At 37.1% G+C, this 72,089-nt stretch overlaps 2 protein-coding genes across 2 annotated transcripts; one reads left to right on the top strand and one right to left on the bottom strand.

Moving 5' to 3' along the window:
- Positions 1-18,685: 18,685 nt before the first annotated feature.
- On the top strand, positions 18,686-21,704 carry LOC140964802 (LEAF RUST 10 DISEASE-RESISTANCE LOCUS RECEPTOR-LIKE PROTEIN KINASE-like 1.1). Its single transcript, XM_073424744.1, has 4 exons — positions 18,686-19,673; positions 20,068-20,100; positions 20,196-20,441; positions 20,541-21,704. The coding sequence occupies exons 1-4, from the start codon at positions 18,983-18,985 to the stop codon at positions 21,488-21,490; spliced, it is 1,920 nt and encodes a 639-aa protein (XP_073280845.1). The 5' UTR covers positions 18,686-18,982; the 3' UTR covers positions 21,491-21,704.
- A 2,655-nt stretch (positions 21,705-24,359) lies between these two features.
- LOC140963969 (uncharacterized) lies at positions 24,360-24,800 on the bottom strand. The gene has a single exon (XM_073423450.1). The coding sequence runs from the start codon at positions 24,798-24,800 to the stop codon at positions 24,360-24,362; it is 441 nt and encodes a 146-aa protein (XP_073279551.1).
- Between the last annotated feature and the right edge of the window lie 47,289 nt (positions 24,801-72,089).

The following is a 72,089-nucleotide window of genomic DNA, read 5'->3' on the forward strand; positions in this document are numbered from 1 at the left end:
TGCTTTGGACACGTTACGCTTTGACAAGATTTTTTTAAGTTCATGCTTTTAAGATCATGTAATGTATGTTGATTACAGTACTTTTCACTGTTGCTTTATTGTATATGTACTTGTTATAACGATTTTGATGTGTTGAGTCTTTATACTCACTAGACGTGACTGATGCAGGTGGGCATATTGATGAAAAGACTAGAGGCGCTAAGACTGCATAGGAGGGGCTGGTTGTGTGCACGCTAACCCGAGGACTTTATTTTCCGCATATTACGTTTATGAATTAGGAGGAACCAGGGATATTTTTTGTACACTTTTCTTTTTACATGTTGGTTTGACAGGATTTTTGATATATTTCTAATTGCATTATTTTTACCAGTGTTGGAAACCTTGTATTTTAAAATGTGTGCTTTATAGCAGTTATTGCATGCATGATTTTAAATACATTTTGGAGATTTAGCTATATAAAAAAATATGTTTAATAGTATTGTAAGTAGTGGACGTTTCACTGTGAGTTTCAATAAGAAAATGGTAAGTCCTACTGAAGTGAGTAGTCGCAAACTGAAACATCCTGCCCTTTTTATTGCTTTAAAAGTACTAGAAAATTTTTTATTTTTTTTTTAAATTTCCTCTATGATTTTCGGCCTTTACAAAGATATTTTTATAAAATATTTTTGCCCTTAAAATAAAATATCATCCATCTAGCATTTTGAAAATCAAGTGCAATGGTCATAAAATAAAATCGTCTCATGTTTACCAAACCTAAAAAGCAATAAATTTGAAAAATATAGCTCATACTAAACCTCTCAAAAATCTCTCAAAAAGCATAAATAAATAGTCTTAAAAATCTTTAACGTAAATCAGAAAACATAAAACGTAATGCGGAAAATAGCAGCGCTGGTCCTCGGGTTGCTTGCGCCTTCAGTCCAGTCAAATCATCCGTCAAGGCCTCCCTCAACCTCACCTGCATCCATCACACCTAGTGAGTCTAAAGACTCAACACATGTTGCGTGTTTTCTTAATTGCTCGCAAGTGCACGACGTCAAGTTATAATAAAATGTATTTTCGAGTACAAGTGTCGATCCCACGAGGAGTATGTATTTAAATGTATATTAATGCTTGTAATTAAAATAGTCTCAATTTTATTTAGAAAAATCACTTAAAAGATTTGTTTGCAAGAATAACTAAATTGAAAATGGATTTAAGTAAAATATAACACCAAACTTTTTATAGCAAATAACAATGGAATAAAAGATCTAGAGGTTTGATTTCACGCAACTATCCACCATGTGTAATTCCTATTAGCTATGTTATAAAAATTCTAAATTCTTCTTATTCATTAGCCAAGAATCCTAATATTATCTACTCTCTTTTCCAAGTAATAAGTATATATTGGTTATCTAAAAATGAATTGTGACATTCCCATCAACAATCTATAAATAAATAACATTTCAAGCACTAGATTCTCTATAGGCTTCAATAGCATTATAGGCCTCCCGAACTCTATAAATACTAATGATGTATTTGTTCCTTTTCTTGTTTATAATTTCCTCTTCCGAGTGATAAATTGTAAACATATAAATCATTCAACTTATGGCCAATAAATTGAAAGCATTAAGATTGGAATAATACAAATGAACAAGATCAAAAACTTAAATAACTTATGTCATAGATTCCAACACATGGTTTCTAGTTTTGTTCCATCATTCCTCTAGAAATAAAACTTAGTTCATAATAACACAATCAAAACAACAAAACATAGTTACAAAACAAGAAATATCAAATGAAAAATAAAAGAAAGAAGAACTTAGAACAAGAGTTTGAAGTGCAGTTTCCGTCCCCGAATTTGTGCAAAAGATTTCTCAACAACTTGATGAACTTGATCTTCAATCCTTTTTCAGCAGCCTCCACTCATTCCTTGGCTCCCCCCATAACCTAGATAGTGAATAATAGAAGCCTTTTATAGTCCTAGACAAGTCTTTGCACGCAAAACACAAAAGTCATCAACTCCCATGCGCAGCACACCAAATTTCAGAATTTCCGGACTTTGTCTGTCAACCACCGCAGGTGCGGTAAAGATGGCACCGCGGGTGCGCTGCTATTTCGGGGAAAACTTTCATTTTCGAACTTCAGTGACCCGCGGGTGCGGTAGAACAAGGACCGCGGGTGCGGTACAGCTTCGGCAGAACTTCTGAAATTCGATTTTCAATTACCGCGGGTGCGCTGGATCTTCTGAAATTTTTATCTTTTGCACTTTCCAATTCAACATTTTACTACTCCAAACTCTTATTCTAAACTTCCAAACTACAACAACAAAAACAACAACAAATCACATAAAACCTGCTCAAGAATCACAAAATTCTAAGTTAAAAACAAGTAATAAAAGTACAATAAATTGCACTTATCAACACACCATAATCTTTATAGCAAGTAATATATATAAACCACATGCAACAGTGAAAAATACTTTTACGTAAAATAAATTTTCATGACATGCAAACATAAACTTTAACTTTTTCATTTTCCTCAATATGACATGACATAAAACCTTTAACATGATCATGAACATTTTCCTTTTCCATTTCATTTTTCTTTGTTGAATTCAGATCGTTAATTGTGACTTTTCTGACATGACATGACATGATCGATGGATCCATTTACATAAAACCACAGTACTGGGCGGCGGGGGACACCAGCAACAATCTCACCGGTCAACTGGGCCCTGGCCTATCATGATCAAATAGAAATACGATCGTCGGGGTTCCCTCGGGGGCCTTTTCCCCTCACGATATTCCCATTCTTACCGTTACCACAAAACCGTTACCACATAACCGTTACCACATATTCGTAATGATGAAAATACGATCGTCGGGCTCCCACTGGGACCATAACCCTCACAACATCTCCAACATTATCGAATTAGTCACAATTACTTCACTTCCTTCAACATTTATATTCTCATCACTTTATAAAAAAATCATGCATAACATAACATTTTTGTTTTTAAAATCAAGCATGCAACATGTCTTTTAAATGTCTTCCTTAAATCATAAAAATCCCATAGACATTTAAAAATCATAATTTAATCATGAACATTTCATAAATAATCATAATATCATAAAAATAGCATTTAGGGCACTGCCATGACCTTTACTAAATTTCTAGGTGTAAAAAGACCGTTTTACCCCTGGACTCGACATTTTTCGATTTTGACTTTTTTCTTGATTTCATGACTCTAACATGTCCCAAATAGTTATTTAAACCTAAATTAATTTTCCCATAATTTTATTTAGCTTAAGTATTAGACTTTTTAATTTATCATTAATTAATTGTTTTGACGGTGTTTTAATCCCGAAAAATCCCAAACTTTAATATAAAATTTCTAAATTCTAAATTTAGTCTTTTTATATTATTTTAGTTCTTATGGACCATGACTCGACCCCCGTAAGCCGTTTTCCAATTTTTCTTTATTTAAAAACCCTAATTGACACCTAAACTTCGACCCCGAGCCAATTTTCGATTTTCACGAGTTACCCCCAAACCATGTTGGACCAAAACTTGACCAACATCCTAAATTAATCTACTGGACCCTTAAACCACTAAGGAACCAACCCAAACAACAAAAACGAGCCCTATTTTCCTTACCCCTAAGCTGGCCGAGAGTTGCACCTAGACTAGGACTCTTGTTTTGCTTCTAGGACTCTTCCCCACGCACCCAACTACTGTACACCCTCTAAGGACCCTAGTGAGACACCTTAGCCCAGCCAGCGACCCATGAGCCGAGCCCCTGAACCCCTGAAGTTGCGCGAACCCTTCAACAGCTCGGCCGTGTTCTCGGGTAGAGTTCTAGCGTGGCTAAGACTCTTCCCCAGCCCTTACCGTGAGTTCTAGANAACTTTAATATAAAATTTCTAAATTCTAAATTTAGTCTTTTTATATTATTTTAGTTCTTATGGACCATGACTCGACCCCCGTAAGCCGTTTTCCAATTTTTCTTTATTTAAAAACCCTAATTGACACCTAAACTTCGACCCCGAGCCAATTTTCGATTTTCACGAGTTACCCCCAAACCATGTTGGACCAAAACTTGACCAACATCCTAAATTAATCTACTGGACCCTTAAACCACTAAGGAACCAACCCAAACAACAAAAACGAGCCCTATTTTCCTTACCCCTAAGCTGGCCGAGAGTTGCACCTAGACTAGGACTCTTGTTTTGCTTCTAGGACTCTTCCCCACGCACCCAACTACTGTACACCCTCTAAGGACCCTAGTGAGACACCTTAGCCCAGCCAGCGACCCATGAGCCGAGCCCCTGAACCCCTGAAGTTGCGCGAACCCTTCAACAGCTCGGCCGTGTTCTCGGGTAGAGTTCTAGCGTGGCTAAGACTCTTCCCCAGCCCTTACCGTGAGTTCTAGATTGGCTAGGACTCCCTCCCTGACTCACTCATGACCTTGGCTAGTCCCTGGAACGAGCCAACCAAGCCCTAGCCCCTGAACAACAGAAACCGAACCCCCATGCTCTCGACAGCAAGTTGTCGTGGTTCCTGCTTGTTCTTGTTTCCCTTCTTTTTTTATTTGATTCAGTCGATTGTTGGGTAGTGTGTGGGACTCAAATACATGTTAAAAACCTTACTTGACCTTACCCTAATCATGGCAGCCCCTTAACCAAACAATAAACATGTTATTTGATTCAAAAATCAGGTTTCATCATGCACACATGCCACATACCGAAATTTTCTGAATATTTTTTTCTATGAACTTCAAGCTTTTCATGTAAACATAATATAAACAATAATATGATATGATGGATGAGAAAAAGAAGATTAAGGCGTGCCTTTGCGTTTTATAAGCTCGAAAATCCGTTGACGACGAAGAACAGGACGCGAACCTTGGCTTGCTTCTACTAGACCCCTTCGAAAATCTCTTTGGAGGGTATGAATATGTGCCGTGTGTGTGTAGGGTGGGGTGGGGAGTGTTTCAGATTTTAAAACTAGGTGGCCGATGGTTTATGCTAGAAGAGTAGGGTTTTTTGTGGTTTTTTAATACTTTAAATATTAGTTAATGGCCTTCAAGGTTTATTAGGCCTAATAAGCCATCTAATTGGGACCATTAGTCTAATGAGGACATAATTAAAATATTAACAAAGTTTTTCTTTTATTAAACATGTGAATTTATTAGCCGGGTTGCAAAAAAGTTCGTATTTTAGTTGAAAAACCAACACCGATAAATTTATGTCCCGGCGTATAAAATCACCTCAAAACCATATATTTCCAACAATAATAAAAATCAACACTCATATTTTAAATAATTAAAAACAATTATTTAATAAAAACATTTTTCGTTTTTCAGCCTTCGGTCCCCGTTCCTCGATCGTCACTTGAATAATCCTTAAAAATATAGTTTTATGCATGATGACAATAAAAATCTCATTTAGCATATAAGCAAGTATGTCACATAATTAAATGGCAATTAAAATCAGTCATTTACTTATTTTTCATTATTTCCTAGATTCGCATGCAGTTGGATTATGTCGTCTTAATTTTGGACCTTACACAAACTATTGTAACTATCAAGTCTTTTAGTGTAATATTTATGAAAACATGAGAAGGAGAGACGTTGAAGGGATTTATGCTTCGTACTTCCATAAACATTATGTGTTATTTATTTTCAGCTATCATAATTTTCCTTATCCATTACTGATCATGGTCTATTGATTTCATTTGATTCATTTAATATCAGTTGTATTTTTTCCGCACTGATTCTTTAGTTATATACTGAAGTTAGAAGATCAAGATTTTATTTCGACTGTTAAAACCAACTATACCACCTTTGCTCAAAATAAGAAGAAATATTTGTGAGGTGTTTATTCACCCTCTCTACACACTTCCACTTATCCTAACAATAACTTATGTAAATATTATGTTAAATTATTTTTTAAAAACAATGAGAATCTTTATAAATATATAAGTTTTTATCACATTTTTTAAAAAAAATGAGAAATCTGCATAGTTTGATAGGATCGGTTGAAGTGTTTAGAAAGATGTTGAACAAACACTTTCAAAAATTCTTTTTATTGAAATTTAATTCAGTCAGTTTTGGAACTGAACTTGGTATTCTCGATTGTCAATATCAGTTGGCTAGTAAAATATATGCGAAAATAAGCCAAACTGACATATTAGAACACTTCAAATAATGTCTTGACTAAGTCAACTTAATGGTACACTGAAAGTAAAATATACACAAATTTATTTCTGGATGTTCGGAAAACTTATGCTCCTATACCACCTCTTCTTCTTTTTGGGAAGACTCACGTTAGAAGGATTTAATCTTTACAAGCAATTTGCAAAAACCTAGTTCAGTTTGAACTTAACACCGCCAAACTGAAACCCCTAGTCTATTCAACTGAACGAAGAAACAGTATACGATCTGTTATTGAATACAATGAATTATAAAGAATTCCTAGCTCTTAATGATGCTCAATGATCAGATACAATACTTTGTAAACTGTGTTTTAGTGTATGAACAATTTTTTATAACTTTGAGACTTGGAAAGTGTTCTTGAAACTTGATATTTTCGGTAACTTGGTAACCTCTGCTCAACTGAACTGCATATCTATTTATAGATTCCGAATGACGACGATCTAAAACATCAAAAAGGATATATTCCATAATATATAGTCGTTGTTGTGTCCTTTGTCCAGGTCATCTGAAGAATCGTTTGCTGGGCACCTTGAGGTGCTTCAAACAAAATATTCTCCTAGAGCTGCAATAGCTCGTGTTCTAAGAATGTTTACACCGATGAATTAAATTGAGTTTGATAAAGAATCAAGCGAAAAACACTTGAAGTAATCTTTCGTTAAGAAACACTGATATATTTTATATACTGTGCAACTGAATAACTGAAGTTAAGGAAATCAGTTGTGGCACATATCAGTTCAATTATGGTGACAACTGAACTGACGGATGCTCTAACTGATCAAATAAGTTGAAAACAAAAGTTAAACAGGTAAAGGACACACGATATGTTTATGGATGTTCGGAGACTTCAACTGCTCCTACGTCACCCCTTCTACCACCTCGGGTAGGATACACTAGAAGACTTTGATTTATACAACACCTTGTACAAACCCACCCAGCTTAGGAATTATCCACTGCCTAACTGAACTCCTAGACTAGACTGAAGGCAGCACCTCTCAGCCAACACTTGTTTAACATATGTGTGTCAAAGACTACATACACAAGTTTAATGCCTTTGTGCAAAACTTTATTTGAGTGGTGGTGGTGGTGAGTGTGTGTGTGAGAACTGAACAATGAACACTGCATGATAGTTTTCTCTTACACTGAGGAATTATGTTTCTAATCTAAGCTGATAACACGATGAAGTGTTCCCTCTCTGATTTCTTTTTGTAAGATGATATGCAATATGTGTGCCCTTTCTATTCTCTCTCGTTTTTCCCATACACTTCTCTTCTTCTTATTACATATTGGTTTTCACTGATCTTCTATTTATAGACGGGAAAACTAATCGTACAGTGAGACTCAATAAATATATTTGTTGCAGCTTGAACGTTTTCCTTCAAATTTGTGTCTCGGTTTTTTCGATAGTCTTCTGTAACATTTTGGCTTTATGCTTTTACTGCAACATCCATTATTGTACTATCAGTGGTACAGATGATTTGTATAATTGTGCGTGACTGGAATCCATTAAGATAAGCTTGACTGGATCTGCAACCGATTGATTCCTAACTGATGCTTCTAACTGATCATGCGAACTGATCTTCAGTTGGGCTGGTGAAATCAGTTGACTCGTCAGTTGAACTGATTTCACTTTTTCAGTTGAACTTGTCAGTTGAGCTCTTCATCAGCTGGTCGGGCTTCTGAAGTTCTCCTGCTGAATCTCCTATCAGCTGGACAATAAATTTAACTATTCTTTGATATATCAGTTGAGTTTATTCAGTTTGTGAAATCAGCTGGCACTTTTAGTTGTGTCTTGATAGCTTTAGTTTTAGGTTCAATTAACTGATCAGTTCAAAGCCTGATCAGTTCCAGCTTCCTGCGTACTACAGTAAATTATTAGAAACAAAGTAACAAGTTTTGTTAACATCAAAAACAAGATTTCGAACATGAAATGTTCTAACATCATCATTCAAGGCATCCGTACAAAATGTAATGTGGTTGATTCTGGCTATGTTAACATGATAAGAAAAACTTTTCCAAAAATCAGTTTATACCTCTGGTGTAAACTGATGTCTTTGAGACTGAATGATGATAACTAATAAACTAATAAGAGTGTTTTCAGTTTAGGTCTGAGTCAGTTCTGCTTTGACTAGTCCAGTTTATGTAAACCATTTTAGCTTAGTCAGTCTCGTTAGATTTGGAGTTCAATTTAGCTGACATCAGCTATCCGTGGTTTGGAGTTCAGTTTAACTTAGATCAATTTTACCGTTTTTATTTTTTAACACTTAAAAGTTCTCTTCCAACATAGTCATCTTAGTTTTTTTATCACATTAATTTGTTATTGTTGGAAACTAAATTTTGAAAATTTGGCAAACTGGGCATTTAATAGATTGAACTAACTGATCAAGAAGACTGATAGTAACTGATCTAAAATATGCAAACTATCGGTTGCCCATAACTGAAGATTAATGTGAAGATAATCGAAGGCAACTGAACCAGCTGACTAAACTACGCAGACAACTGACTGGTCTATTGAAAACTGATAAGTTGCTACAAAAAATTGTGAGCTTATCGGTTATAGCCTATCAGCTGATCTTTCAGCTGTACACGTCCTCCGTTAAGGAAAAGAACATTCAACCGACAACTGTACAAAATCAGAATGCAACTGTTAGTGAGAACGCTGCATTTCAGCAATGCAACAGTGTATTACTGTCAGAAGAATGTTGACGTGGCAAATAACAGATAGAAATATTCAAATCGCATTCAATATTACCGTTAGAGGCAAACCCTATAAATAGCAAAGAAAGAGCAATTGAGATATACTTCGAACTCTCTGAACCGAACAACTATCAACTGAGCTGTTACTGTGCTGATATCTTTGCAAACTTCAAAGCTCACGCTTATTGTATACATTCATAGCATTTAAGGCTATGCTTCGAGCTTACAAGTACAAACTGATATTGTTTTAATCAGTTGTGCTAAGTCATTTCAGTCCAGTTGAGTACTGTAAATCGTTTTGTAACTAAGAGTTTCGTCCAAATCTGAAGTAGGTCTGTACAACTCTTCGTATTGATCAAAGTCTTTTAGTGAATATCCTATCTTTGTGATAGAAGAGGTGACGTAGAAGTGTTTGAAATCTCCGAACATCCGTAAAATCCTGTGTGTTCTTATTTCAGTTTTATTATGTCTATCAGTCATTTTATTTTTGTACTATTATTGTTAACTGATTGATATCAACTGGCAAGATTCTCTAGTTTCAGTTTATCTCTAAACTGACTCAATATTCGAAAACGTTGTGAAAATTGTTAGTGTTTATTTAAACCCCCCCTTCTAAACACTCTTTCACCCCCTAACCGATCATATCAAGTGGTATCAGAGCGGTTGAATCTTGTCTCTGAATATTTCTATACAAACTGCGTACAATGTATTCATTCAAAAAAATTCCAATGTTCTCCAGAAAGGATTTCGATGATTGAAAAATTAGAATGCATGCTCATCTTGCTGCACAAGACGATGATATGTGGTACGTTATTACAGAAGGACCCATGAGAATATTGAAGGCAAACAATGTTGTTCCTATAACTGAGGGTGCTCCACAACGCATTGAAAAACCCCGAGATGAATGGACAGCGGAAGAAAAGAGAAAAGCCAACTTGGAAAACGTGGCTAAAGACATTCTGTACAAAACGCTGGACAAATTCACTTTCAGCAAGATAAAGATGTGCAGAACGGCTAAGGAAATCTAGGAGAAACTGATTCAGTTATGCGAGGGCAATGAGCAAACTAAGGAGAATAAACTATCAATTGCCGTTCAAAAATTCGACAATATCAAGATGAAGATTGGAGAATCCATGCATGACTATGATAAAAGAATCAGTGGAATAATAAACGAACTGACTGCTTATTGAAAGGTGTATTCAAATAAAGAGATAGCACTGAAAGTAGTTAGATGTCTTCCCAAGGAATTAAACGAACTGACTGCTTATTGAAAGGTGTATTCAAATAAAGAGATAGCAATGAAAGTAGTTAGATGTCTTCCCAAGGAATGTGATGTTAAGACCATGAAAATGTGAGAATCAAAGGACCTGAACAAGGTCGAACTTCATGATTTATTTGCAGATTCAAAAGCATACGATTTTGAGTTGCAAACCAAAGAAGGGGGACCTTCTACACCAGCTGCTACAACTGCTCTAACTGCTATCAGACTGGAACCAACTGGTTCATCATAAAATTCCATAAATATTCATAAAATTCCATAAAAATTTAAATTAAACATTTTGACATATAAAACAGCATTCAGGGCACTGCATGACCTTTACTAATTTCGGGTGTAAAATTACTGTTTTACACCTAGACGTAAAAATTCTTGAATTTGACTTTTTCTTAATTTAATTGACCCTAACATGTCCCAAATAATTATTCAAGCTTAACTTAAAATTCCCATTATTTTATTTAGCTTAAATACTAAACTTTTCAATTAATCCTTAATTATTTGTTTTAAATGTGTTTTAATCTCGAATTAATTCAAACTTCATTCTAAAATTCCCAAATGAAAAACTTATACTTTTTCTATTATTTTAGCCCTCGTGAACCATGACTCGACCCCCGTGAGCCATGTTTCGACTTATTTTCAAGAAAGAAAACCCTAAGTCACTCGAACACCTACCCTTCGAGCCATCTTGTTGTTTCATCGAGCCAAGCTAGAGCAAGCCTGAGCCAACATCAAGCCAAACCTCCCTTGGACCCTACTGGACCCTAAGCCCTTGAAGAACTCAACCCCGGCCCCAAAACCGAAGCCACAAGTCCACAACATGTCATGGTCGAGAACCCCTTATGGACTAAGACTCTAGAACTCACGCTCAGGACCTAACCCATCGTGCCAGCCCCTGATCCAGTTCTTCACTCTAGGACCAAGCATATCGATGTTAGGCATCACTTCATCAGAGATCATGCTCTAAAAAAAAAGGGTGACTGACATCTTCACCAAACCTCTACCATAGACTAAGTTTTCTCATTTTTGCAATATTTTTGGTTTAATTGATTTGTCTTAATTATATCAATGATAATGTTGTTATGTCGGTTGTTGTTAATCTTTGATCAGTTAGTCATATATCAGTTAATAACTATTTAGTTATTCATTATCAGTTAGTTAACTATTTGTCAACTGATATCAGTTCATAATGCAGAAAAAAAAAGAGCAATGAATCGAAAAAAATATTTTATTGATAAAATCTCATCCAGGTTACACGATTAAGTTCTCTTTCAGTGGCATCTTGTCAAAGGGACAACCAGTTAGACAATTCATGATAGTTAATTCTTCTGAAGCTTTCTGAAGAAGAGATCTTTTCCAACACATTCCACTCCTTCATAAGCATCAAATGGATAAGACATTCATCAATGACAAGATCGGAAGTATGGACGACTTCAAGACGCCTCTTATATTTGATCTCAGTCGCCTTTTGTTTAGCAGTGGCAACTAATCTTTTTTGTTGAATGGTCTGGAGTTCGTGTACTTTGGTCCAAGTGGACAAGACCTTTAACTAGACGAGTTCCTCAATAGTGTTCTTCAAACACTCCAAACAGCGGAGTATTGATGCAGAAACAGGGACGTTGGAACTGCTTGAACTATCCATCGATGTTTAACTGTTATTATCTAATGACTTTGCTCTTATTTATAGACAGACCGTTATTAAAGAAATAGAAGAAGACGAAGAGACACTAGTTAAATGAAAGCCTTTGACTTATCATACTAAGCTTCTCTTACCCTTTCTTTTATTTATATGCATTTATTTTATTTATATGCATTTATTGAGGGGAAATATCGGATATAAATGGTTAACTGAGAAGACAATAGTCAGTTGGTCTTCAACTGAACTGAATCAGCTTTCAACTGATTACTTAGCTGCTGACCTAACTGATCTTCTCTAGTAAGTTAACTAATTAATCGATAAATATTCCATAATAAATGATGTGACTAATAAGTACACAATTAATTGATGTATTTTAATGAATAGTGTTTTGCAACGTGGACCCACGTAGTCCGTTTATATTCTACACACGATTTTATCACACGAATACACGTTTTTATTCAAACTATCTTGGACTGACACGTGTCCAAAAATTTGAACAATCATATACATATGTACTTGTCCCCGCTCCATTTCAGTTCTTCTTTACGAGCATTTCAGTCTACCGAGCAAACCAATACACATTGCTTTCTTTCTCGCAGATAACCAAACATTCAGCAAATGGCAAATCAAATTCTAGCGCACATTCTGAACGCTATGGCGATCGATTTTGATTCAGTCATGTCTGTCCGGATGAGGAGATCATGAATGTGTTTCTAAAACTAGAATCCGGTGGACTAAAAACTTTTCTGTGATTATCTTCTCAAGATATTTATCCAAACGAGATTCAGGATCTCTATGCCAATGGATTTATCTCTGTTGATGGCAACATCACTACCACTATCAAAAATCAGCTACTGATAATCGATGAAAACTCCTTCAACAACCTCTTTCAGCTGCCTACTAATGGGCTAGCAAATATCTCTAAAGTGAAACTTCTGATGTTAAGAAGATGCAAACTCAACTATCTACTGATGGACGGAAAATCAAAGTTTCTGATCCAAAGAAAGAGTTGAAGCTAGAAATCCAGTTACTGACTGATATCGTGGCCAAAGGGCTACTAGCCAAAGCAGGATCCTTTGCTGCTCTTACCTTAGAGAAATTTCAAGTCATGACATCTATCATGACTGGAAAAATACTGTAATGGAAAGATATCATCTTCAACCTTCTAAAGAACATGTTTCAGTCTTCGAAACAATCGAATGTATTTGCAATGCAGCTCAGATATTTGATAAAAAGCAAAGGTTTGGTGGGTGACTCCTCTGAGAGGTTGTCCAAATTCAAGATTTTCAATGCCAGGAGTGTTCAGCTGCCGAAGTTCAAGCTTGACATCTCTCCTTAACAATTTCTTAAAGTCAAAAAGAGATTGGGACAGCTTAGGAGGCTACCAAATCAGTTAAAAAAACCAATGAGACAGTTCACAAGAAGACAATCAAAAGCAAACTGATTGTCAGTGAAACTGATTCTGAGAAGACTCTCTCTCCCAAAATCTTTAATAAGCCAAGAACGCTCAAGATCAAACCATTAGCTATGTTGGAAACCATTCCAGCTGAGAGAATGAGCTCTGGAGCTAAACATCCAATCGAGGCTACACCACTGAGGGCAATACCAATCAATTCCTCAACTACAGTTCAGTTACCGATGCCTGCTGCTCCATCCAAGAAGACTATAATCGAATCTGGTGGTAAAAAGAAACTTGCTGGAGTTCAAGCTCCACTGATCACTATATATGGCCAAAATTCTCTACCTTTTTCCATACCCAAAGGGATATTGATTAGAGAAATGATTGACGCAACTACATCAGGGCTGAGTATTCCTCATGCTCTGACTGACTCAAAGGGAAAGGGAAAAATCATAGAAGAGCTCAGATCTACAAATATGATTCAAACTTATATTGACTTAATTTGGAAAGACGTTAATGAGTTTTCTGAGAATAAGCTAAAGGCTTATGATGAATGGGTCAGGTTTAGGATTGCAGTGTTTGTCAGGAAACTAGAAAAGAAATCAGTTTTGAAGAAATTTATTGACTTAGAAACTATAGTCCTGAAAATGGTCAAAGCAGTCTCAGTTGTTCAAGCTTTGCAGAGGAAAAAGTACTTCTTTGATCAAGTAAGTGCAAAGAAGTTAAGACAAATGATTGTTCAGCTACGCCAAAATCATGATCTCACCAGTCCAACTGCTTTTAATGACAAAGCAGTCAATGATCAACTGGACGCCGATCTTATCACACGGCAGATGGAGATTAAACATTGGGAACTGGATCAAGAACTAACTATTCCTACAGGTTCTCACAGTATTTCATCAGAAGAGTAAGATAAACAATCAGTTCAACTGCAAGAGCCCTCCAAGGAAACAGTTACTGAATCTTCTGATCAAGTAATTGCTTCTTCTTCAAAGGATGCACAATCGCCAACTTCTGCTCCTCAATCCTCAACTGCAGAACTTCAACTTTATACTGATGCTGAATTATCATTGGCAAACATCGACGAAGTCATTCAATCAGTTGCCACTGATATTCAGCAGACTATTTTCTCTACATAAGCAGTTGAAGAACCAAGCTTAATAGAACAGCAAACTTTAGAGGCTATCTGTCAAAAAACTGAAGAACCAGTTCAATCGACTGCCACGACTGAAGAAGCTATTCAAGTTAAGACTGAAGAAGATCAGTTGCACAAAAAATCATCTGAAGAAGTGCAAGCTGAAAAACAAACTACAGTGCCAGTTGTTCAATCAGCTGATGAACCATCTATAGTGTCAGTTGAGCCAACAATTGAAGAGACAACAACTGAAGTGCCAACCACTATATCAAGTGATGAACTGACTGATGAACCTATAAATGTCTCAGCTGAACAACCAACTGAAGAACCTTCAAGCTCAATTGCTGTTCAGAATCCCTCTTTTTTTCCAGAATCTCAACAAGAGAAGATAACAGAAGATGTCTCAGAACAAATTACTATTGCGACTGAATCGATAGACAGAGCATTGATAATATTCAGTCCGGAAGACAAGCAGCAAGAATCAAAAGCCTTTGGAGTCATGTCTCTTGAGATATCAATGACTACTGAATCAATGATAGAAGACATTTAGTGCAATCTTCTCAGTCTGAGCTCATCCATTTCTGATATCAAGTCAACCTAGCTACTACACACATTGAAGATTGACTCTATCAAGGAGAATACTATGAAGAGTTTACAGCAAGTCGCAAAGGAGGTGACCTCACTTTTTCTCCAAATAGATCAACTGAAGAAGGACCGAGTGACTATTCAGGCTCACTTCAACACTCAAGACATGTTCTCCAAGAGCATGGATTTCTTGCAAAACGTTGTCACCAAAAGAATGGATCAGATGCAAGAACAGATAATGAGTGCCTCATCGAATATCACTTCGGAAGTTCGTAATTTATCTAGCAGGGTTGACAAGTTTGACAAAAAGGGTGAAGAAGAAAAAAATGTGATCAGCAGAAGCAATCAAAGAAGAGACCTAGTTAACAAACTGATCTTGAACCAGCTAAAAGAGCAAAGAAATAGAAGATCAGTTAGAAGACAGTCTCTATTCTTATTCAGTTGAAGAATTTGGCAGATTTTGAAGATTATTTTAGTCAGTTAGTAGATTCTTTTAATCTTTCATTCTTTGTACGAATCTGTACATTGAAAAAGTTGTCAACAAAAGTTTATTTTATCTACAATAAGTTCAGTTGATCAGCTCATATTTTCCAAGTTTTGTCAAACACTAAAAAGGGGGAAATTGTTGGAAACTGAATTTCGAAAATTTGACAAACTGAGTATTTAATAGATTGAACTAACTGATAAAGAAGACTGATAGTAACTGATCTAAAATATACAAACTATCGGTTGCCCATAACTGGAGATTAATGTGAAGATAATCGAATGCAACTGAACCAACTGATTGAACTACGCAGACAACTGAGTGATCAGTTGGAAACTAATCAGTTGCTACAAACAGTTGTGAGCTTATCGGTTATAGCCTATCAACTGATCTTTCAACTGTACACGTCATCAGTTAAGGAAAAGGACATTCAACCGACAACTGTACAAAAGCAGGCTGCAACTGTTAGTGGGAACGCCGCATTTCAGCAATGCAACAGTGTACTACTGTCAGGAGAATGTTGACGTTGCAAACAACGGATAGAAAGATTCAAATCACATTAAATATTACCGTTGGAGGCAAAGCCTATAAATAGCAGAGAAAGAGCAGCTGAGATATACTTCGAACTCTCTGAACCGAACAACTATCAACTGAGCTGTTACTCTGCTGAAATCTTTGCAAACTTCAAAGCTCACGCTTATTGTATACATTCATAGCATTTAAGGCTATACTTCAAGCTTACAAGCACAAACTGATACTGTTGTAATCAGTTGTGCTAAGTCATTTCAGTCCAGTTGAGTACTGTAAATCGTTTTGCAACTAAGAGTTTCAGTTTGGCATTGTTAAGTCCAAAACTGAAGTGGGTCTGTACAACTCTTTGTATCGATCAAAGTCTTTTAGTGAATATCCTATCTTTGTGATAGAAGGGATGACGTATGAGTGTTTGAAATATCCGAATATCTGTAAAATCTTGTGTGTTCTTATTTCAGTTTTATTCTATCTATCAGTCAGTTTATTTCCGCATTATTATTGTTAACTGATTGATATCGACTAACAAGATTCTCGAGTTTCAGTTTACCACTAAACTGACTCAATATTCGAAAAAGTTGTGAAAATTGTTAGTTTTTATTCAACCCCCTTCTAAACACTCTTTCACCCCATAACCGATCCTATCAGTTATTAATTAAATAAGTGAATAAACACTTTTTGTACGATTTAAGTAAATTAATAATATACTTGAGATTATATGTATGTGTTGTTAGCGTATTTATATATTTTTAAATAGACGAGTGTTTGACGTTTTACTAAAAGATCTATTCGGTAATAATAGTTCAACTCAAATATTTTAAACCATATAACATCTCAAGTACATTTCGATTGCTCTACTCACCTGAGACAATTATTGCACCTAACAACCCCTTTTATCAATAATTGCACTCCTTACAATCAATTAGCATCGAACCCATGACTTTGGTTCTGATACTAATTGTTGGACCAAGTATTTGTCAGTTTATAAAAAACTATAGCCGGTGATTGGAGTTCAGCTCGATTATTTTAAATCATACAATAGCACAAGCACTGTGCTTTGATTATTCTACTTAATAGAGACAATTATTGCACTCAACATATTAGAACTAAGAACTTTATGTCATTTTTATAACCACACAAAATAGTTATTTATGTAGGACAATCTTGGATAGTGTTTTGTTAAGTACACTTCATCACCAATTTTTTTTTATCATACAATTGACAAATGTTATTTTTCAAATAATTTTTATTTATTTTTAGTAATTTCATTAGTAATCTCAAATTTTTAGTAATTTCATTAGTAATCTCAAATTCTTAAAATAAGTTATCCAATATTTTATTACTTTAGTTTCTCAAAAAATTATAGTTAAATATGTTCCTTAAATTTAGAAAATACACAAAATGAATATTAAAAATATTTTCATTAAACTTATCATTATTATTTTTTCATCTTAGTTTATGCTTTCATGTTTTTTGAATCAAGTTCTTTAACACTTTTATGTTTTCAATATTCTATTCCATTTCATCTTATTTTTATTGTACCTTAAAAATTAATTTATTTTATTTTTAACTATAACTTATAAAAGAAATACAAATATATTAAAATTTTATATTAAAATAAAATATTTTCTATCAAATTTAATTTTAAATTTTATATAAATATTATCTCATCTTATTTTTATTGTACCTTAAAAATTAAATTTTTTTTAGCTATAACTTATAAAATAAATACAAATATAATAAATTTTTATTTTAAAATAAAATATTTTCTATAAAATTTAAATTTAATTTAAATTTTATATAATTATTTTCAGAATTTTAAAAAACATATATGGGTTTATTTTAAACTTTATCGTGTGTATATTTAAATGAATATAGTACAAATTAATATTTCTATGTTCTAAAAGTTTTAGATATTCAGTAAAAAAAATTTGATATAAAATAAAAAATAATAATTCTATATATTCTTTTATCCCAATATTTAACAAAATATTGGCAAATTGTTTTTATATCCCAACATTTTTTGTGTGTTCTAATAATAATTAATATTTTATTTATAGATGATAAAAAAAATTTATAATAAAAAAATCTAGTGGGTAACCTGAAAAAATATTATATTCATGTAGTCAAAATTCGAATCAAAATCTTGTAATATAAATAAACAAATAGATAAGGATAAATTTGTCATGCAGATAAATTTGTCATGCAGGAATAACTTAGGATGCTGTGGTGTGGTGTGGTGTGGTGTGGTGTGGTGTTATTATTATTTTTTTGAGTGCAAATAACACTCCCGATAATTTTTATCAATTGTAAAATTATGGTAGTTTTTAATACTATTGTTAATTGGAACTGACAAGATTTTGTCATCTGAAAAAGCCGACAGATGGTTATTATCTAATATAGTAAGAGATAAATATATATATATATTTATATATATAAGTTAGTCATTTATACTAAATGCTAAAAACTAGATTAACTATGTTTGATAAATAAATGTTTTTTTTTTAAGAAATGACTAACTTAAATCATATATTGTTATTCTTGCTGTGTAATCATATCAAATAAATCATATAAATTAATATTACAAAATTAATTTGAAATACTTTTATTAATTTTTAAAATTTCATTTTACACTAAGTATCTATAAAGAATATATTAGTTTGTTAGAAACAGTCAAGTTATTATTTAGTATTTTATTTACTTGGATTGGATTGTTTTTGTTTACGGGATCTTTCGCACAAATAATTTTCTGGTCAAATGAGCGTGTTTGACAGAAACATGAGTTTGATTATTTGAATAGGCTTTGTGAAAGTCCTACAGAACTGACAAGACAAAAATTAAATTCAAGAAACTGCAGCTCTCTTTAATTCCTGCCTTCAATTCTTGTTCTTTATAGCATGTTCTGTGAAGGGTTAAGGTGAATTCCTGTGATGGCTGATGCTTTTTATTTCTGTGTCTTGTTCTTGTTGTTCAATCTTTTACTCATCGATTCATCAGCTTCCAAGTGCCCCAAGTTTTCTTTCTTTTATTGTTAGAAAATTTTGAGGTTATGGCTGTTTCCATTCCTTTGCTAGTTTTCTTTATTTTATTAATCGTAACATCTGCTTCCAAGTGCCCCAAGTCCTTCAACTGCGGGAATCTTACTTCCCTGGAGTTTCCGCTGGCTCTTTCTCAAAAAACAGGATGCGGGTTATTAATGGTTAATTGTACAGAGCCCGCAAATCCAAGAATCCAGCTTACCGGTGATGGAAGACAGTATCAGATTTTGGAAAAGATATCTGTAAATAGATTCAAACTCGTGGACCCTGTGATACAAGAAGGCTTGGAAATTTCACAATCTTGTCTTACTTTCAGGAATGTGTCTTTTCCTTTTATTCCTGCAACTTCTCTTTCATTCACCCCCAATCTCACCTTTTTCACATGCGACAATAGTAGCAAAGTAATCGGGGAAACGCGGGCTTTGTTCAAAGGCTACAGGAGCTACACGGGTTGTGTGGGGTTTACGGTGTTTTACTCGACGAACTCTACGGACCGGTTTCCCCCGGGGAGTGATGGTGTTATTCCAGATTGTGCGGCTGTGCAAATGCCTGTTAAGTTGAATCAAGATTCTGGTGACCTGTTTAATATGTTGACCGGTGAATTTGAACTAGAGTGGATTGTTTCTGAAGAATGTGTTGCTTGCCACCTTAGGGGAGGGCAGTGTTTTGCTAATAATCTGAACAAATTTGAGTGCAAAGAAGGTACTATTTCCACTTAGTAAGGTCCAAGTAATTGTATTTCCGATTGTATGGTTCGTGCGTTTATCGTGAGTTGAGTTGGTCGTTGTGAGTTGAGAAGGTACTCAAACTCGGTTTGTAGCTCAGATAATCCACTATCCAGCGCTCTGGCTCAGTGGGTTTTCACTTTCTTGATCTGAACTCGAGTCAGAACTCATGTTTGGGTGAACCTGAAGTTCTTTCGGGACTCGACACGAGTTGGGGTTCGAGTTTGAGCTTAGCTTTTGAATACCTTAATGTTCGACAGGGGATTTTTCTATTTGAAAAATGACATTTCATATGGTTGTATTTAGTGCTTGTTTCTTGTTTTTGTCATCAGACATGCCTCACTAATTTAGGTCTGTTACTTTGTTTGCAGATACAACTAGTTCGGCAGTGGTGGTGGCCGCAGGTAAATGTCTAAAAAGAAGATATATTACTATTTCGTAATTTTCCTCTTCATTTGTAGTGATTCCTGACTTGACGACTACGATTTATGATATTCAGCTACTTCTGGTGGCTCTGTCATCATTGTGGCATGCCTTTTTGCGTGTTTCATAATATATAATCGCAAGAAACGGATGGATGGTGCTTCAGGAAACGCTACTCGGCATCCCTCAAAAGCGGACATCAATTGGGGGAGCTTCAAATATGGCATAGTCATCTTCTCCTACGCAGAACTCATGGAGGCCACCAGCAATTTCGCTTCTTCCAATGAACTTGGGGATGGAGGCTTTGGAACTGTGTACTATGGTAAGAAAAAGCTATTAGTTATATACTAATATGCATTTGGGAAGTTAAGAAGATTATTTAAGATTTAGCTGATATTGAATTCATGTTTATGTTAACAAGGTAAACTTAAGGATGGAAGAGATGTCGCAATAAAACGCTTGTACGATCACAACTACAAAAGAGTAGAACAATTTATGAATGAGATCAAGATTCTTACTAGTATGAGGCACCCAAATCTTGTTTCGCTATACGGCTGCACATCTAGAAGAAGCCGTGAACTGCTGCTTGTATATGAATTCGTCCCTAGAGGCACGTTGGCTGACAATCTCCATGGCGATTCTGTGACACCTCTCACATGGAATCTCCGTATGAAAATTGCCATAGAAACAGCAACCGCCTTAGCTTACCTTCACAAATCCGACATAATACACCGTGATGTCAAATCGACCAACATACTATTAGATCATAGTTTTCGTGTCAAAGTTGGGGATTTTGGGATATCAAGACCTTTTCCTACAGATGCGACTCATATCTCCACTGCCCCGCAAGGGACTCCTGGATATGTCGATCCCTCGTACTATCAGTGCTACCAACTTACGAGTAAGAGCGATGTCTACAGTTTCGGAGTGGTGCTGATCGAGCTCATCACTTCAATGCCGGCAGTGGATATAAGCCGAAACACACAAGACATCAACTTGGCTAACCTAGCCTTGATCAAGATTCAGAGCCGCGCGTTTGATGAGTTGATCGACTCGTCTCTTGGATACAAGACTGATGCTGAAGTAACCCGAATGACTACTTCTGTGGCTGAGTTGGCTTTCCGATGTTTGCAAAACGAAAAGGAGCTGAGGCCTTCGATGGATGAGGTGTTGGAGTTATTGAAGGGGATTCAGGTTGGAGACAATTACAAATTCGAGGCAACAGATGCGGCTGGAGGTGATGGAAACATCCCGCCTTCCCCTGAGACTGAGGATGTTCTGTTGGTGAAGAACAAGAATTATGATCAGCGGTCACCTGTTGCTGTAACTGATCCATGGAGAAGTGACTCTACTGCAAGTTCCACAGGATGATACATATAATAGTTTCATATATTCTTTTTTTTTTTAATAGAAAATTTATACTGCCAGAATGCCATGTAGAAAGTCTTCATATTGGCTACAAATAGATTGTGGTGTGTGTTACTCTACACCTTCTGTTACAAAAGCATTAAATGTTATTATTATGCATAAAAGGCAAAGATGTATATTGTGACTTCCTGACTTATTGGAATCCCAAAATACAAGAGTTGTGCCTATAAGATTGTTTTGAAAATTATCTTATTGTATGTAGATATTCATGATATCGTTCAAAGACCATTTGTTTTTAAACTGGGAGGGAGTTTGTTAGAATTTAGTTTCGAATATGATATCTAATTTCAAACTTGAGACATTGATAGCAAATTAGATGTATAGGGAAAGGACAAATTCTGAACTAGGGTGATTTGTGAAAAATATTTTAGAAAGTGTTCTTTTATTTATAGTATTAGAGAGTGTCGTATATGTTTGTTTTGTTTTCTAAATAAATGGGGTTGTAGATTATTGATATCAAATAATCTATTATTTAATTTCTCTAATGGCACATAGAAATTTCTAATTGAGAGAAAATGAATTTTAAGATAAAAACACAACTATTGCTATCACGTTTCGAGATCGGGGTTAGTCAACACCGACGTTATTCAACAATCACATAACCACCAAACAACAAGTCTCGTAGTATAGTATAAACGAAAACCAGTTTATTTTATAAATATCATAAAAGATAATCGTCTTTACAATATAAACTCTAAAAACGAAAAAAAAAATTCGTGGAAACGTTTATAACTTGAATTAAAAACTTAAAAGAAACATAATTAAATAGACTTCTTGATTCTCTCTATTATCAGCCTCAAGACTGGTCACGTTCTTCTTCCTCGATGTGACACTCCAAACCTCGCCACGAAATCATATAACATGTGACATCATATGCATAAAAAAATTTCTTTTCAACAACGTAATAATATAATGCACATTCGACAAAATAATGCAATCATAACACTATTTACATCAGTGAAGCAGAAACAATATAATAAGTACACACAAAACTTAAATAAGACAATGAGTTATATTTTCTCTATCCACTATTAACTACATGACTTTTTTTACTAGATATACCTAGTCCTTCACCTCTATCCTATCTCACATCATAGTCTTGTGACCTGTCCAATAGAAATTGTCCCCGAAAAGTGAACATACACAATAATAATCATCGTGACACATAAAAATTATATTAACAATAACACAAGATATAATTGATATCATAAAAAGAATAGTCACTTCACTGTTTCTGACAACCAATCCAACCAACAATATCAACAAAAATCACTTTCATTCTCATTCCACTACAACAAACAATAGCAACGATACGTCGCACCTCTACTCCGATTACAGTAATATCGTCAGTACATCATCAACATTAACGATATGTCGCACCCCGACTCCGACGACAACAATATCACCAATACGTCGATATCTGAATACTGCGACAAACAACATGAATGATACGTCGCACCCCAACTCTGGCGACAACAATATCTTCAAAACGTCGTTCTCTTAATACTGCGACGACAACAAAAAATCGCTTCCTAATCACCGACAGCCAACAACATCAACAATAATAAACAATAACAAATAAATATCAAATCACTCATTTCCGAAGATTTACCATCTTTCAACACAATAGTATTTATCAATACTAAACAATAACAATATATGCCTGTACGTCAACACGTACATGATAATCGAGTATATATAAAATCTGGTTATTTCTTTGATCTTGAGACTTGTGACGTATCTATATAATTTAATAACAATAATCATATCATTGTCACTGTATCAACACAATCATAGGAGCCTCAATATATAACATCAAATAGCCCAACAACAATTATTTCAACAAAAATATAAACTCGATTATACATATTCATCGTTTAAAAATTAATATTTCGGTGTATTTAGTTATCAATAATAACATCAAATACACCATAATAAATTAACTTCAATTAATAGGCTATATAAAAACACCCGTTAAACTACAAAAATTTAATATCAACACATCGTTTATACTCCATAGACTCCGAATATAAAATCAGAATTAATAACAACTAATAAACAAATCCGCAATTTCAATCCAATTATTAAAATCCTTAATTATAATAAATTGAGAATAATTCAAAAAAACATCACTCTAATATTCTTTTCTTCATTAAAATCATATACTATCCAACAATCTTCAGTTTCTATATGATTTAACAGTTTATCAGATTTATTTCAGAAATCGACGAATTTCAAACATTGCCAAAAATATAAATTTTTTTACCTCAAATAGAAGATATCGTGTCAATGATATCAGAACTGAAGTCGATTTGTCAATTGAATAAATCGGTAAAATGGAAGATCGAAAAGAAAATTCGAAACTATATTCACTCTTCTCTTCTCTGTCTCTGCCTCTGCTTCTGCCTATTCTGTCGTGTGAGTTAAGTGGATTTCAAATATGAATTCCACCGACTCAATCAATTTTTTTCTATTTTTTTATATTATATTAAATAATATAATATAATATAATATAATATATCATGTTTAACATTTTCAATATCGATATATCCGTTTGGACAAGTCAAACAATTAAATTTTTCAAAACTCAAAACCCGAAAATTCTATATCTTTGAGTTTTCTTCGTCAACTCCAAATTTCAAATCATTTGGACTTTATATGACAAAGATATGACATATTCGTTATTTTAACATTATTAAATATTTAGTAATATCACATTACTAAATTAACAAATATTTATATTCACATCATACATTACATTTCTACCCCTTTTAAATAAATTTACATGCGTAAATAAAGATATGTCATACCATCAGAATAAGTAGTGGTAGAGCTCTCTCAGATGCCGCTCCGTCTCCCAAGTGGCCTCTTCGACACTCCTATGCTCCCACTGAACTTTCAACATCGGTATAAGCTTACTACGAAGCTTCCGTTCAGATCGATCCAAAATACAAACTAGTATCTCAACATAAGACACATCAGGATCTAATTGAATCTCAGAAATATCCAACACATGTGAAGGATCCGGCTCATTCTTCCGCAACATCGACACATTAAACACATCATGAATGCCAGATAAAGATGGAGGTAGGGCCAATCGATAAGCCAAAGTGCCTATCCGCTTCAATATCTCATACGAGCCGACATACCTCAGTGCTAACTTCCATTTCATGCCAAATAGCATTGTGCCCGAAAGAGAGAAACTTTCAAAAATACTCGATCGCCCTGCTGAAACTCTAAGGATCTTCGTCATTTATTTGCATAGGCGACCTATCTATCTTGAGCTACTTTCAATCTTTGATGTATCAACTTTACTTTCTGTTCCATCTTATTAATCATCTCAGGACCTGTAACTACAGCTCGATCGACATCATCCTAGTATAATGGAAATCTACAATGTCTCACATAAAATGCTTCAACTAGAGCTATCTGAATACTTCTCTGATAACTATTATTATACGCAAACTCTACCAATGGAATAGATGACTCACAAACAGATATAAATCCGTAAAATAAGCACGCAACATATCCTCCAACGTCTGAATAGTACACTCAGTCTAACCATCTATCTGGGGGTAATAAGCCGTACTCAATCTCAACTCTGTCCTCATCGTAGTCTACAATCCTTCCCGAAAATTAGAAGTAAATCAAGGATCTATATAAAAAATAATACATTGGAATCCCATGCAACCATACAATCTCTCATATATACAACTGTGCCATCATCAAATACATACTACTCATGCTATAGGGTATAAAATGCGCAACTTTCAACAATTGATCAACAATCACCCAAATAGCATCAATGGTTCCAGTGTTTTTTGGCAAATGAGTCACAAAATCCATCGATATGTGCTCCCATTTCCAAGTCGGCTCTTCTAAACTCCTCAATTCACCTCCTGACGTTATCATCTCTGTTTTGATCTGTTGACAATTGAGACATCGACATACAAAATCAATCACATCACGTTTCATTCCCTTCCACCAAAACTGAGAGCACAGATCCATATACATTTTCTTGCCACTAGGGTTCATAGAATACCGACTGCAATGTGCACGTCGCAACAGGCCCTGGCGCAACCCAGATTTATGAAGAACTACTCATCTATCATTCATCCTCAAACTGCCATCATCATCTACTCTGAAATGAGTATCTTGTTTCCGAGAAATAACTCTTTCCATCTCCGAACTCTCATTTGTTATCTACGCCTCATGAATACAACCATATATATCATGTTCAGCTAATAAGGTAGATACCTGGATAGGATTCGTCGAGATATCAAAATCATATCCTAAGGAACAAAAAAACATCATCATAGCTGATAAACGACTCATATCCTTTGCAGTACAGCTCACTTTACGACTCAATGCATCAGCTGTAAGATTGGCTCGACCAGGATGAAACTCAATCTCACAGTCATAATCTTTCAACAAATCTAACCACCGTCTCTGTCTCATATTCAACTCTGTCTGTGTAAACAAAAATCTCAAACTCTTATGATCCGTATGTTGGAACATTTTATGTTTGCAATCTGGATTTTGATGTTAACAAAACTTGTTATTTTTTTCTAATAAATTTACCTAAGTACGCAGAAGCTGAAACTGAGCAGGATTCGAACTAATCAGCTACCGAGCCAAAACTGAAGCTATCGAGACGCAAAATAAAAGCGCCAACTGATTGCCCAAACTAAACCAGTTCAACTAATTGACCAGCTGGTAGGTAGTTTAGCAGAAGACTTTCAGAAGCCTGACCAGTTGATGAAGAGCTCAAATGATGAAGAGCCTAGCTGATGAGTTCAACTGAAGTAGTGAAATTAGTTCAGCTGACGAGCCAACTGATTTAACCAAACCAATTCAAGATCAGTTTAACTGACCAGTTCAAAACATCAGTTAGGAATCAATCAGTTCGCAGAACACGACAAGATTATTCAAATGGAATCCAGCTGTGCGCATTAAGGAAAAGCTTTTGTCCAGTCAAAGGACAATAATGGATGTTGCAACAGAGCGTAAAGCAAAAACGTTCCAGAATGGTTGTCGGAAAGTATAGACATATTTGGAGGAACAAATTCAAATTTTAACAAACATATTTGATGAGTTTTGGTGTACGGTCACATTGCCTCTATAAATACAAGATCAAGGCCATCAAGAAAAATATATATATGAGTGTGTGAAAAACAGAATAGAGAAGAAGAAGGGCACGCATAATGCACATCAGTTTACAAAGAGCAATCAGCCTTGATTAGAGGGAACATTTCAAATTGTTATCAACTTAGTTTAGAAGCATTTTTCCCTCAGTGTTTGAGAACACTTTTGTGTTGTTTTCATATATCAGTTCTCACACACAACACACTCACCATCACTCACATATACAGAAAATATAGCATACTGACTAGCTGAGTGAGTCTTTGACACATAAACGTTAAACATGTGTTGACTGAAAGGTGCTGCCTTCAGTCTAGACTAGGAGTTCAGTTAAGTAGTATGGTAAGTTCTAAGATGAGTAGGTTTATACAAGCTGTTGTATAAATCAAAGTCTTCTAGTGGAACCTACTCGAGGTGGTAAAAGGGGTGAAGTAGGAGCAATTGAGGTCTCCTAACATCCATAAACATATCTTGTGTACTTAACTGTTTAACTATTGTTTTCAAACACATTTGATCAGTTCGAGTTGTTATCAATTCAGTTATCACTATAACTGAACTGATACAAGCTAGAACTGATCCCCCTTATTTCAGTTATTCAGTTTACACAAGTTAAAAGGCTTTCAAATTAGTCAGCCTTCTTAACGAAGGATTACTTCAATTATTTTTCGCTTATTTTAACACAAAACTCGATTTAATTTATCGGTTTTTACATTATTAGAACACAAGCTATTGAAGCTCATTGAGAATACTGTGTTTGAAACGCCTTCATAGGTGTGAGAATCGATCCATCAACGTATAAATCGTAAGCGAGGTACCATATAAATAATGCCGCTCACCAGGACCCTAAGGCACGTCCCTAGCCCCTGGTCCAGCCCTTTCCACCATCCCTTTGCCCATGGAACCACACGCACCAAAACAAAACCTATGTGCGAATTTCGGAGTAACGGCCACAGCTCTGTACCAGCTTGTCCAAGCCCTGATCGAACCCTTCTTAGGACCCTTCTTAGACCTTGGCTAGGACTCCATGCAGCACCCTTGGCCGTAGGGACCCAAGCCACTCGATTTCCCTCTCTCAGCCTGCACGCATGTTGTGTGCAAGCTGCTCCAGGTTTTATAGCCTTCCCTTTTGGCTTTTATCACTTCAAAACCTACTCTTAAACATTTAGACCGACTCTTGAATCCCTTGGTTTGCATCCTTCCTTCAACATATTTTTTTGATTACCTTCCTCGTGTATGTATAAGACCTAATTCATTCTATTTCTAAAAAAGATTAATAATCCTTAACTTTTCGAGCTAGGTCTCTTTAAGCTACTCCTTTGTCAGCTAGCCTCGCTTCTTTTCTGTTTTCCTTTTCATCTTCGTCCTACGCTTTAATTCTGTCCTAGTTGATCCTGATTTAACATTAGAAGTATATTGAAAATTCCCAAAAACATCAAGAATTCTTATGAAAACATGAGATGCATATGTATAAAACATAAAACCATCATCATCATTAACTTTCACAAAAAATCAAATGCATGCAATATTATGGAGTGAATGGTATGCATAAAGAAAGGTTTAAAAACATGTCTTTGCGTTTAAAACGTTCGAAATATGAATATCGAAGCGGTGGAACGTCGATGATGAACGAAAGACGATTTATACCCTTTTTCTCTTCAAAACCCCACCGAAAACCAATATTGGGATGCAAGAGAGTCGGGTGATTATTGTTGGAAGGAAGAACGAGGAAGAAATCGAAGAACGAATGAGAAAAAAAATTGAAATCTTCCTGAAACAACTCTCGTTTTTTACTTTAAAATTCTACAATTTTTTTTTATAAGCATGATTTCGAAAATCCACCATTTAAATAATTTAACATTTCCATAAATCAAAATACTTTAACATATTAAAATCTCAAATGTATAAAAATCCCTAAATCGTCAATTAACCAAAAATCCTACATCGACCTTTGACAAGATCAACTAACATCAAAATAAAGCATAAAAGAACATCTCTAATAAATCATTAACAAAAATCTTTTAAAACTTTTAACTAACAAGCTAATGCGGAAATAAATGTCCCTCGGGAGTGTACTGTTTGCCTCGATTCACACAAGCGTCAATACCTCCCTCAATATCATTACCTGCAGCATTCAAACCTAGTGAGTCTAATGACTCAGCACGTCCAAAACATGAGTAACAAATCATACATATACAAGCACACGCATTAAAATCATACTTTCACTTAAAATAGCATTTTTATCATAAATAGATCATAAATCGTAAAATCGTAAATCTTTCAATCATTTATCATTTTGAGTGAAGTTTGATCTTTGAAAGTGACTAGCCTTTTATCCTCTGGTAGACTGATCAGTCTTAGCTCACCATTGCACATAGGGACGGGCACTAGGCACCGACGTAAAAATGGAAATACGATCGTTGGGCTCCCTCTGGGCCTTGTCTCGTAAACGGGCTCTCTCTAGGCCCTTCTCCCTCACGATATTTCCAAAAATCATATATCTTCTTTGTCATAGTCGATTCACATTCTTCAAAACATTTTTTCTTTCCTTTTTATTTCATAAAATATCATTACTTTACAAAATTATCATTTTAGAGTAAAAATTACACAGCTTTACCATAAATCATAAAATATCATATTTTTCATCAAAATCATCATGATATTTCATTTAACATGTGTTATGACCTTCGGGATGCTGCCAAGCCTTTTCGTACTACCTAGGTGTAAAATGATCGTTTTGCCATTAGACGTAAAATTTCTCATTTTTGACTTTTTCTTACTTTCATTGACTCTAGACCATTCCAATTAATTATTTAAGCGCTTAAATTCGAGGCTTTCGATTTAATTTCTTATTTACTAATTCGAAGAGCGTTTAATTCCAAAATTAATTCAAACTTTAATATTTTCTTCCCAAATTTTTAACATGAACTTTTTATCCCTAAATTACCTTTTTGAACCATGAATCGACCCCGTGGACGATGGTTCGACCCTTTTCTTTCCCTAGCCCTAGTTTGAACCCATGCAAGTTCTCTTCGAGCCATATTTCGTTTTTCCTTGAACCATGGTCGAGCCACCTCGAGCCATCCCTTGACCAGACCTCCTAGGGACCCTACCGACCACGTCTAGCCTAGCTGACCAGCCCTAGCCCATGCACCGCACATTGCGCACATGAACAAGAGCCACGCGAGTTCCATTGTGTTTGCTCGAGCCACCCTGAACCAGCCCCTGACCCGACCCTTGACCATCCTTATTAAACCCTAATGGACCATCCTAGACCACCACTACCCGAGCCGCGCACCCCCTTAAAGGAACCTGTCGCTGCATGCATGGATAGAGTCCTTGTGTGCGTGGGCTCCTCCATTGCTCCAACCGTTGAGTCCATCTTTCACGCCCCGAGCTCGGGCCCACGGCTGCGTGACTGCACAATGGGCTCCTATAGTAACTACTTCGTATTCGTCTTCGCTTTACGAAAATGATTAACCCAAGTTGCTATAGAAATCCATAGAAAGCCATTATAAACTCATTTTAAATCTTTAATTTTTAATATGTGAGACAAGGGTATCACAATCACCCCTCCTTCAGAACGTGACGTCCTCGTCGCGGCCTGACCCCTCGATCCACCAGCGCCGAGAATCTAGAGGTGGCTCATACAGGTTCAAGAGGTGGCTCCCGTCATGTAGTACTTTTCCTCGCAGGTTCAAGAGGTGGCTCCCATGCACGTAGCACTTTGCCCCGCAGGTTCAAGAGGTGGCTCCCATGCACGTAGCACTTCATAGCACTTATTTCCCGGTGTTCCATGCTGGTGACCGGCTCTGATACCATTCTGTCACGCCCCGAGCCCGGGCCCACGGCTGCGTGACTGCACAATGGGCTTCTATAGCATCTACTTCGTATTCGTCCTCGTTTTACGAAAATGAATAACCCAAGTTGCTATAGAAATCTATTGTAAGCCATTATAAACTAAATTTAAATCTTTAATTTTTAAGATGTGGGATAAGGATATCACACCATCCGTGCTAGGACTCTTCCTAGTGTCGAGTCACATCCAGCAAAGGCCCCTGACCAAGCCCCGACCAAGCCCTGGCGCCCTACTCCTCCAAGCCATAGCCTTTCCTCACGCAAAGCCCTAGAAAACTAGGCGTATTCTTCCTAGCCAAGCTCGACTCTAGCCCTTGTTTCCACCTTAAACCTTTTTAGTTCTATCCATAAATCATCCTATGTTGGCATCGTACTCTTTGGAAATCATAACATGTTCATACATACGTAAAAACTTTCAAAACTTTAAAAATAATCGTCAAAACATTACGCAATTTAAACTCCAATATTTTTCATGCAGAATAAACAAAACGTGCATATTATGGATTGAATGATCCATCAAAGAAGTTTAGAAACGTGCCTTTGCGTTTTATAACGCTCGAAAATACGATCGTCGGCGTGGGGTGCGAGGAAGAACGAACGGGCGACAAAGACTCCTTGTTTTCTTCCCTCAAAATTTCAAAAATATGTGTGTGTGGTGTGTGTGGTATATCGGCTGGTATGGGGTTTTCTAATGCCTATGTTTTTATTTTATAAATTTTAATTTGCATGATAATGGGCTTGAGTTTTGGGTTTTCAAGTTTAGGAGCAATTGGACCTACTAATCCTAGGTAAATTAGGTCCAATAACACCTATTTAATTGAAAAATAAAAGTTTATAATAGTTAGTTTTAAAAAATAATGCATTTGATATTTTAAAAGTCCCATATTTGCCAAAAATTGGCTTCCCAGATAAAATCGAGCTCGTCTCGTAAAATAATTTAAACTCTATTATTTTTAGAAAAATTTAATCATATTAATAAGCCTTGAAAATATTTATTGAATTTTTTTTTGTCTTGGTCGTCCTCGGTCTCCTTTCCCAAGACTATTATCAAATATTTGGGTAAAATCCTTCAATTTCATGAAATCATGTCATATAATCTTTTAATCATGTAATCATACATTTGTTCATATAATATGCCTTATGCAAGCATTTAAAATCAATTAAATAAAACAATTATGTAATTTAATTCATTTGCATGCACGTGGTTTACGAGGGTTGGCTTTTGGACGTTACAAATACTCCCCTCCTTAAATAAAATTTCGTCCTCAAAATTAATACGTACCGAATAATTCAGGATAGCGACTCCTCATCTCTGACTTCGTCCGAGTGATTTAGCCATTTGACTTTGACCATCTTTATCACCTTGTTCCGGAACCTTTTTTCTTGTCTACCCAAGATTTGAGTAGGCTTTTCCTCATAAGACAGGTTTGGTATAAGTTGTAATGGTTCAAAGTTCAGTAATGTGAAGGGTTTGACATTTACTCGCGGACCATCGATAAGTGGAAGACATTGTGGACTTCTGCGAGATTAGGTGGCAACACCATTCGATATGCTAATGCTCTCACTTTTTCGAGTATCTCAAATAGTCCAATGAATTTTGGACTAAGTTTGCCTTTCTTGCCAAATTTCATAACACCCTTCATATGTGCTATTTTCACGAATACATGATCACCGACTACAAACTCGAGATCCCGTCTTCTTTGGTCTGCGTAGCTCTTTTGTCGACTTTGAGTAGTTTTCATTCTTTCTCGGATCTTGGCTACCACGGTGTGCTGAACTATCTCGGGTCCTAATGTAGCTCTTTCTCCTACCTCGTCCCAATGGATGGGTAATCTACACTTTTTTCCGTAGCCATTCCTAGAGATGACTGATAACTGTTATTGTAAGTGAACTCCACTAGAGGTAGTTTCGATTCCCAAATCCCTTGGAAGTCGATCATGCATGCTCAGAATAGATCCTCTAAGATCTATATGACTCTCTCAGACTGACCGTCGGTCTAAGGATGAAATGCGGCACTGAATAGCAGTTAGTACCCAATGCTGCATGTAAAATCTTCCAAAATGATGAAGTAAAATGTGTGTCTCAGTCCGACACTATAGACACAGGAATACCATGCAGTCTAACTATCTCTCGAATATATAGTTCCACATATCGAGTCGTAGAAAAAGTCATCTTCACTGGTAGGAAATGTGCTGATTTAGTAAGACGGTCTATTATCACCCAAATGGCATTGAGTCCCTTCACCGTCTTTGGCAATCCTACCATGAAATCCATAGTAATGTTTTCCCACTTCCACTCAGGAATGGGAAGTGGTCGAAGCATTCCCGCTGGTCTTTGATGTTCTGCATTCACTTGTTGACATGTCAAGCATTCCGATACAAAGCACATAATGTCTCGTTTCATTCACAGGCACCAATATAAAAGTTGCAAGTCCTTGTACATCTTGGTACTCCCGAGATGAACAAAATAAGGAGTACTGTGAGCTTCAGTCATGATGTCAACTCTAAGTGAATCACCACTAGGAACCCATAGTCGACCTTGATATTTGACAATGCCATCCTTAACTGAATATAACATGCTGCCCTTCCATTCATTTCGATGTCTCCATTTCTGCAGCTGCTCATCATTAGACTGTCGGCTAGAATTCTATCTCGTTGAGTGGAACGTACTGTCAATGTAGCGAGATTAGGAGCCTCTCACCTAGCATAAACTTCAAGTTCGAAGCGCTGAATTTCTACTTGTAAAGGTCTCTGTGCTGATAAATGTGCCAAGACTGTCCCCTTTCTACTCAAAGCGTCCGCAACTACATTAGCTTTGCAGAGATGGTATAAAATGTCATAGTTGTAGTCTTTAACAAGCTCTAGCAACCGTCTTTGTCTCATATTCAAATATTTTTGGGTGAAGAAATATATAAGGCTTTTATGATCCGTAAATATCTTGCATTTCTCACCATACAAGTATTGCATCCAAATTTTCAAGGCAAATATGACTGCTGCTAGCTCAAGATCATGCGTCGGATAATTCTTTTTATGTGTCTTCAATTGTCTAGACACATATACTATGACTCGCTCGTGCTGCGTAAGAACTATGCCCAATCCTTGCTTCGAAGCATCAGTAAATATCACATATTCCTCATGCTCTGTCGGCATTGCTAAAACTGGCGCTATAGTGAGTGCTTGCTTTAACTGATCAAAGCTCTTTTGACATTCCGGCCCTCAAACAAATTTCACATTTTTCTTCGTCAATGACGTCAAGGGTACTGCAATGGATTAAATACCCTTGATAAACTTGCGATAGCAGTCAGCTAAACCCAAGAAACTACGTATTTCCGTCACACTTTTAGGTACTGGCCACTGCTTAACTAACTCGACCTTAGATGGGTCGACCTCTACTCCTTCTTTTGACACAATGTGGCCTAAGAATGCCACCCTCTCTAACCAAAATTTGCACTTGCTGAATTTTGCATATAACTTACGCTCTCGTAATACTTGAAAGGTCGTCCTCAAATGCTGATAATGCTCTTCACGGCTCTTGGAATAGATCAAGATATCATCGATGAAAACAATAATGAACTAATCGAGATACGGCTGAAATAGGCTATTCATGAGATCCATGAAGAACGCTGGCGCATTAGTCAATCTAAAAGACATCACTAGAAACTCATAATGCTCATAACACATTTTGAACACTGTCTTTTTGACATCCACCTCTTTCACCCTCAATTGGTGATATCCAGACCGTAAATCTATATTCAAAAATACCAAAACTCCTCTTAATTGATTAAATAAATCCTCGATTTGAGGTAATGGATACTTATTCTTCACTGTCACTCTATTCAACTCTCTGTAGTCGATGCACAGTCTCATAGTTCCATCTTTCTTTTTCACAAATAACACGGGCGTATCCCATGGAGAGAAACTAGGATGAATAAATCTCTTGTCCACCAGCTCTTGAATTTGATCTTTTAATTCTTTCATTTCAGCAAGTGCTAATCGATATGGTGCCTTCGAGATCGGCACTGTACTGGGCATCAACTCAATAGCAAATTCTACTTCTCTTTCCGGTGGAATACCTGAAACATCGTCAGGGAACACATCCGGAAAATCCTTGACAACCTTCACATCCTCGATAGATCGACTGTCAATGTCGGGTGCATATATAATATTAGCGAGAAACCTTGGAAACATTTTTGAATAAGTTTCTTCGCACGCATGCATGAAATAATATGCGGCATTTGTTTGTTTTGTGCTTCCTCAAAGATAAATGCTTTCCCATTTGGTTGTCTAATAGATACTGTCCTCCATTGAAAATCAATAGTGGCCCCATTCAGTGTAAGCCAATCCATGCCCAAAATAATATTGAAGGCATAGGTAGTACTATAAAGTCTGCTCCTATAATATTCTTTTGCAATTTAAGTTTCACATCTTTAACCACGCTACTAGAAACCATATGTTCGCCAGAAGGCACTTAACTCTGAATCCCGACTCTGCGTCTACTAGTAGGATTCTCAATTTCTTCACGAATGATTCAGCTATGAAAGATCGCGTAGCTCCAGAGTCTAGTAAAGCGCAGGTAGCTATTCCCGCTACAAATATTCGTCCTGGTAAAATTTGTATTATTATCTATTGCGGCCATAAAGTTTAGAAATTTTATATCATCTAGGCCCTTCTAGTTTCCCTTATTATCATTTCAACCCCTTATATTTTCAAAAATTACCAATTGGCCCCCTTTGAAATTCAAAAATTGCTATTTTAGTCCTAGGGGATTTTGAAATTGCCAATTAACAACTGAAGCTTCGTAAATTGATAAATGACCCTTAAGTTTTGAATTTTGCATTTAAGCCCTAGGAATTTTGAATTTTGCCTTTTAACCCTTAAGGAGTTTTGAACTTACCTAAATTTTCCTCAATAATTTTCGAAAATTGCTTTATAGTCCCTTAAATCTTCTATCTTCTACAATTTGGTCCAAATAACAAGTGTTTGCAAGAATTCAATTCTTTAAACCATAGAATTTCGTAATATGCAATTCTAATTCATCAAGTTCCATGCACCTCAATTCAATTCTAGAGTTCATGCTTATTATCTCAAGGAATAAGGCAATTTAAAATGCTTGAATAGTCGGAGTACCTGTAATAACCGTAGTGTCTGGCTCCACTTGCTCAGCATGCATCACATATGCCCTTACAGTCGTAGGTTGCTTCAGCTTTGGGCAATCGCCAGCCTTGTGTCTAATCTTGCCGCACATGTAGGTGCCCACATGCACTTGCCGTAATGATGACGATTGCACTCCTTGCATTGTGGCTTCTCAGCTGTCTTCGGGACATTTTCTCTTGGTGGTTGTCCTTGTGATTTCTGCGGTCCCGGCTGCTTGGGTGGTCCCGTATATGGCTTTTTATTATGCTGACTAGCTTGCTGGGCGTGATTTCTCTTGCTCTGCATCTCCCAATCAATGTACTTCATTGAATGCTCGGCTCGAAAAGCTTTAGCAACGACAGTAGTATAATCAGTAAGATTCGTGGGCATAACGTCACGACGAATCGTGGGCCTCAATCCATCAAGGAAGTGTAGTAACTTCTCCGCAGCATCATTAGCAATCAGGGGCACAAAATGACAGCCCCTATCAAACTTCTGCATAAACTTGGCCACAGACGAATCCCTCTAGCGGAGACTCATGAACTCTCTCTTAATCCTAGAACGGACGTCAGAAGCGAAATATTTATCGTATAATACCCTATTGAAGTCCTCCCACGTCAACGTAGCCAAATTCACCCCTCGCTCCGCCCCCCCCCCCCCACCATAAGGAAGCGTCGCCCTTCAACAGATAGATGGTACAACGAACTCGGTCAGCGTCCGCCATATCCATGTAACGAAAAATACCCTCCAAAGATCGAATCCATCCCTCAGCAACGAATGGATCCGTAGTGCCAGAAAATCCTCGGGGTTCATCCTTCTAAGACACTCATAGACTGCCTCCGGTCGAACCCTCGCAGAATTTCCCACATGCTGCTCTAATAACTGTGCCATGCCCGCTAGTACACGAGCGCTAGCATCCTGATTAGGAAGAAGCTGTGGAATCTCCTCCTCATGTCTAGCCTCATTGCCACTGCGAAGAACACGTCTAGGAGGCATCCCTATACAATTCGCCCCAACCACGTAACCAACATTCACTTAATATTTAAAATATCAAGCACCTAACCTCTATATCATGCATCATGTAAGCATTAAAGAATTTTAGTATATAAAATATAAAGCAGTAAAACTCACATACTTGAGGCGTGACTTCTTGAACTTCTCGGAGTAGCAGTACACAACCTTTTGGGGATTTTTGGCTCTGATAACAACTGAAACGACCCTTGCTTTTTTACTTTAAAATTCTACTAACTTTTTTTTTATAAGAATGATTTAAAAAATCCACCATTTAAATAATTTAACATTTCCATAAATCAAAATTGCAACGCCTCGAAAATTTAAAGATCCACGCGAACCACATGCATATAAATTATTAAATTCCTTGTGTATTTCAATTAATTGTTTTAATTACATAAATTAATTATGTTGTGCATATTGACATGTTTAAAATATATCTTTCTACATGGTTGCATTAAAATATATTTTTAAAATTTATTCGAGTTGCGATCGAGGAACGGAGACCGAGGACTGAAAAATAGAAAATATTTTTATTAAATAATTGTTTTTAATTATTTGATATATGAGTGATGCTTTTTATTAATTCTGAAAATAAGGGGTTTTAAGGTGATTTATACACCGAGACGTAATTTTTATCGGTGTTGGTTTTTCAACAAAAATTCGAACGTTTTGACAACCCGGCTAATAAATTAACAAACTTATTTAAACCAAATTATTTTTAATAAACACTAATGGACTACTTGGGCCTAATTAACATGGTTAATGGGCCTAAGCTAGTAATTAGAGTTTAGTTAGGATTTTATTATTATTTAAACTACAAAACCTACCCCTTAACCTTTTATTGTACACGCCCCACACCCCAACAAATCTTAAAAACTCCTCCCTTGAAAAATACACGACACAGACACAAAGGTTTTAATGGAAAAGCATCAAGGATACTCAAGGAAATTCAAGCCAAGGTGTACGTCGCCGTTCTTCGCATCGTCGATTCGTTTTCGTGCGTAAAATACACAAAAGCACGCCATATTTATTTCCTTCAAACATCTATCACACCATAGTATTTATTTAATTGAGTTTTGAATGAAAAACAAGTCGCACTTTTGAACATTTTCGTTCATGCATCTTTATGAATTTTTTAAAGCTTGATTGTGTTCCAAAAACATGATTTATATGTGCTAGAAGGGGCTGCCATGATTAGGATATGTTATAGGAATGTTTTACACGAGTTTAAGGAGTCCTAGAACTACACAACACGCCGGAAATGATAATAGAAACAAGTCCGGACCGAAATCAATACGTCTTGATCATGGGGCTCGGTTTAAGGGAATATTGATGCATGGCCTAGCTTGGGTCACAGCTGGGTCTCGGTTAGGGGCTGGGAAGGAGTCCTAGCCATGCTAGGACTCGAGAACAGGGAGCTGGGGAGGAGTCCTAGCCACCCGATCAGGAGCAGCAAGGGGAAGGCGCTGGTGTGTGTGTTGCTGCACAGGGAGAAAGAGGCTCGGGGGGCTTTGGGGCTGGGCTAGGCTAGGTACTTAGGGTCCTAATAAGTTGCACAAGGGTTTGGGCAGGGGCTGTTATGGTTTGGATCAGGAAGGGCACGAGCAGAAACGTGAAACGTGAGGGAAGCTTCTACACGCGAGGCTGCTGTGTTGTTCAGTTAGGTGGCTGCTCGCGTCCAGGTGTTTGGGTCGGTCTATGTATGGTCTGGGCGTGGTCCAGGGAAGGTTAGGGTCATGAGGGGTCAAGTGGTTAAGGGCTGGAAGGGTCCTAGACTAGGTGAGAGTCCTAATGTTCAAGGGAACTCACGTACACACACATGCAAGCAATTGGGTTGAGGGGCAGAAGTGTTTTAGTCGAGCCAGGGCTGGTTTTAGGGGCTGGGCTTGGTCAAGAGGGTTCTTAAATGGGTTGGCTTGGGCTTGGCTCAAGGTGGCTCGGGCGTGGCTCGAGTAAATTAGGAGTTTGCTCGGGTGGTTCGATTAGGTGTCAAAAACAAAAATTAAAGTAGGAAAATTGAGTCCATCGGTCCACGGGTGTGGCTCATTATTGGGAAGTGTAGAATAAATAATAAAAATGTTATGTTTAAAATTTGGAATCAAAATAACGAGTTTTGGATATATCCGGGATTTAATCGCCACGCGAAACGTTAATTAAAGAAGGAATTGAAACACCTATTTTTAAGCATAATAAAATTATGAAAAAATTATATTTATGCTCAAATAATTATTAAAAGTCTAAGTTTTTAATTTGAGAATTTTATATTAAGGTTTGGTTTAATTCGAAATTAAAACGCTTTAATACGTCACATTTAAAGATTAATTTAAAAGTCCTCGATTTAAGCTAAATACAAATATAAGAAAATTCAAGTAATCTTTAAATAATTATTTGGGACATGTTAGAGTCAATGAAATTAATAAAATGTCAAAAACGTGAAATTCTACGTCTAGGGGTAAAACAGTCATTTTACACCTAGAAATTAGTAAACGTCCTGGCAGTGCTCGGAATGCTGTTTTATGTGCTAATATGATTATTCTCAATGGTTATGGATGTTTATAGAATTTTATATATTAAAATGATTATTTTAAATGTTTATGGAATTTTATATGTTTAAGGATTTTTATATGCTAAAACGTTTATTTTAAATGTTTACGGATTTTTAATCTGTTAGAAGGTTTATTTTAAAATGTTTATGGATGGTTATGATTTTAATATGTTAAATTATGATTTTTAAATGTTTATGGATTTTTATGATTTAATTATTAGACATTTTAAAGATATGTTGCATGCTTGGTTTAAAAGAAAAACGATACGTATATGCATGATTTTTATTAAGTGATGATAACATGTTGAAGGACATGAAGAGATTGTGACTAAATACGATGATATGTTGGAAATATCGTGAGGGTTACGGTCCCAGTGGGAGCCCGACGATCGTGTTTCCTTGTATACGGATACGAATAAGAATACGAATATGTTAATACGTTGTCCAAGGCCCAGTTGACCAGTGAGAGTGTCGCTGGTGTTTCCGCCGCCCAGTACTGTGGTTTTCTCTAGATGGATCCATCTCCCAATACGATTAAGAATACGAGTCACAATCACGATCGGAATTGAACAAACACGGATATGGATATGAATATGAATATGAATATGTTGATATGAAAATGTTTAAGAAAATGTTTATGTTTAAAGTTGATGTATCATTATGAAAATATTTTTATTTAAAGTTTATGCGTCATGAAAATGATTACGAAAATGGTTATGTTTAAAGTTTATGCATATTCATGAAAACGATATTTTAAGTACAAGTAATTTTCACTGTTGCATGTGATTTGTATATGTATTACTTGTTATCAAGATTATGGTGTGTTCAGTCTTTAAACTCACTAGGTGTGATTGATGCAGATGATTATAATAATAATGTTTATGGAGGTCTTGATGGTTGACTTTGCTGGACTGAAGGTGCACATAACTCGAGAACCGACGCTAGTTTTCCGCACTAGTTATGATTTATGATTTTAAGTGATATTAAAGATATTTTTACGACGATTTATTTATGAGTGATTTTTGAGAGGTTATTCTAGGAAATGGCTGCCCCACGTACCCGTGCTCAGGCTGCCCTTCGTATGCGTCAGCTCACGATTGATAATCAGACTAGGGAAATCTCGACCTTGAAAGCGCAACTGGCCAAGGAAAGACTGGAAAAGCAAGAACTAAGTAAGATTAGGCACATACTGGAAACTGACGTACAGCGATTAGCTCATCACTTGGACTTGGCTGAGAGCCAACTTCTACAGATGCCGACTGATTCAGCTCGCATCGCGCGCTTAGCCTCACTCAACAGGGATTTGCTGGAGAGAGTGGAGATAGAGCAAGGACGTGCTACTCAGGCTCGTCAGCGTCAGGAGGAGTTCAGCACCAAGCAAGAGCGGTACATTTCAAGGCTCCACAGAACCATGGATCAGCTTCAAGACCAGAACAACTACTTGCATCTAGTGGTAGAGAACATGGCAGAGGAGGAGGAGGCACCGATGGAGATGGCCGGAGACTACAGTGACAGTGACAGCGATGGAGGAGAGATGGTAGACTATATTAGTATCAAGATTTTAAAAGTATCTGGATTGTAGTGAAATTGCGATTAAGAAAATATTATGTACCGAATTATTTTTAAATGAAACTTTGTATTATCTTATTGCATATTTAAAATTGGATGAGTATTCTATCAGTAAAATTGTAATTTTTTTTTATAGGAAAACAAACATGGATCTTCAAGGCATTATAAATGAACTTCAAAAACAACTTCAGGAAAAGGAGACAGAAATTAAAACACTAAAAGAAAAAAATGAAAAACTTGAGAGAGACAACTACCAGTTGGATGGGAATAATGTATGCATGATGGAGGATCTTCGTGAAGCCAGAGAGGAAGAGAAGAGACTACGCGAGAACGTTAGACGTTATGCTGCCTATCATCAAGAGTCGGAACGTCGTCACGAGATCACCAAGCAAGAGTTAAACAAAGCTTAAGATAGGATTTTTACACTCCAAATCCGGGATGATAGCCTTCTCAAAACACAACGCCGGCTTGAGGAACGGATCGAAGAACAAGAAATCGATGAAAAAGTAAGCCAATCAACAATACAGGAGCTTCAAGAGCAAGTAAACAACCTTGATCACCACAACACACAGTTGCAAAATCATATTGATCAGCTACAGAATAACATGATAAATATGGAGGAACTCTAGGAAGAACTTGAAGCTAACCAAGAAGAAAATCCTATTGAAGAAGAGGAAATTAATGAGGCAGTAGGAGACGGTGAGGTCATAGATGAGTAGGGAGAGAACTCTAGATTAGACATCGACNTTGCAAGGAATCGTGAACCCCCTTGCCAACGCTATCCAGCCACCACCGGAACCCTAACCGCGTGGAATTAAATACCATTATGAGTCTCTGAGAAGGAATCGAGTTCCCACTTTCGATGGAAACCCAGATCCGGAAGTCAGTCATAACTGGCTCAAAAATGTCGAATCCCAGCTATACCTACTGGAAGTGCCTGAAGAATTGAGAGTAGAAGTTGTAACACCGTTTCTAGAGGATAGAGCACGAAAGTGGTGGAAAACTGTGTCATCATCTCTAGCTGAAGTAGAATAAATCACATTGCAGAGTTTCAAGAGAGAATTTTTGAAACAATACTACCCAGCCGAGTTTCGTCTGCAGAAGTTGAACGAATTTGAAAACTTCAAGCAGACCCCAGACATGACAGTGATGGAATACACTTGAAGATTTAACGATCTGGGAACTTATGTCCCAACAATCATGTCTGACGAAACATTGAAAATGCATCACTTTAAGAAAGGTATGAACAGCCGGATTCAATCGACTTTAGCAGTATTTAAGCCGAATAATTTTGCTGATCTGATGGGCGCAGCGATGAGCGCGGATACAGATATCAAGCGCTGTGAAGAGGAAAATAGGAACAAGAGACCATTGGTCAGCAAATTTGCTCAAAATGGTCCCAAATTCAAGAAGCCGAATCATTCAAGTGGACCTCTAAGAGTAAATTTCAACAGTGCTGGCAATATCGAAGGAAAGTGGTGTGATACATGCCGACAGAAGCTCATTGGAGAATGTTATCGGAAAACAGGCGCGTGTTTCAAATGCGGTAAAGTGGGTCACCGGATTAAGGACTGCCCAGACAACAAAGACAAAGGGACGAGACCCATCAAACCGAAGGAAAACAAAACTAATGCGCGGGTGTATGCAATAACCCAGGAGGAAGCTGATAACACCAATGAGGTGGTGGAAGGTACTATTTTACTCAATGAAATGCCTGCATATACCTTGTTTGATTGTGGTGCTACACACTCGTTTGCGTCTCGAAGAATTTCTAAGAAACTTAAAATTGAACATGATACTCTTAATGAACCATTAAGAGTGGCAACACCGGCGAGTAAAATAATTGAGACACACAAAGTGTATCGAAACTGTAAAATTGGTATCGGCAAACAAACTTTTGAAGTGGAGTTGATTAAACTCAATATGGTTGAGTTTGACATCATCTTTGGAATGGACTGGTTAGCTAAAAACCATGTCATGGTGGACTGTCAAAAGAAAGAAATTAGACTTCAGACTCCGACTACAGAAAGTCATATACCACGCAAAGTCCAAGGAAAAGAAATCTCTGTTATCGCCTCACAAGCCTGGAAGGCCATAAAAGGAGGAGAAGAAATTTATCTGACGATGATCACTGAGATCAAAGAAGAAGAAGTCCCAAAGTTGAGGGATATACCAATTGTTCGAGAATTTCCAGATGTTTTCCCCGATGAATTACCGAGAGAGATACCCGATAGGGAAGTAGAATTTGAAATCAATTTGGTCCCTGGTGCTGCACCAATCTCAAGGGCACCATACCGAATGGCTCCAGCTGAATTAAAAGAGTTAAAGGAGCAACTTCAGGAATTACTGGACAAGAAACAGATTCGCCCTAGTGCATCTCCGTGGGGAGCCCCAGTGCTGTTCTTAAAGAAAAAGGACGGAAGTGTGAGACTATGTATTGACTACCGGGAGTTAAACAAGATCACCATAAAGAATAAATACCCACTCCCAAGAATAGACGATCTCTTTGATCAGCTAAAGGGAGCCAAAGTTTTCTAAAAACTCGATCTAAGATCTGGTTATCATCAACTGAAAGTCAAAACTGAGGATATCCCTAAAACTGCTTTTAGGACGAGATATGGACATTACGAATTTACAGTAATGCCATTTGGTCTAACAAATGCACCTGCAGCATTCATGGACCTGATGAATCGAGTGTTCAAACCATACATCGACAAGTTTGTGGTTGTTTTTATTGATGATATCTTGGTATACTCACCAAGTGAGGAAGAACACCGAGAACATTTGCGTCTCACGTTGCAAACACTGAGAGAAAAAGAACTATATGCTAAATTCAAGAAGTGTGAATTCTGGCTGAAAAGTATGGCGTTCCTAGGACATATAATTTCTGAATTTGGGGTGTCAGTAGACCCTATGAAGGTAGAGGCCATCAAGGATTGGCCACAACCTAAAACAGTAACCGAAGTAAGAAGCTTTCTTGGTTTAGCTGGCTACTATAGAAAATTTGTGGAAGAATTTTCTTCGATAGCCATCCCACTCATCAAACTTACTCAAAATAATTCGAAATTCATTTGGAATGAGGCATGTGAAAGAAGTTTTGAAACCCTGAAGACAAAACTTGCATCCACACCAGTACTAAATTTTCCCGAAGATGGTAAGAATTTCACTATATATAGTGATGCGTCAAAAGGAGGATTAGGGTGTGTACTTATGCAAGAAGGTCAGGTAATTGCTTATGCCTCCCGGCAACTAAAACCTTATGACCAAAATTACCCCACTCATGACTTGGAATTAGCCGCAGTGGTATTTGCGCTTAAAATCTGGAGGCACTACCTTTATGGAGTGAAATACGAAGTTTTTACTGATCATCAGAGCCTCAAGTACATTTTCACCCAAAAAAAATTAAATATGAGGCAAAGAAGGTGGATGGAACTTCTAAAAGATTATGATTTGGTAATAAGTTATCATCCGGGTAAGGCGAATAAGGTGGAAGATGCATTGAGTCGAAGAAATTTTGGAAAAATGAGTTTATCTTCACTATCGGGGCAACAGGACTTCAGGAAACCATTAAATTAAAGCAGAGTCAAGACACTTCTATCATTAAAATTAAAGAACAGATCCAAGAAGGAAAGGTTCCAGAGTTACAAATGGATGAGAATGGTATCCTTTGGATGAAAAGACGGTTGTATGTGCCCGATATCGATGGAATTGGAGAAGAGGTAATGACCGAGGCACATAAATCAAGATTTTCAGTACATCCAGGAAGCACCAAAATGTACAGAGACCTGAAAAATAATTACTGGTGGAACGGAATGAAGAAAGACGTAGCTGTCTTTGTTTCCAAATGTCTGACCTGTCAACAAGTCAAGGCAGAACACCAATGGCCTGGAGGACTTTTACAACCAGTGGAAATACCAAAATGGAAGTGGGATAACATCTCCATAGATTTTGTAGTAGGACTACCAAGATCAAGGCAGGGTCACGATGGAATTTGGGTAATCATTGACAGGTTGACCAAGTCTGCACATTTCTTGCCAGTACGGATGAATTACAACTTGGACAAGTTAGCTACCTTATATATGGAGAATATAGTAAGACTACACGGAGTCCCAGTAAGTATACTGTCTGACAGAGACCCAAGATTTGTATTAAGATTTTGGAAAAGTTTTCAGAAGGCCATGGAAACCAAAGTAACTCTCAGTACGGCTTATCATCCACAAACTGATGGCCAAATCGAGAGAACAATTCAAACCCTCGAGGACATGCTGAGGGCATGTGCTCTAGATTTTACTGGAAACTGGAGTGAACAATTACCCCTGATATAATTCGCCTATAACAACAGCTATCACAGTAGCATCAGGATGGCTCCATATGAGGCTCTGTATGGCCGAAAGTGTAGGTCGCCTCTATACTGGGATGTAGTCGGAGAAAAGGTTGTTGCTGGACCAAAGCTTGTACAATTAACCGTTGAAAAAGTAGCCATAATCAGGGAAAGACTCAAGGCAGCCCAAGATAGAGAAAAGAGTTGGGCTGATTTGAAGAGAAGACCGTTGGAATTGGAGATTGGTGAAAAAGCTTATGTCAAGGTTTCTCCCATGAAAGGAGTGGTTCGGTTCAGCAAATCTGGAAAGTTAAACCCAAGATATGTAGGACCATTCGAGATATTGGAAAAGATGGGAACCTTAGCCTACCGTCTAGCTTTGCCATCTGAAATGTTCAGGATTCACAACGTTTTTCACATCTCGCAACTGAGGAAATATGTCCCAAACCCCAGTCATGTACTCAAAGTCACTCCACTGATGATTGAAGGACAACTTAACAAAGAACTCAAATATGAAGAAGTCCTTATCCAAATAGTGGCCACAAAAGACCAAGTGTTGAGGCACCGGACAATCCGATATGTCAAAGTATAGTGGTCAAATAATACTGAAAGGGAGGCCACTTGGGAACTTGAAGAGAAAATGCACTCGCAATATCCTCATTTATCTAAAAGCTCAAGCTGATCCAAATTTCGGGGACGAAAATTTCAATAAGAAGGGAGGGATGTGAGAACCCGGAAAATTCGATCCGAAGCAAATCACGTAAGAAATACAAACTTAAAATTTAGCTTAAACGAAGCTCTAAGCTCAACAATGTTCATTCTAACTATAGAAAATATGAACGTAGATTTCAGCTAACTTAACTCGAGGAAATGGCTTCAAATCTCGGAGACTAACTCAACGGGAGGCCAAACTGCAAGTAATCGCATCTATCGAATAGTTATCACTGGAGGAGTAAAACCCCAGCTCAAGGACTCGATCTTTCAGCTCAAAGCAGCTCAACCAAGCTTGTCCTAACAGGACCAAAAAGAGAGCTAAAAGATGAGCTAAGGGCTTGGACAAGTTAAATGTGCAAGAGATGACCATTGAGTTAACCAAGGAAAAGAGCTAAAAGACTAAGCCATATTAAATATGCAAGAAGTGACTCATGAACTAACCAAGATGACTCTTGAATTGGATAGAAATTTGACCAAAATAAATTCCTTGCTTGGGCATCAAGGGGACGGCCAAGGCTAGTGAAAGGGACAAGAATTTTCCTATAAATACCTCCCCAAACCTCACTACAAATGCACTTCAAAAATCTCTCTACAAACCCTCTAAAATTCGGTCAAGACTAGCAAAGAAAAAAAGGAGGAAGCTCGTGCAGTCCGAGTGCACAGAAAATAAGTCTAAGTGCTGCCGGATTTTCAGAAGAAACTGCGTTCAGGAATCTTCAAGTTTCGAAGCATACTTGTAAAACACGGTAAGTCGGTTTTTGATATTTATATTCGTTTGTACTTTAAAACTTTAATATATAAGTTATGACATGCATGTATGTGTCTTCATTTTCGAAAAAGCATGATGTCCGTCTTTTAAAATTTTGATCGATTTTGTGTTTTCTTCTATGTTTCGAAATTCTTTGATTCCGCTGAATCCGTCTGAAATTTTGATATATGAAACTCTGATAGGTTCTTTCTGATAAGTCTGAACTCTGTGTCGCACTGTTACGATTCGAATTTGAAATGGGACGAGAATTGTAATTCTGTCTGGCTCCCATTGGTGGGTATAAAACCATGTTCTGTCTAACCCCCATCGATGGGTATAAAACCGTGTTCTGGCCTCATCCCTTAGAGGACTAACATATTGGGGACAATTTGACCATGGAAATGAGATGGGTAACAGTGTTGTGTCTGTTCTGAAATGATCTGATTTGTTTTTGAAATTCTCTGAATCATCTGTTAACTTCTGTCTCACATTCGATTCGTTTCTGTAAGTTAAAAGTAATAAGTTTTGAAAGTCTGTTAAGGAAATGTTTTAAAGGTTAAGTTCTATATGTATCTTTGGAGATCGATCGACCCCCCACTTGCTGAGTGTTTCCCAAAACACTCACCCCTTACAAATTTCAGATAAAAATGAAGAGCAATTAAATGAGGAAGAGTAGGAAGCGTTCTGGGGATGGTGATCGAAAGTCAAGACCAAGAATTGAGATTTTTATTCTTTTCTTCTGTTTTGTTTCCGCAAAACTCTGATGTAATTGTGATTATATTGTCATTGTAAAGACAATGTTTTATTTATGAAAAAGACTGGTTTTGGCATTTCGATACGAGGCTTAATTGTTTTCAGGTAATTGTTAAACAATGCCGGATGTCACTGACGCTTCGGACACGGTGCGTGACATACACGAATTTTGTTTACTGATTTTCTCCATTCGTCATTTATCCCCTCAATTATCTTACTTAATTTCTTGAATCTACAGTACAAAAATCCCAAACTTTCCTATACCTTAGTAATTGTTTAACCCAAAGGTATTTGTATCTTACGATAAAACCAAAAATAATAATATTATCGATTAAATCTTATTTCCAATATTTATATCCTTTGTTCTTTACGTCATAAACTTATAACACCTATAATACAATCGTAATTCTCTATAATGCACTGTGATACTAAAAAATTATTAATTCGACGAATCTTACTTTCTCATCAACATTGCTAATACCCATATTTCTTGTTCCTCCTAGGACATCCTCATACTTACATATCTGTCTAATTTCCTCAATCGCAATTCCTTATGTAACCCTTAATTTGTAATTACTTGCTGATTACATTCAAATAGACCCTTCTATTTTTCAGTAAATTGCAACCTTAATCCCAAAGCTCTCGGATTATTCTGCTAAGCCTAACTTATAGCATTCCTAACTCCTCAAACTATCGAATTTAATCCAAAAGGGCTCCCATAGATTTCAAAAATTACTAAAATGACCCATAATTCTGCTAAAATTTGCAATTAAGACCCAAAAATTCTTGAATTCTCCAATTTAGCCCCAAAATTTTCACATTTTAGCCCTCCAAGTTTTCGGATTCATACAACTAAGCCCCCAATTTTCGAATTATAGCAAAATCACCCTCAATATTTCAGGAAACTTGGAATTAAGTCTCTCAAAGTATTATAATTAAGTCCCTAAGTTCAAGATTCCTAAAAATTCAATTCATAACTATCAAGTTCGAAATTCTCTTCCTACACAATGTAGAATTCGAAAAAGAAGTCCTAAATCACCAAGTTCAATTAGCCTCAACTCTTAGTCATAGGTAGTGCAAAACTAGAGATACGCAAAACCAAATTCTCCTCACGTCTCGGGGGCATAACTGTACACACCGTCCAAACCACGTAACCAACATTCATTTAATTTAAAAAAATGCTACCTTTAAATTTCTATATCGTAAAAGCATTAAAAAAATTCAAAGCATTAAATACTCACATATTTGAGCGTGACTTCTCGAGCTTCTCAGAGTGGCAGTAACACAACCCTTTCAGGATCCTCGCTCTGATACCAACTGAAACGTCCACTACTTTTAAACTTTATAATCCTACTAATTTTTTTTTCTTTATAAAATTCGAAACCTTTAATTAAAACCCACACAGCTTTTCAAAAATTATAAATGCATACAAATTTCATAAATCGTCAACAGCCAAAAATCATACGTCAGCATTTAGAATTAATACAAAATTGAACTTCAAAATAAAGCATACATCTCTAATAGAAAATCCTTAAAATCATTTCGTAAAACTTTTTAATGCTAAATAAGTGCGGAAAATAAATAAAAATGGGGAGTGTACTGCCGGAATGTTGGATTCATAATTTCGGAGTTTGATAAATTGAGCGTGAAAAGATTGAAGAACTGATCAAGACAACTGAAGTTAATTGAACTGAAAATGTGTAACTGATAGTTGCTCGAACTGAATATTAATAAGCAAATTATAAAAGGCGACTGAACTGATCAAAACTAACTAAAACTGTGTAGTCAACTGGACGATCAGTTAAGACTGATCATTCACAAAACAATCTGTTAATCCTATCAGCTATAAATAGTCAACTGATAAATCAGCTTGACACTTCATCAGTTTAAGGAACATAGCTATCAAGCGACAATTTGTACATAAGCAGACTACAACTTGTAGAGAGAATGTCACATTTCATAAAAGTTACAGTGTACGATTGTCAGAAGAATGTTGACGTGTCTAACAGATAAAAAGATTCAAATGCATTCAATATTACCATTGGAAGCAAAGCCTATAAATAGCCGAGAAGATCAGCTGAGAAAGAGTTACGAAGTTACCGAGTTATCCACAAGCTATCAGAGAACACATAACAAACTATTATCAATTACAAGAAGCTCTCGCTTATTAGATTTATTCATAGATTTAAGGTTATATTTTGAGCTTAAGCACAAACATTCATTGTTGTAATATTCGATCTTTTAGAGATCAGTTGTGTTGAAAAAATGACATCAGTTGAGTAGTGATATAACTGTAATGATACTAAGAGTTTCAGTTTTGACAGTGTTAAGTCCAAACTGAAGTGGGTTTGTACAAAGTATTATATAGATCAAAGCTTTTTAGTAAAAATCATATCCTCAAGATAGAAGGGGAGACCTAGGAGCGTTTGAGGTTTCCGAACATCCACAAATCTTGCGTTCTTTATTCTCAGTTTTATTCTATCTGTCATTCAGTTTATTTCTGCACTTTCATTAGTTAACTGATTGATATTGACAACAAGATTCGCGAATTCAGTTTATCACTAAACTGACTCATCCATCGAAAAGTTGTGAAAATTGTCAAGTGTTTATTCAACCCCTCCCTCCCCCCCCCCCTTGCTAAACACTTTATCACACCCAACCGATCCTAACAAGTGGTATCAGAGAATTTGAATCTTATTTCTGAATATTTCCATCTTTACATCTGAATACCATGTCTTCCTTCAATAAGATTCCAATGTTCTCCAGAGAAGATTTTGATATTGGAAGATAAGAATGCATGCTCACTTAGCTGCACAGGACGATGATACATGCTACTTCATAACTGAAAGAACAATGAGAATAGTGAAAGCAAATACTACTGTTGCCATAACTAATGGTTCACCACACCGCATCGACAAACCACGTGAAGAATGGACAACAGAAGATAAAAAAAAAAGCCAATCTGGATAATGTGGCCAAAGATATTCTGTACAAGACACTGGATAAAATTACTTTCAGTAAAACAAAGATGTGCAGAACAACAAAATAGATTTGGGAGAAACTGATCCAGCTATGCAAAGGAAATGAATAGACAAAAGAAAATAAACTCTCAGTTGCTGTTCAGAAGTTTGACAATATTAAAATGAAGACTGGAGAGTCCATGAATGAGTACGATGAAAGAGTCAGCGACATTATAAATGAACTGAATGCACTTGGAAAAGTGTATTCAAACAAAGAAGTTGCCCTGAAGGTGGTTCGAGGTCTTCCCAAAGAATGAGATGTCGAGACCATGGCTATGAGAGAGTCAAAGGACCTAAATAAGGTTGAATCGCATGACTTATTTGGTGATCTCAAAGCTTATGAGTTCGAGCTGCAGACAAGAGAAGAAGAACCTTCTATACCAGCAGTTACAACTGCTCTTAGTGCTCACAAACTGGAACCAACTGGTTCAGTTGAGAAAATTGCAGATCAGCTAAGTAGTGACGCCATATCATTATTCGTGAAGAAATTTGGTAAATTCATGAGAAAAAACTATGGTTAGCTCCAACGACATTATCCAAAGAACAATTCTAAGGAAGAACCAAAGTCTTGCTTCAACTGTGGAAAGTAAGGAAACTTTATTGATGAATGTCCAAAACCAAAGAAGGACAATAGACATTCAACTGAAAAAGGGAAGAAATCAGTTGAATACAAAAGAATAGATAAGAATAATAAAATATCATTCAAGAAGAAACATGAAGTCCTGCTAGCTGAAGAAAGAAAATCAAAATGGGCAGAGATGATGAAGAAGAAGTTAAGTTCTTAATGACAAATGATGCAAAACTGGAGTTAACAAGTAAATAGGTATTTGACTTCAGTTTTAATGATTTTACATGAGAAGAACTCATTGCCACTTTGCATGACATGGTGAATGAGTATCACAAACTTGCTCTCTGTTTTGAAAAAGCCAAAGCAGAGCAAACTGATCCCAAAGACAACAAAACTAAAACTGACGAGACAGTTGAATTGTTGAGTCTGAAAAGGGAGATTGTAAAGAAAAAACCTGAAATGATCGAGAACCAATATTTGATTCATCAGTTGAAAAATGAGATTTCAAAACAAACTGACTTGATTCAGGCTTGGAATAAGTCATCAGTCACTCTAACTGAAATGCAGAGTTTGCAAAAATCAGTTGTTGATAAAACTGGTTTGGGCTTCAATAGCATTGATGAAGCCTCTGCAAGCGATATAATGCCAAAGTTGAATGAGCACAAAGGGAAATACATTAACTTTGTGAAATCAACAGTGGTACAAGAAATCTTTGAACCAAGTAAACCTATTGTCCAACCGACTGAACATAAGAACAAAGCTAAACGGTTTGGAATTGGATATAGCTCGAAGAGTTCAATTGATTCGAAAAGCTGGTCACCTAAAAGGTTCAGCCACAAGAATCAAAACTCTACAACTGTAAGCCAGTTCAAAAGAGATATCGGATGAACAAGCAGTACAAAAAAGTGGACAATCATATTGTTTCATCCACACACTACACACCTAACACACACAAGTTGGGGAAAATAATTTGGAACACAGCAACTGGAAAGTCAGTTAGACTGATCCAAGTTTGGGTTCCTAAAAGACTAATCAGTTTAGGACTCAAATAGATGTGGATATCAAGATTATATATTGTGTGTGATTGCAGGTAAGAGGTACAACAAAAGAATCACTTTGGTTCTTGGATAGCGGATGCTCGTGACACATGACAAGGGATGCTGAATTGCTATCCAAACTGATCAAATATTCTGGTCCAAACAACAGTTTGGGAGACAACTCTAAAGGTAGAACTGTGGGTAAGGGTAAGCTTATCTACAATAACATTGTTATTAAAGATGTCTTATTGGTTAATAATTTGAAGTTTAAATTGATTAGCATCAGTCAGTTATGTGACATTAATATCTCAGTTCAGTTCAACAAACACACGTGCACAGTTAAGAACTCAACTGATGAGATCATTATAATTGGCAATCTTTGTAGCAATACTTACAAAGTAAGTTGGACTGATCAACCTAATCTACCAGTATGTTTTGTAGCTTCAAAATCCTCTAAAATTAGTTGCGGTATAAAATATTGAACCACTTAAATTTTAAGTCTATTGCTCATCTGAGTTACCATGATCTTGTAACTGGTCTGCCTAAAATAGATTTTCAAAAAATAAAATTTGTTCAGCCTGTCAATTTGTTAAACAAGTAAGATATTCATTTAAAAACAAGGGTAGTAAATCTTCTTCCAGATGCTTAGAACTGCTACATATGGATCTTTTTTGTCTTATACCAGTCATTGAAATACACCTTGGTGATCGATGATGATTTTTCAAGATTTACTTGGGCCATTTTTCTTAAATCAAAAGACCTAACTGGTGCACAACTTATTAAGATTCTCAAAAGATTATTAAATGAAAAATCAGTTGGAATTGACAGAATAAGATCTGATCGAGGGACTGAATTTGTCAATCAAAATCTTTCTCAATTTTAGAAAATAATAGAATTAAGCATGAATTCTCAGCAGGTAGAACACCTCAACAAAATGGTGTAGCTGAAAGAAGAAATCAAACTCTTAAAGAAAGTGCTAGAGCAATGCTTGCTGATTCTGGTATATCTCAGTGAACACTGCATGTTACACTCAGAACAGATCAATGATTAACAAAAATCATTTGAAAACGCCATATGAGATCTGGCATGGACATAAAAGTGTGGTATCTTATTTCAGAATATTCGGCTGCAGATGTTATATTCACGATAATGGCAAAAATCATTTGATGCAAAATCTGCAGAAAAAATATTTCTAGGTTATTCATTAGTTAGAAAAGCGTATAGAGTTTTTAATAAATTTACTTTGAATGTAGAAGAATCGATTCATGTTGTATTTGATGAATTGGGACTAACTGATAAGCCAACTGATCTAGTTGAGCTAATTGATCGCATCATAGATATAAGTTTGGAGGATGATAATGAAGAAGAAGTTCATATCAATAGAAATCTCTTTCAAACACCAGAACAAGAAGTAGTGGATCAATCAGTTGAACAAAAAATTGTTCTTGATAATTAGTTAGTGGAGCAAAACGATGATATTCAAATACACACTGAAGAAGAATCAACTGAAACTGAAGAAAACGTCCAGTTACCAACTGAAACAATTGATGAAATCGATCTAACCAATACTGAATACAGATGGATGAAATCACATCCACAAGAATTGGTGATAGGTAATCCATCTGATCTGGTAAGAACTCAGAATCAAATGATTAATTTATTTATTCATTCAGCTTTTGTTTCTCAACTGGAACCAACTAAAACTGATTAAGCTCTTGCTGGTCTTAACTAGATAAATGCCATGCAAGAAGAGCTAAATCAGTTTACCCATAACAGTGTCTGGAATTTAGTTCCAAGACCAGTTTCTAAAAAAATTATAGGTACAAAGTGGGTGTACAAGAACAAATTGAACGAAGACGGTTCAGTTGTGCGCAATAAAGCAAGGCTTGTAGCACAAGGATATAGGCAAGAAGAAGAAATTGATTATGACGAGAAATATGCAACAGTTTCACGACTGGAAGCAATCAGAATATTTCTTGCCTATGCCTCCTTTAAAGATTTAAAGTCTACCAAATGGATGTCAAGAGTGTATTCCTGAATGGTCAGTTGAAGGAAGAAGTGTATGTTGAACAACCACCAAGTTTTGTTAATCACTCCTTTCCTAATCGTGTTTATCATTTGAACAAAACTTTATATGATCTTAAACAAGCTCCAAGAGCTTGGTTTGAGACACTTTTAAAATTCTTAACTGATCATGATTTTACTATTGGAACACTTGATAAGACTTCGTTCAAATTTTCAAAGAATGATCATATTTTACTTGTGCAAATATATGGTGATGATATTATTTTTGGGTCAAGTAACCCCAAATTATGTGAGAAATTTGCAAAGTTAATGCAGGAAAAATTTGAGATGAGTATAATGGGTGAACTAACGTTCTTTCTTAGTCTGCAATTGAAACAACTGGAAACTAGTACTTTTATCATTCAGACGAAATACACGAAAGAATTCCTTAAGAAATTTGGCATGGAGACATGTTCAGCTGCAAATATTCCCATGAGCTCATCGATTAAATTAGATAAAGATGAAGTGGAAATATCAGTTGAGACGGAACTCTATAGAGGTTTAATAGGTTCTTTATTATACCTAACTACTAGTCGTCCTGATGTTGTATTTGTTGTTTGCAAGTGTACTAGATTTTAGGCAGATCCTAAGCGATCACATTTTTCAACTGCCAAATGCATATTGAAATATCTTAATGGCACACAAAATGTGGGCTTATGGTATACTAAAGACTCATCTTTAAATTTAGTTGGCTATTCAGATGCAGATTATACAGGATGTAAGCTTGATCGTCAAAGCACATGTGGATCATGTTAGTTTCTAGGAGACAAACTGATCTCATGGTTCAGCAAGAAGCAAACATCCATAGCAACTTCCACAAATGAAGCAAAATATCTAGTTGTTGAAATCTGGTGCGCTCAACTGCTCTGGATTCAGCAACAACTGAAAGATTATGGAGTCATTGCAAAAGAATCACCAATCTTTTGTGACAATACAATCACGATTGTGATAACATATAACTCAGTTCTTCACTCCAGGACCAAACACATTGATGTCAGACATCAATTCATCAGAGACCATGCTCTAAAGAAGGCAATCAAATTGAAGTACATATCAACTGAACAACAAGCAGCTGAAATCTTCACCAAGCCATTACACTAGACTGTTTTCTTATTTTCATAATATTATTGGTTTAATTGATTTGTCAAAATCTTAGTTGCATTATTTTTTGTCAACCAGTGTTGTCAGTCAGTGTTATTCAGTTGTTACTGATTTTTATTCAGTTAGTGTTAGTTAGATTGCAGAGAATATAGCAGTGAACTTAACAAACAGCAATGAATCAATATAGAAACTTTATTGATAATACCTAGCTGCTATTACAAGGTTTAGTTCTATTTCTACTGCATTTAGCCAAAGAGATAACCATAGGGACATCTCCTCGGAAACTTTCCTAAAATCTTCTGTGAAAACAATTTCTCCAGAGCCCTATACTCGTTGTTGAACATCAAGAAGTAGATACTTAATCAGTTACAAGTTCTGAAGTATGAATGACGGAGAGACACCACTTATATTTGATTTCAGTTGCCTTATGTTCATCAGTGGAAAATAATTTATCTCTCTGGATAGTATACAGATCATGAATCTTCGTCCAGGTGGACATTACTTTTCAAAGACAAAGTCTTCGATATCTTTCTTCCAAGTTTCAACGAATGAAAGCCTTTCTGCAGGATTGTGCTTATTGGAATTGCTTGCTTTGTCCATCTGCGCTTGATTAATATTATTTGCTAAAATATTTTGTATCTGATAAGTTTGATCTTATGTATATACAGACTTTAACTGAAGAAACAGAAGAAAATGAAGAGACATCAGTCAAACGGATGCAATTAATTCATCGAGGATGAGATTCTCTTACTCTTTTTACTTATATGAATTTATTTAGGGAAAATGTCGTTTTTAAATTGGTTAATTGATAAGACAATTGTCAGTTGGTCTTCAACTGAACTGATTCGGTTCTCAACTGATCACTCAGTTATTTACTTAACTTATCTTATCATATAGGTTGCCTGCTTATCATTGAAATTCTACATTAATTGATGTGACTGTTAAAATTACGCATTTAATTATGTCATTCATTGAATAGTGATTGGTAACATGACCCCACGTAATCCAACTACCGTTTATTCACAATTACACATCACGTTCACACGTTTTATTCAAATCAATCTTGGACTGACACGTATCCAAAAATTTGAACAGTCACCAACATAAGTAATTGTGCCGCTTCTATTCAGTTTCTTTACGAGCATTTCAACTTTCAGAGCATATCAAACACAAAAAAATTTTTGACTTCGCAGATATTCAAACTTCCAGAAATGGAAAGCCAAATCCCCGCATACATTCTTAATGCAATGGCTATTGACTTCGACTCAGTCCTCTCTGTCAAGGAAGAAGCTGTTCGAAGTGTCTTTCTCAAGCTGGAGGCAGCTGGACTGAAGAAATTTCTGGGGTTATCAACTCAAGATATTTATTCCAAGGAGCTTCAAGTTCTTTATGCCAATAGCTTCATCTCTGTTAACGGTAAAATCACAACAACCACCAACAGAAAATTGCTGATCATTCACGAATACTCCTTCAGCAATCTCTTCCAACTGCCTTCTGATGGCTTAGATCACTTTTCTGAAGTGAAAGATTCTATTATTGAAGAGATGCAAACGCTAATATCTGCTGATTGATGGAAAATAAAGGTTTCCGATCCAAAGAAAGATCTGAAGCCAGACATTCAGTTGCTGGAAAACATTGTGGCCAAGGGTCTACTCGCCAAAGCAGACTCGTTTGCTGCCCCTACCCTTGAAAATTTTCAAGTTATGGCTAGACGGAGGCTGAACTGGTCAGCTACCATTTTCAATATCTTCAATAACATGCTTCAGTCCTCCAAACAGTCCAAAGGTTTTGCTGTGCCGCTCAGCTACCTCCTGAAAAACAAAGGTTTGGTGGATGACTCTGCTGAAAAGTCATCCAAATTCAAGTTCTTCACTGCCAAAAATGTTCAACAACCGAAGACTAAGCTGGACATGTCCCCTGAGTAGTTTGTCAAAGTCAAGAAGGAATTTGGGATGTAGGCAGCTCCCGAATCAGTCAAGAACACCAAGGACTTAGCTCATAAAAATGCAATCAAGAGGAAACTAATTGTCAGTGAAACTGAATCGGAGAAAACCTCATATCCAAAAATCATGAAGAAACCAAGGTCCCAAAAGACCAAACCAACTGCTGCTGTGGAAGCTGTCCCAGTAAAGCTAACTGGAGCTGAACAGCCTATCAGTTCTATACCAATCAGGGCAGTTCCAGTTGCATCTCCAACTGAACATCAGCAACCTCCTCCAACTACTCTTTCAAAGAAGACTATCACCGAATCCGGTGAGAAACTAAAACAAGTTAGAGTGAGAGCACCACTCATCACTATCACCAGTCCAACTACACTGCCTTTTGCCCGACCAAAGGGAGTGCTGATACGTGAGAAAGTGGATTCAACTATGTCAGGGCTGAGCATTTCTCATGCCCTCACTGACAAAAAAGGTAAGGACAAGTTTATTGAAAAGCCCAGACCGACCAACCCGATTCAAACTCATATTGATTTGCTATGGAAAGAAACAATGAGTTTTCTGAATCAAAATTGAAAGAGTATAATGAATGGATCATATTTAGGACTGAAGTGTTTGCCAGGAGATTGCAGAATACATCGGTTTTGAACAAGTTCAACTCCATGGAAACAACAATCCTAAAGATAGTTAAACCTACCACAATAGCTAAAGCGCTGGAGAGGAGGAATTATTTATTTGATATGATGTGTGTAAAGAAGCTAGCTGAAGTCACAACTCAGCTATGCACGAAAATAAAATAAGGGTTTCATATTTTTCATGCAAACATGATTAAACACACATAATATGATTTGAATGGTGCAAAAAGAAGGTTTAGAAACGTGCTTTTGCATTTAAAACGCTCGAAATACGAATATCGTAGCGGTGGAACGTCGGTGACGAACGGAGGACGATCTTTATTTTTTTCTACCACTTTTCCTTGTCAAAACCCCAATGAGAAGCCACCTTGGGATGCAAGGGAGTCGGGTGATCGTTGTTGGGAGGAAGAACGAGAAAAAAAATCAAAGAAAAGACAAGAAAAAAATTGAAATCTCCCTTGCAATAATTCCCTTTGGTTCTGCCGTTTTCCTCCTTAAAGTCACGTAAATTGTGTTTGTGTGTTTATGTGTGTGTAAGTGTGTATGTGTTTAGGGTTTAGGCTTAATTAAATAAAAAAAAACAAAAATACTTTTTTTAAACTTTTTAATTAATGGGTTTAATCAACACTAGTTTTTTAATTAATAAAATAAGCCCATTAAGACTAATAAAATCATTAGACTTAAATTAAAATATTTAAAAATACTTATTTCCAAAAAAAAATCTTTATAAAATACATAAAATTCCTTGCTCTCACTAATTAATTTAAACTTGAACTTAAAAATACAATAATTCTTAAAATATTTAAATTTAATATTTTATTAACTAAAAATAAAAAGTTAGCTTTTGAATATTTAACACATTAATCGTCTCCTGTCCTCTATCTCCAGCCAACCACCGATATTCGCCTAAAAATCTTTATATTATGCAATCGAGCAAAATTACATAATTAATCATTTTTCACTCAAAATATATCATTCATGCTTCCAAAATAGTTTAATTAAAATATTTTAACAATTTAATAATTTTCATACATGCGGTCTACGTGGACTGATATATTTGGGTCCTGAATTGATTAGTCTTTCTGGAGCCTAATTTGTGTGTGACAAGTGTGTGATGTGAAGATGATACAACAATTGTTTTTGCTATGTTAATCTTGTTGTTCATCTGGTAGAGTGTTTGAACATGCTTGCAATTGTAATAGTTATTTAATAGCCTATCACTGAGTTCTGTTTGCTATAATTGGACCGCTTGGGTGACCAGTTGCCTAAATCACCTGAACTCTTAGAGTTGTAACCAACTCCGTGCAGTTTTGTCTTGTTCATATTTTTAGTTTGCTGCTCAACCGGCTTACTGAACTCAGGTTGTTTATGTAACATGACTTATTAAACAAAGTGAATATACTTCTTTTTGCTCATATTTCAGTTTTGGCATTGTACCGCTAGTTGAGGGTTCATCTTGGCTATTGAAGGTCAAGCTAGTTTTGTCCCCAACTGGTTTCTGTGACCTTTTCATTTCAGTTAACGTGGCTGATGACTTATTCCAAACTTGAATAAAATCAGTCAATCTAGAGTTTTCTGATCTCAACTACTGAATCAAAGATTGACTTTCATCCTTTTCATCTATTAGCTTAGAAATCTCCTCTTTAAAATTTAAGCTTTCAACTAATTTTAAACTTTCAGTTGTGTCATTTGAAGGATCAGTTTGCCTAGCCTTAGCTTCCTCAAAGAAGATAGCCAGCTTGCGGTACTCATTGACCATATCGTGCAGTGCGGAAATGAGTTGTTCTCGTGTAAATTCAGAAAAGCCAAATTCAAATACCGAATCGCTGCTAGATTCTAGCTTTGCATCATCTTTCATGAGGCATTTCACCTCCTCTTCATCGCTGGAGATGATTGAGCTCTCGGTTTCTGATGCTTCACTGTCAGTTTGAGCTCATTTTGACTTGTTCTCTTCAGTTACCAGGGCTTTGTGCTTTCATCTGGATGACTTCTTCTCATCCTTGGATCTTCTCCTGTGCTCGAAGGGCTTTTTACCCTTTCACCTGTGTTGACCCGAATCTTTATTTTGAATGAAGTATTATTAAGAGATAATTAAAGGGTTGCTAATTAAACATTATTAAAGAATTGAAAATTAAGGATCAAGCTGTTGGGATCCACCGAATTTAAAATGGATAACCCGATCTACTTCAGATTACATTATCCTGAGAAATCTAACTAGACGAATGAGATTTTGACACGTGGCAGATAATATTGATTCAGATTTTTTGAACTAGTCCGGATGCAACCTAAAAATAGAAGCTGATTTCTTTTGTTTCCTACACCGAGTCCTTCAGAGAGAGTTCTAGCCTTATACTTTAGGTTTTCTAACAAGTTTCTAGGGCAGTTTGGTGTTGGGATGTTTCATAGCTAGTGTCGACTCAAGGACGGGTCGGTGAACTGAGATCGAGACATCATCAGCGTCCTAAAGACGGACGCAGGTATAATCTTAAAGCCTTAAATAGTGATTTAAGGATCATTAGGGAGAAATTTGTTGCATGTTTGGTAATTCAAGATCTGATTTGAGAGTGATTTCTTATTGTTGGTATTGTCTAAGTTCAGAGCTTTCTGTCAGATTGTTTTAGTGAGGTACGTGATGTACTGACTGAGATATCCAAACGTAGTATACACACTTATATGCTGCATATTTATCTGTTGCATGATACATGTTTTACTGCTTTGGCATATTATTCATGACATATCATGTTGAGCCTGATATCTTTTGAGATATATTTCGTATGTTGGGGCCGCTCAGCCTTATTCTGTATTGTGGACGATGGGCATCGAGAGCTACAGTGTCCGACGAGACCCGCAGGCTCTGATGACCTGGACATTGTAGGTCCATGTCTTAATGATGAGTGTGGGAGCCAAAACATGTCTCGGACAGATCAGAGACTACACACTCAAGTGCCTCTAGACTGAGCATGAGATTCTTGACTTGATCCTTGATATCCGAGCATATTGCATTTTCGCATGAATCATATCAATTTGTATACTCATACATTTTTGTAATGGGAGATTGTTGCTCACGTTCTTGTTTTCATCTTGGGCACCCCATTCCACGGGACAGGTCTTAGGTTGGACGGTTCGGACGACCGGGGCAGTTGCTAGAGCATTTGGGTTTTCTGTGGTGATCCAGTGGAGGTTTTATGTGGTTTTTTGTTTTCTCGTTCAGAATTATGTTTTCGATATGGTTGTATTAATGTTTAAGACTGTTGTTATTAGTTCTGTTTTCGTTTGGATTGTAAGATGATTAAGTTATTTGGTTTCCACTGTTTAATTGTTGTTATTAAGTTTTAATGTTGAATGCTTATTAGTCTGTTTAGTAGTGGCTCGGATAAGGGCCCTATATTTGGTGGTATCAGAGCATGCAAAGATTTTTGGGACATTAGTAATTATGTTTTGAGGATTTAGAGGTTGATTTTGGTTTCTTTTCAGATGTTAGGAGATGGAAGCAGTCATGGAAGTGTAGGACATGGCCGTTATGGCGACGATGAGGCTGGCCGAGAACATCGTCGTAGAGATCGTGACGGAAGGCATCACCGAGATCATGATGAAAAGAGACGTAGGAACCGTGTCAACATTAAGGATTTCATGAAGATTGGACCTACATTGTTGACCGGAGATGAGAATGCTGATGTTGCTGAAGCTTGGGTCTATATTATGGAGCAGTGTTTTCGAGTGCTGCACTATGACGAGGATGAGAAGATGGAGGTAGCCGATTTCATGATCCAAAGAAAATCTCGGAAATTGTGGAAACCTGTTTATGCCATTCTAGTTCAACAGCATGGACGGATTTGTTGGGAACATTTTCGTCAGGCCTTTATCAATCATCACTTTCCACCAGCTTTTGTTCAGGCGAAGGAGATGGAACTGTTGACCATTAAGCAAAGAGATTCGAGCATTGAGGATTACCAAAAGCGTTTTACGGATCTGTTGTCGTACGCTTCTCACATCAGTGAGAATTCTGCAGCAAAATATTACCACTTTTTGAATGGTTTGAACCAGGAGATTTTTGATCGGGTTTCTGTCTGTGACGATCCTACTTCGTACGAAGGATTAGTGAATCGTTGTCGTCAAGCCAAAATCAGTATTGCTAGGAGAAAGGCTATGCACGCTAGCAAAAGTTCTAGTTCGTTGGGACCGAGGGGTTAGTCTTTCAAAAAGTACTCTGTATCATTTTCTTCTTCCGATTCTGGAGGGGAACACAGCTTTGGTAGAAAAAAGCTGCAATGTGGCCATTGATGAGGCAATCACTAGATGGAGAATTGTCGAAGAGTAACAGGTTCTTGTTTCAATTGTGGTGGTTTTGGTCACATGAAGAGGGACTGCCACAATTTGACGAATCAGAGTAGAGGCGGAGGTTCTATGGCAGGGTCTTACAATGGAAAACAGTCTGAGGCCACTATGCAACAGAAATGTTTTCCCGCTCAAGGTTCTCGTCGTGGTGGAATATCACAAGGTTCTCAGCAACGCACACGAGTCCAGGGGAAAGTATTTGCCCTAAACCAAGAGCAAGTTGAGGAGCAAAACAAGAGAGTCATTGCATGTAATTTCCTTTTATGTTGTATTCCTGCACATGTATTAATTGACAATGGGGCATCGCATTCATTCATAGCATCAATGTTTGTTAAGAAGCATAAACTACCCTACTTGTCATTAGATGTTTTGATGTCGATGTCTACACCGATGGGACAAGAGGTTTTAGCTAAGCGACTTGTAGTAGACTGTTCTTTAGAGTTTAACAGAAAATAGTTGTCTGCCAATTCGATGATATTAGCTATGGACGATTTCGATTGTATTATGGGAATCGACCTATTGACTAAGTATAGAGCGACGGTAGATTGTTATCAACGTCTCGTTCAGTTTCGTCCAGAAGGAGACGAGAATTGGTTCTTCTTCGGTGAGGGAGCTCAACCTCCAATGCGAATAGTGTCTGCTATAAAGGCGCAACGGGCTTTAGCAAAAGGAGGAGAATGATGCCTCATTTATGTTGTTGACGTATCAAAGGATGTAATTGACGCGAAGAACATTTTAGTTGTCGATGAATTTCCTGATGTTTTCCTCGATGAAATTCCTAGATTTCCTCTGGAGAGGGAAGTGGAAGCGGAGATAGAGATGGTACCAGGAACCGAACCTATCTCCAGAGCGCCTTATAGATTGGTACCAACGGAGATGAAAGAGTTGAAACAACAGTTACAAGATCTTCTTGACAAGGGGTACATTAGACCTAGTGTGTCTCCTTGGGGAGCACCAGTATTGTTCGTTAAAAAAGAGGATGAGTCTATGCGGCTTTGCATAGATTATCGACAGTTGAACCGAGTAACAATCAAGAATAAATATCCGTTATCACATATTGATGACTTGTTTGATCAACTGCAAGGGACTTCAGTGTACTCGAAGATCGATTTACGGTCAGGGTATCATCAACTTTGAGTTCATCAAAGTGATATCCCTAAGACTGTATTTCGAACAAGGTATGGACATTACGAGTTTCTAGTGATGCCGTTTGATTTGACGAATGCTCCATCAGTATTTATGGATTTGATGAACCGAGTATTCCAAGAGTATCTTGACAAGTTTGTCATTGTCTTTATTGATGACATACTGGTATACTCTCGTAGCTTTAAAGAGCATGCACAACTTATAGGATTGGTTGGGAGGTGAGGAAGTGTTTAGAAGGGGGGTTGAATAAACACTTAATAATTTTACACCTTTTTCGACTGATGAGTCAGTTTATTGACAAACTGAGCTCGAGAATCTTGTTTGTCAATGTCGATCAGTTAACAGGTGAAAGTGCGGAAATAAACTGACTGACAGATAGAATAAAACTGAAATAAAGAGACATAAGATTTATGGATGTTCGGAAATTTCAATCACTTCTACGTCACCCTTTTTATCTAGAATATAGGATATCCACTAAAAGATTTTGATCAATACAAAAAAATTGTACAGACCCACTTCAGTTTTGGACTTAACAATGCCAAATTGAAACTCTTAGTTTCGATACAGTTTACAGTACTTGACTGATCTGAAACTGCTACGCACAACTGATCTCTATAAGATCGAATAATACAACAGTAAGTGTTTGAGATTGTAAGCTCAAATTATAGCCTTGAATGCTATGAATGTATATGCTAAGCGTGAGCTTTGAAATCTTTTGAATATGAACAGAAAGCTTGTGAATAGATTTCAGCAGAATAACAGCTTGGTTGATTGAACAATTATGTATCTTGTGTATTCTCAGCTGCTCTTCTTTTTTGCTTCAATTGCTGAAATGCTAGGCTCCTACTAAAATTTGCAATCTTATTTCTGTACAATCTGTCGGTTGATAGCTACATTCCTCAACTGATGACGTGTACAACTGTTTTATCAGTTTTGACAAAGCCGATAGGATAAGCTGATTGCTCTCAACTGATTGTAGTGTAACTGATCAGTTCAAACTGATCATCCAGTCGTCTACAATCTTCAGTTACTTTAGTTCAGTTACCGTTGATTTTCTGCGCAATAATCTTCAGTTAGGCAACCAATAGTTTGCATATTTTTATATCAGTTCTTTTCAGTTTTCTTGATCAGTTTGTTCAATAATTTATGCTCAATTTGTCAAACTACCGAAATTAAGTTTCCAACAACAACATTTAAGGATTGCGTTGCTAACATTAAGGAATCACCAACTGTATGCTAAATTGAACAAGTGCGAGTTTTGGCTAGACAAAGTTGTCTTCGTGGGACATATTATATCCAAAGATGGGATATCAGTGGATCCTAGTAAGATCAAAGCAGTGTTGAGTTGGGCACTACCGGAATTAGCTCAAGAGATAAGAAGTTTTCTAGGTTTGGCAGGTTATTACCGAAGATTCATCACAAGATTTTCTCAGATTGCCAAACCATTGACACAGCTGACGTGTAAGAATGTGCAGTTCGAATGGACACATGATTGTGAAAATAGTTTCAATGAACTGCGTCAACGTTTGACAACTGCACTTTTGAGTACACTAATGCATCACTTCAAGGACTTGGGTGTGTTTTAACTCAGAATAGTCATGTGATTGCATATACATCCAGACAGTTGAAGAAGCATGAAGAGAATTATCCAGTACATGATCTTGAATTGATAGTGATTGTGTTTGCTTTGAAGATCTGGCGACATTATCTCTACAGAGAAAGATTTGAGATTTTTACAGATCACAAGAGTTTGAGGTATATCTTTACTCAAGCAGAGTTGAATATGCGCCAAAGAAGATGATGGATTTTTAAAGGATTATGATTGCGAAATCAAGTATCATCCAGGATCAGCGAATCTTACAGCAGATGCTCTTATTCGCAAGGTGAGATTATCTTCACTTCAGACAAGTTTCATATCAAGTGTAATCCAAGATTGTTGTTCTCTGGGATTTTACTTCCGTCATAAGAATGGAATGGTACACATTCGAGGAACGAGCATCTTATCTGAACCGATGTATGCCAAAATCAGAGAAGCTCAATTTTTTGACCCTAAAGTGAAAAAGTTAGCAAGGTTAACTGACGGAGACAACACATCTGGCTTTGCGTTCCAAACAGATGGAACCTTGAGTCTGTCAGGAAGAATCATAGTTCCAAAAGATTCTGAATTAAGAGACGAGATTTTATCTCAAGCCCATAGGAGTAAGTTGAGTATCCACCCTGGAAGCATGAAAATGTATAAGGATTTGAAGACCAAGATTTGGTGGAAAGGTATGAAGAAAAGTGTTAGCCAATTTATAGCCAAGTGCTTGGTTTGTCACCCACTTGCCATTGTCTTCTAAGAATTGTGATGCCATTTGGGTTGTTGTGGACTGACTGACTATGTCAGCACATTTCATTCCGTATAGCCGGAAATATATTTTCGATCACATGACAAGACTATATATCCAAGAGATTCTTAAATATCATGGTATGCCAACAAGTATAGTTAGTGACAGAGATACACCATGGTGTGCCAACAAGTATAGTCAGTGACAGAGATCCATGCTTTACCTCAAGGTTCTTGGGAAGTTTTCAAAAAGCGTTGGGAACGACATTGAGTGTAAGTACTGCCTATCATCCAGAGACTGATGGTCAGTCTGAGAGGACTATTCAGAAACTCGAGGACATGTTGCGTGCTTGTGCTTTGGATTTTGGACCAGCATGGCATGATCATATGCCGCTTGTGAAGTTAGCATATAACAATAGCTACCACAACAGATTGGTATGGCTCCGTTCGAAGCATTATATGTTAGCCGTTGTCGTACTCCATTGTTTTGGGACGAAGTAGGAGAACGACAAGTGCAAGGACCTGAATTAGTTCAACAAGCGATTGACCAAGTGGAATATATTAAGAAGAGAATTAAAGCTGCACAAGATCGTCAATCGAGTTACGTGAATACCAAGCGTAGACTTCTACAGTTTCAATCAGGGGAAAAAGTCTTCCTTAAAGCTTCACCATTCCGCAGGGTGATGAGATTTGGACTCAAGGGAAAATTAGTCTCAAGATTCATCGGACCTTTTGAGATCTTGGAATGTGTTGGAAATTTGGCATATCGAGTGGCTTTGCCGGCGTATCTGTCCAGCATTTATAATGTCTTTCATGTATCGTTGCTACGACGGTATATAGCAGATGAATCGCACGTTCTTGGTCCGACAGATGTTCAAATTGAAGAAGACTTGACTTATGTGGAGCAGCCGCTCTTAATCCTGGGTAGGAAAGAGAAAAATCTCAGAAACAAGACCATTCCACTCGTTCTAGTGTAATGACAACGCCGAGGTACTGCAGAGGCGACTTGGGAGTTAGAGAGTCATATGCGCTCAGAGTATCCACATTTTTTTTGTAATGCCCGAGATTTTATCCTGTTAATCTGAGATGAGTATTTGATTGATTGATATGATTATAGACAGAGCACGTCGAGATTGGATTGGAATTGTTGAGGTGTGAATATGTGCGAGGACAGAAGGTCGCGCGCATATGCGCGAGCTGTGTTGTTCCAAGATGTGCCGAGACGAAGGTCTCGCGCATATGCCCGACAAGAGGCGCGCATATGCGCGAGGTGTCCAGTAGCCAAAGTGTTTGTCCAGAGAAGTTGGCGCATATGCACCGAGAGAGGGCGCGCATATGCGCCAGCAACTGAAATTGTCAAGTACCGAGACAGAGCGTCTCGCGCATATGCGCGACCATCACCAGCGCATATGCGCGACAAGAGGCGCGCATATGCGCGAGGTGTCTAGTAGCCAAAGTGTTTGTCCAGAGAAGTTGGCGCATATGCAACGAGAGAGGGCGCGCATATGCGCCAGCAGCTGAAATTGTCAATTGCTGAGACAGAGCGTCTCGCGCATATGCGCCGGTGATGGTCGCGCATATGCGCGAGACGTGTTGAACAAAGAATAAGCCACTTGCCCTTACCATGCAAGATATATATATGAATTGTACTTCATCACTTCATTCTGCAGGAGAAGAACGGAGAGGGCTTCATAAATTCCTCCAATTTTCATCATAGCTTAGATTTTGAATTGTGAAAGATCTAGCCGTCCGATTATCAATCCGAGGGTAGATTCTTGTTCCTCTCATCATAAGCTTTCAAAGGATGTAAGTTTTATTGTTTTCTAGCATGGTTTGAAATTCAGATGTTGGGGAAATTATAGTCTGGTTGATAATATGTGTTCTTGAGTTTACGGTAAACGTATAATCGAAAACAGATTTAAGAAAGGATACCGTATGTTATTGTTCTCATTTTCCAGCTTATATGACATGAGTTGTGCAGAATTTTGAGGTTGTGATATGCATATGATTGTTGTTATGAATTGGTGATATTGATCTTATAATGTTTGAGTTACCGGTATCGTAAGATTACACCGTTATGCCGTCAAAATGTACCGAGATTGAATATTGATCCGTATGTGTACTCCTTTGAGTTAGAGGTTGATATGGTACATTGTATATATGTCTTTTCAGATTGGTATTGACAGATTGGATATCGAGATTTCAAGACTTCGACTTGTTCAAACCGAGGTTACGACAAGAAAGGTATAATTCATGTTGATTCGGGAAGACACAACTCGAGTTAGATTTGATTTGAGTTTCTCAAAATCACATACTAGATTTCTATACCTTGCTATGCTTGTGTTTTATCTTGATTTAATTACAAGCATTGAGATAGGAGAGTCATTGGCATATTTTCCAAACTTTCTAGATGTTCGGTGGTATCGAAGCATAGGAGAAGATCGACTCCGATTGTAGAGATTCGATACAGAAATGACCGAAGTCTAGGAATAAGACGTACCACCACCACGATTGGGAGAGAAGGTGGGAGACTTGTTACGTCTTATTCACACCGGGATCCCTAGAATTAGATATGAGTCAAGTCAAAGAACAAGAGTCAAAGAGTTTTATCTGTATTTACCAATGTGTCATAATTACTGATTCATGTGTTATGATTTTGTATTTAATTGTATGACATGCATGTATACATGTTTTATACTGGAATTTGTTCTTACCGGAGTATCCGGCTGTTCTTGTGTTTGTATGTGTGCATAACAACAGGTGGGACAGGATCAGGGTCGAGACAAAGATGAGAGATTGAGATAGCGTGGTGATTACGGGCATAGACGATGAACTAGTGGTTCTACATGTTGATCTGTAGTTGTTTTTTAAAAAACGCTAGTTTGTATGACTGTAATGAATCAAGACATGTATTTACTTCGGTTGAAATAAAATAGAGATATCATTTGTGTATGATTTATATACAATGGTGTTTTTATATTAAAAGCAAAATTTTGACCCACTTTTTCTAGCAAAGATCCACTTAATCCCAAAGATAATTGAGTTAGAGCCCGGGTCCCCACAACAGGTGGTATCAGAGCGATAGATCATTTAGACTGAAATAGAATAGAATGAGCGGGGGTAGAACAAATTTTTCTTCCTTGCTCTGATTGTGCTAGCATGATTTATTTCTTTCACTATTATATGTTGTATTGTTATCTGAGTTTATTACAGCATCTATTTGCAAAGACTGAATCAGAACCGATTTTTGATCAGAGGTATATGATCAGAGGAGGACTGAGACAGATTGTATAGATTGTGTACTAATCCGTTTGATAATCAGATATGCCTCCTCGACGAGTACCGCAACCAGTAGCAGGTCGGGCACCAGAACAGGGCAGTACATCCAATGATCCGATGGATGTGATCGCTACACCGATGGAGACTTTGTTAAAGCGGTTTCAGTCATTCCGACCACCGACACTGAAGGGCACAAAAAATTCAGTTGAATGTGAAAGTTGGCTCGATGACATCGAGATGTTATTTGAATCTCTTGACTACACTGACGAGCGACGAGTTAAACTTATTGGGCATAACCTGCAAGAAGTTGCAAAGAACTGGTGGCTTACCACGAAAAGAGCCTTGGAGCATCGTGGCACATAGATCACTTGGAAAGTTTTCAAAGCAGAGTTCTATCAACGATTCTTTCCCGTGTCCTACCGAAAAGACAAAGGTGCTGAATTTGCCAATTTGAGACAGGGACAGCTGATCATCGAAGAATATGTTGCTAAGTTCTCTGCATTGCTCCAATTTGCCCCTCATGTTGCAAAAAATGATGAGGCCATTGCAGATCAGTTTATTAATGGCTTGAATCCAGATATTTTTACTTTGGTGAATACCGGTAGACCTAACAACTTCGCTGAAGCGTTGAACCGTGCCAAGGGGGCGGAAGCTGCACTGCTTAGGCAACGAAGCACTCCTTATGTCACTCCGAGTCCAAGACCACCCCAGCCCTCTTTTCAACCTCCTCCCAGATTCGAGAGCAGTGGTAGTAGCAGCGGGAGAAAAGACCAGTTGAAAGCGAAAGGCAAACAGTTCAAGAGATCAGGAGGCAATTCGTCGAGCTCCAGTGGGTCACGACAGAGAGGTCCTGGCCAGAGTACAGAGTATACAGGTGTGTATTGCAGTTCTTGTGGAGGCAGACATCACTGAACAGTGTCAGGGCGTGATGGGTCGTGGCAATATCTGCAGACAGCAAGGACACTTCGCCAGGGTTTGTCCACAGAAAGGGGTACAGCAAGCTCAGAGTGTAGGAGCATCTGGTTCCGTAAATCAGCCTGAGAGGCAAGCTTCATCTGTTTATTCCTTTCAGCCACCCCCTACACAGACCCAGCCCCGAGCCAGAGGTAGCCAGACAGTGAGCCAGCCTCCTAGACAGCAGGCTCGAGTATTTGCACTGACAGAAGAGCAGGCCCAAGATGCACCAGATGATGTGATCGCAGGTAACGGTTTTCTTTGCGGCTATCCTGCCTATGTATGGATAGATACAGGTGCATCTCATACATTTATATCAGAATGTTTTGCATTGATACATGCATTGCCTGTCGGGTCATTATCTGCCGTAGTGTCTGTTACTTCTCCGTTGGGAAGTGGTCTTATATCCGTGACTTCAGTTAGACAGTGTATGCTACAGTTAGAGGGTCACGAGATTGAGTTAGACTGTGTTGTGCTTGGGCTATCTGATTTTGATTGTATTGTCGGTATTGATATGTTAACAAAGTACCGAGCCACTGTAGATTATTTCCAGAAGATTGTCAGGTTCAGACCAGAGATGGCTGACGAATGGAAATTCTACGGTAAGGGTTCCAGATCTCGGATTCCCTTAGTATCTATTTTGACGATGACACGATTGTTACAGAAAGGAGCAGAAGGGTTCCTTGTCTATTCAGTAGATCTACTGAAATCGAGCCCGTCATTGGCAGATCTGCCAGTGGTATGTGAGTTTGCCGATGTATTCCCCGACGAGATTCCAGGGTTACCTCCAGCTCGAGAGGTAGATTTTAGCTTCGATCTCATTCCAGGTACTGTTCATATATCCCGAGCTCCGTACAGAATGGCACCTATTGAACTGAAAGAATTAAAGACTCAGCTAGAAGATCTTCTAGCCAAGGGATATATCAGACCGAGTGTTTCTCCTTGGGGCGCTCCAGTGCTATTTGTGCGAAAGAAAGATGGTTCGATGAGATTGTGTATTGATTACCGACAACTGAACAAGGTGACGGTAAAGAACAAATACCCATTGCCTCGTATCGACGATTTATTTGATCAGTTGCAGGGATCCTCTGTCTATTCCAAGATCGATCTGAGATCTGGATATCACCAGCTGAGAGTCCGAGATGCTGATATACCGAAGACAGCATTCCGAACCAGGTACGGACATTATGAATTTATTGTCATGCCTTTCGGTTTAACAAATTCTCCAGCGGTGTTTATGGGACTGATGAATCATGTCTTTCAGAAATATCTGGATGAGTTTGTAATTGTTTTTATCGATGATATTTTGGTATATTCCAAGAGTATGTTTGAGCATGCCGAACACTTAAGAATTGTTTTGCAGACGCTGAGAAATGAGAAATTATATGCCAAACTGTCAAAATGCGAGTTTTGGCTGAGACATGTTGTCTTTTTGGGGCATATTATATATGGAGACGGTATTTCTGTTGATCCAAGTAAAGTTGAAGCTGTAATCAGTGGGCCTAGACCGACTTCTGTGCCAGAGATACGCAGTTTCATGGGTCTAGCAGGGTACTATCGACGATTCATCAAAGATTTCTCCAGTATCGCGAAGCCGATTACTCAGTTGACACAAAAGAATGCGCCATTTGTGTTGTCTGAAGCTTGTGAGTCTAGCTTCTTGGAGTTGAAGAGACGATTGACCAGTGCTCCAGTATTGACAATACCTTCAGGTACGGGTGATTTCGTTGTATATTGTGATGCATCTCACAAAGGGTTAGGATGTATTCTTATGCAGCGATGACATGTGATTTCATATGCCTCGAGACCGTTGAAGCCACACGAGACTCGGTACCCAATTCATGATCTTGAATTGGCGGCCACTGTATTTGCACTCAAGATATGACGACACTATCTCTACGGCGAGAAGTTTGAAATCTATTCTGATCACAAAAGCCTGAAGTATCTGTTTTCTAAGTCAGAATTAAACATGAGACAACGAAGATGGCTTGATCTGCTGAAAGACTTTGATTGCAAGATCAAGTATTATCCAGGAAAATCAAATGCAGCAGCAGATGCCTTGAGTCGAAAAGTATGTGCTTTATCCTTATCGACGATAGGTGTTTCTAATTTTATTGAGAATTGCTGTTAGTCTGGATTAGTATTCGATACAGATTGTAGACCATTGCGACTTGCTGCGATTCAAATGGAACCAGATCTGATTGTTCGCATTAAAGAAGCACAGAAAAATGATCAGAATGTTCAGAAGTCGATTCAGATGGTCAGATCGGGACATCACTCAGAGTATCAGGTACATGATCAAGTTCTATATGTAAATAACCGTCTTGTGGGGCCAGATGTTTCAGAT

The sequence above is a fragment of the Primulina huaijiensis genome, chromosome 18, assembly GCF_012295235.1.
Source record: "Primulina huaijiensis isolate GDHJ02 chromosome 18, ASM1229523v2, whole genome shotgun sequence".
In the NCBI taxonomy this organism is placed as follows: domain Eukaryota; kingdom Viridiplantae; phylum Streptophyta; class Magnoliopsida; order Lamiales; family Gesneriaceae; genus Primulina; species Primulina huaijiensis.

Bases quoted from the DNA above. Each gene is read 5' to 3' on its own strand.
- LOC140963969 (XM_073423450.1), bottom strand. From the start codon at position 24,800: ATGACGAAGATCCTTAGAGTTTCAGCAGGGCGATCGAGTATTTTTGAA.
- LOC140964802 (XM_073424744.1), top strand. From the start codon at position 18,983: ATGGCTGTTTCCATTCCTTTGCTAGTTTTCTTTATTTTATTAATCGTA. The intron at 20,101-20,195 runs GTAAATGTCTAA...TATGATATTCAG, and splicing joins GGCAGTGGTGGTGGCCGCAG to CTACTTCTGGTGGCTCTGTC. The intron at 20,442-20,540 runs GTAAGAAAAAGC...TATGTTAACAAG, and splicing joins CTTTGGAACTGTGTACTATG to GTAAACTTAAGGATGGAAGA.